This window comes from Pristiophorus japonicus, unplaced genomic scaffold, assembly GCF_044704955.1.
Source record: "Pristiophorus japonicus isolate sPriJap1 unplaced genomic scaffold, sPriJap1.hap1 HAP1_SCAFFOLD_42, whole genome shotgun sequence".
Classification (NCBI taxonomy): domain Eukaryota; kingdom Metazoa; phylum Chordata; class Chondrichthyes; family Pristiophoridae; genus Pristiophorus; species Pristiophorus japonicus.
Genome location: NW_027254090.1, coordinates 1,853,552 through 1,925,640, shown reverse-complemented (window position 1 = coordinate 1,925,640; position 72,089 = coordinate 1,853,552). Strand labels below are relative to the sequence as shown.

At 46.5% G+C, this 72,089-nt stretch overlaps 3 non-coding genes across 3 annotated transcripts; 2 read left to right on the top strand and 1 right to left on the bottom strand.

Annotated features, from left to right (window-relative positions):
- Positions 1-19,869: 19,869 nt before the first annotated feature.
- Positions 19,870-19,942, bottom strand: trnav-cac (transfer RNA valine (anticodon CAC)). Its single transcript has one exon. It is a non-coding gene; the product is annotated as a tRNA-Val (tRNA).
- Positions 19,943-35,687: 15,745 nt separating this feature from the next.
- trnav-uac (transfer RNA valine (anticodon UAC)) lies at positions 35,688-35,760 on the top strand. The gene has a single exon. It is a non-coding gene; the product is annotated as a tRNA-Val (tRNA).
- A 4,098-nt stretch (positions 35,761-39,858) lies between these two features.
- Positions 39,859-39,931, top strand: trnav-gac (transfer RNA valine (anticodon GAC)). Its single transcript has one exon. It is a non-coding gene; the product is annotated as a tRNA-Val (tRNA).
- Positions 39,932-72,089: the final 32,158 nt, after the last annotated feature.

Sequence of the window (72,089 nt, the reverse complement as noted above, 5' to 3'; positions counted from 1 at the left end):
GGGTATTAAAAGAGATGGCGGAAGTTTTTGCAGATGCATTCGTTATAATCTTCCAAACTTCTCTGGATTCTGGGGAGGTACCAGCGGATTGGAAAGCAGCTAATGTAACGCCTCTGTTTAAAAAAGGGGGCAGAAAAAAGGCAGGTAACGAGAGGACGGTTAGTTTAACATCTGTAGTGGGGAAAATGTTTGAAACTATCATTCAGGAAGAAATAGCGGGACAACCAAATAGGCTTAGTGCAATCAAGCAGACACAGCATGGATTCATGAAGGGGAAATCATGTTTAACTAATTTACTGGAATTCTTTGAGGATATAACGAGCATGGTGGATAGAGGTGTACCGATGGATGTGGTGTATTTAGATTTCCAAAAGGCATTCGTTAAGGTACCACACAAAAGGTTACTTCCGAAGATAGAGGTACGCGGAGTCAGAGGATATGTATTAGCATGAATCGAGATTTGGCTGGCGAACAGAAAGCAGAGAGTCGGGATAAATGGGTGCTTTTCAGGTTGGAAATCGGTTGCTAATGGTGTGCCACAGGGATTGGTGCTGGGACCACAACTGTTTGCAATATACATAGAGTGTAGTGTAAAAGAATTTGCAGATGACACAAAGATTGGTGGGAAAGCGGGTTGTGTAGAGGAAACAGAGAGGCTGCAAAGAGATTTGGATAGGTTAAGCGAATGGGCTAAGGTTTGGCAGATGAAATACAATGCCGGAAAGTGTGAGGTCATCCACCTTGGGAAAAAAATACTGTAAAAGTGAATATTATTTGAATAGGGAGAAATTACAACATGCTGCAGTGCAGAGGGACCTGGGGGTCCTTGTGCATGAATCCCCAAAGTTAGTTTGCAGGTGCAGCAGGTAATCAGGAAGGTGAATGGAATGTTCGCCTTCATTGCGAGAGGGATGGAGTACAAAAGCAGGGATCCCCTTTGCAACTGTATAGGGTATTGGTGAGGCCGCACCTGGAGTACTGCGTGCAGTTTTGGTCACCCTACTTAAGGAAGGATATACTGGCTTTGGAGGGGATACAGAGACGATTCACTCGGCTGATTCCGCAGATGAGGGGGTTATCTTATGATGATAGATTGAGGAGACTGGGTCTTTACTCTGTGGAGTTCAGAAGGATGAGGGGTAATCTCATAGAAACATTTAAAATAATGAAAGGGATAGACAAGATAGAGACAGAGATGTTGTTTCCACTGGTCGGGGAGACTTGAACTAGGGGGCACAGCCTCAAAATACGGGGGAGCCAATTTAGAACCGAGTTGAGAAGCAATTTCTTCTCCCAGAGATTTGTGAATCTGTGGAATTATCTGCCCAAGGAAGCAGTTGAGGCGAGATCATTGAATGTATTCAAGTCACAGATAGATAGATGTTAAACCACTAAGGGAATTAAGGGTTACGGGGAGCGGGTGGGGAAGTGGAGCTGAGTCCACGGCCAGATCAGCCATGATCTTGTTGAATGGCGGAGCAGGCTCGAGGGGGTAGATGGTCTACTACTGTTCCTAATTCTTAAGTTTCTTATGTTTCTTATGGAGTAGGCGTCTACTACAACGAAAAACATTTTTGAAAGGACCTGCGTAGTCCTCATGGATGCGTGCCCAATGCTTGGTGGGCCAGGACATGGGACTAAGGGGGGCTTCCCTGGGCGCATTACCCAGCTGGGCAAACGTGTTGCACCTGCAAACACAAAGTTCCAGATCTGCGTCTTTCCCTGGACACCAAATGTGTGACTTGGCAATTGCCTTCCTCATGACAATGCCCGGGTGCTCATTGTGGAGTTCTCTGATGAACACCTCTCTGCCCATCTGGTTTCTACGCGGTTTCCCCACAGTAGGCAATCGGCCTGAATCGAGAGTTCATCCCTGCGCCTGTGAAATAGTTTAACTTCCTCACGACATGCCCGCAACGTGGCTGCCCAGTCCCCATTCAGGACACATTTCTTGACTGGAGACAATAGCGGGTCTCTATTTCTCCAGACATTAATCTGACGGGCTGTCAAGGGTGAGCCTTCACTTCCGAATACTTCAACAGCCATGACCATCTTAGCACCATGCTCGGTAGCCCCCTCAGTGGTGGCTAGTGGGAGCCTGCTGAGTGCATCGGCGCAGTTTTCGGTGTCCGGTCTGTGCCGAATTGTGATGTCATAGGCGGCTAACGTGAGTGCCCACCTCTGTATGCGGGCCGATGCATTTGCATTTATGGCCTTGTTGTCGGCCAAAAGGGACGTTAGGGGTTTGTGATCTGGCTCCAGCTCAAATTTCCTGCCAAACAGGTATTGGTGCATTTTCTTTACTGCATATACATATGCGAGCACCTCCTGTTCTACCATCCCGTAACCCCTTTCTGCCTGGGACAGACATCTGGAGGCCAAAGCTCGAGGCTGTAAATGACATTTGGCATTGACATGGTGCAACACACACCCGACTCCATAGGACGATGCATCGTTATACAAGTTTCTTCCATCGGTCATATAGCGTTAACAGAGTGTTGGAACATAACAAATTGCGAGCTCTATTAAAAGTCCTTTCCTGGCTGTCCCCCCAGACACTTTCGCGACCTTTGCGTAGGAGCACGTGTAGCGGCTCTAGCAGCTTGCTCAATTTGGGAAGAAAGTTACCAAAATAGTTCAGGAGCCCCAGGAACGAATGCAGCTCCGTCGTGTTACGGGGTCTGGGTGGTCTCCGGTTCGCTTCAGTTTTGGAGGCAGTAGGGCTGATCCCGTCTGCTGCTACCCTCCTTCCCAGGAATTCTACCTCTGGAGCTATGAAGACTCACTTTGCCTTTTTCAGTCGCAGCCCGATCCGGTCCAGTCTGCGTAGCACCTCCTCCAGGTTGTGGAGTTGTTCTTCAGTATCGTAACCCGTAATGAGGATGTCGTCCTGAAAAACCACCGTCCCTGGAATCGACTTGAGGAGGCTTTTCATATTTCATTGGAAGATCGCGGCAACCGAGCGAATCCCGAACGGACATCTGTTGTACTCAAACAACCCCTTGTGTGTCGTGATGGTGGTCAGCTTCTTCGACTCACTCGCCAGCTCCTGGGTCATGTAAGCTGAGGTCAGGTCTAATTTTGAAAAAAGTTTGCCACCGGATAGCGTCGCAAAGAGATCCTCCGCTCTCAGTAGCGGGTACTGGTCTTGGAGTGACACCCGATTGATGGTTGCCTTGTAATCACCACATATCCTGACCGACCCATCCGCCTTGAGCAGCGGCACATTCGGGCTCGCTCAGTCACTGAATTCAACTGGCAAGATGATGCCTTCCCTTAGCAGGCGGTCCAATTCGCCTTCTATCTTTTCCCGCTTCACATACGGCTCCGCCCTGGCCTTGTGGTGTACTGGCCTGGCGTCCGGGTTTATGTGAATCACTACCTTGGCCCCCATGAAAGTGCCAATGCCGGGTTGAAATAATGAGTCAAATTTGTCGAGGATCTGTGAGCATGATACTTGCTCCACAGAGGAAATTGCATTGAGATCGCCCCATTTCCAGTACATGACAGCAAGCCAACTTTGTGGGTCACGTCTACCGTGGCGCTGCCTTGCACCTGAATGATCTCCTTTGTGTACGTTCGTAGCTGTGCGTCAATCGGCAATAATTTTGGCCTCCTGACCTTGGACGCCCACAACTTTTCGAACTATTTGATAACCATCAGGGACTGGCTGGCCCACGTGTCTAGCTCCACTGATACTGGGATGCCATTGAGGAGCACTTTCATCATTATCGGTGGCGTCCTGGTGTATGAACTGTATACGTGCTCCACATGAACTCATTGAACTTCACCTTCCAGCGATTTCCCCCAGTGTCCATTTCTGCAATTTCTGCAGGTATTTTGCTCATCTCTGCAAACTCCGGCTGAATGTGTGCCTCCACGCCTCCAACATGAGCTGCTGTTGGAAACAAAAGGTCTCTTGCCAGTCGATCGTCACTGACTGCCCCGTGATTGTCCTTGAGTGCACCATTAACAGGTGTTGATGGCCCCATTACTGGCCGCATTGTCCCTTGCAATGACGTGAATTGCCGTTCAGTTTGCCATTGTCACTGTCGAACTCCCCCTCTGGGTTCGGCTACATATTGGGGCATGCCTGACTGCCCTTGGCTGCCTGGAGAAATGTGTGATGCTTTAACAATGTTGAATCTCTGTCCCAACCATTGCTTAACACAGTACCTCTCGTCTGTTCTGCTAGTGGCCATGCTCGCGTGGTTTAAATCCCAGTTTCTCGTCGCCATTAATACGTCCTTACTATACAGTGTAAATGCACACGAGGCCCATGCTTCAGAGAAGGTCAGTCTATGACCTGTCCTTTATTCCTTAGCACTCAAGTGATGGAAGTGGGTGGAGCTTCCCCTTTTATACCTGAAGGTCCAGGTTAGGATTCTCTCCCACAAGTTCACCACCTAGTGGTCATTGTTCTCTCAGTGTACAACATCGGTCAGATTATACATGGGTTACAATGCTGGTTGAATACATGACAGTCCCGGCCTCACTCACTCTGGAGCAGGGGGCGAGCGATGAGTCGATGGGTTGTTTGCGGCTTCGATCTGCTGTTGTGAAGCGAGGCGGAGATGCAGGATCCTTTAATAATCTCTCCAAACTCAACTGAATGCAGCCGGAACGTGCAGCTTTGAGAGGGGCTTTCTACACCGTCAGGGCTGTAAACGGGAGGGAGTGAGAGACACTGTGTAGAGTTTGAGTGTGTACAGAACTGTACAGAGAAACCAGTCAAATTAACAGCGCTGTGAGACACTGCATTTTGTTAATAGTATAGTGTTAGGCAGTCCCTCGTATCGAGGATGACTTGTTTCCAGACTAAAAAGGGATAAGTTTACAGGTGTTTCGATGAGAGACCTGACAATCTAGGTCCAGAACTACATGCTGAAGGGTGGAAGATGCCTGTGGGTGGATTGTTTTAACGTGGGGTGACCGTTGCACACCAACCACCACACGAGCTTGACAGAGCTAGGTCTTGGTCCAGTGGCAAGGATTACACAAGACGACCATAGACCAAGCTCTGCTGCATGGACGTAGTGTGTACACATGCGCCGACTATCCATAGATCGCAGTGTGGGCTGGCCCGTGCTGTTCCTGGGCCCTCGCCTCTCCTGAGCCCCGATCACGACGATCCTGGGCCCCGATCTCTCACCGCTCCTCCGCCCCGATCAAAAATGGAGCAGTCAGAAACAGAAAATCAAACAGTCTCTCTTATCATGGAGACATTAAATATCAACACTGTTATTTGAAATATCAAAATATTAAACTCCAGCCTAGTTGAAGGGTTATTAACATCAGCAGAAACAAACACCAACTTTGTTAATATTGAACCATTAATGTCAATTATTCAATATTTTCTAATATTTAATTGAACAATGTTCAAAATGTTCCCACCCGGTTTCGAACGGGGAACCTTTCGCGTGTTAGGGGAACGTGATAACCACTATACTACAAAAACACTGCGATTGACAGAATGCTAGGAAGATAACCAGAGCTTTATCCTACACAGCTGGCCGATACTTCAGGAGCTGGTTTTAAGAGAATAGAATTAAGATGCGATATTTCGGAAGGCTGTGAGTGTGGCAGGAATTGATCTCGTGTTTCCCAGGTTTTACACATAGGAACAGGAGCTGGCCATTTAGCAGCGTGTGGTTAGGATCTGGAATGCACGGCTTGAAAGGGCGGTGGAGACAGACTCAATCTTATCTTTCAGATGGGAGTTGGATAAGTGTCTGAAGGAAAAACAATTGCAGGGCTATGGGGAAAGGGCGGGGGAGTGGGACTCGCTGAGAGTCGGTACGGACTCGACGGGCCGAATGGCCTTCCGTGCTGTAACCATTCCATGATTCGATAAGTTAGTGGCACATTTCATCGTGTGGGTGGAAGCAGAACATTGCAAATGGATATGGATTGAGTCGGCAAAACTAGAGGCATCTGATTCAGGAGATTCGCAGGGCACGGAAATTCGAGAGTTTAATGACTTTGAAAGGAACATTTTTGTTTTGTGCCTTTTCGGTCAGAGAAATGTTTGTGAAAGGATTTTTTTGCAGAAAGGGATGCAGCATTTAACCTTCTGCCTTAACACTTCTTTCTGGGTGTCAGGTCACATTTGGATTCAATGTTATTCTTCCAGAACTGCTATAAGAACATAAGAATATAAGAATTAGGAACAGGAATGGGTCATCTTTACCTCGAGCCTGCTAAAACTTCTCCAACATCGGGTACAATCTACCCACATCTACCCAGTCCTGTCCCATCAGAATCTTGTATGTTTCGATGAGATCCGCTCTCATCCTTCAAAACTCCAATGTATAAAGGCCCAATTGATCCAATCTCTCATCAGATGTCAGTCCAGCCATCCCGGGAATCAGCCTGCTGAACCTTCGCTGAACTCCCTCAATAGCAAGAACGTCCTTCCTCAGATTAGGAGACCAAAATTGAAAACAATATTCCAGGTGAGGCCTCACCAAGGCCCTGTACAACTGCAGTAAGACTTCCCTGCTCCTATACTCAAATCACCTAGCTATGAAGGCCACCACACCATTTACCTTTTTCCTGCCTGCTGTACCTGTATGCCAACTTTCAGTGACTGATGAACCATGACACACAGGTCTCATTGCACCTCCCCTTTTCCGAATCTGCCACCATTCAGATAATATTCTGTCTTCACGTTTTTGCCCCCAAAGTGGATAACCTCACATTTATCCACATTATACTGCATCTGCCATGAATTTTCCCACTCAGCTAACCTGTTCAAGTCACCCTGTAGTCTCTTAGCGTCCCCCTCACAGCTCACACCGACAACCCAGTTTAGTTTCATCTGCAAACATGGAGATATTACACTCAATTCATTCATCCAAATCATTGATGTACATTGTAAAGAGCTGGGGTCCCAGCACTGATCCCTGCGGCACTCCACTAGTCACTGCCTGCCATTTTGAAAAGGACTCTTTTATCCCGACTCTCTGCTTCCTGTCTGCCAACCAGTTCTCTATCCACGTCAGTATATTACCCCCAATACTATGTGCTTTGATTTTGCACAACAATCTCTTGTGTGGACCCTTGTCAAAAACCTTTTGAAAGTCCAAATACACCACATCCACTGGTTCTCCCTTATCCACTATCCTAGTTACATCCTCAACAATTCCAGAAGATTTGTCAAGCATAAATCCATCCCTTTCATAAATCCATGCTGACTTGGACCGATCCTGTCACTGCTTTCCAAATGCGCTGCTGTTTCATCCTTAATATTTGATTCCAACATTTTCCCCATGACTGATGTCAGGCTAACCGCTCTATAATTACTCGCGTTCTCTCTCCTCCCTTCTTAAAAAGTGGTTTTACATTAGCTAACCTCCAGTCCATAGGATCTGATCCCGAGTCAATAGACTGTTGGAAAATGAGCACCAATGCATCCACCATTTCTAGGGCGACTTCCTTAAGTACTCTTGGATGTGGACTATCAGGCCCCAGGGATTTATCATCCTTCAATCCCATCAATTTCCCACCTCATAAGGATATCCTTCAGTTTCTCATTCTCACTAGACCCTCGGTCCCCTAGAACTTTTGGAAGGTTATTCGCGTCTTCCTTCGTGAAGACAAAACTGAAGTATTTGTTCAATTGGTCTGCCATTTCTTTGTTCCCCATTATAAATTCACCTGAATCCGACTGCAAGGGACCTACAGTTGTCTTCACTAATCTTTTTCTCTTCACAGATCTACAGAAGCTTTTGCAGTCAGTTTTTATGTTCCAAGCAAGCTTCCTCTCACAATGCATTTTCACCCTCCTAATGAAACCCTTAGTCCTCCTCTGCTGAATTCTAAATTTCTTCCAGTCCTCAGGTTTGTTCCTTTTTCTGGGCAATTTATCTGCCTCTTCCTTGGTTTTAACACTATCCTTAATTCCCCTTGTTAGCCACGGTTGAGCAACGTTCTCCGTTCTATTTTTACTCCAGACAGGGATGTGCAATTGCTGAAGTCACACGTGTGATCTTTAAATGTTTGCAATTTCCTATCCACCTTCAACCCTTTAAGTATCCTTGGCCAGTCTATTCTAGCCAATTCACACCTCATACCGTCAAAGTTACCTTTCCTTAAGTTCAGGACCCAAGTTTCTGAATTAACTGTGACACTCTCCATCTTAATGAAGAATTTTACCATATTATGTTACTCTTCCCCAAGGGGCCTCGCACAAATCGATTGCTAATTAGTCCCTTCTCATTACACATCACCCAGTCAAGGATGGCCAGCTCTCTTCTTGGTTGAGAAAACCATCCATAATACACTCCGTGAAATCCTCCTCCACCAAATTACTACCATGTGGTTAGCCCAATCACTATGTCGATTAAAGTCACCCGTGATAACTGCTGTCCCACCACTGCACACATCCCTTCTTTCTTGTTTGATGCTGTCCCCAACCCGACCACTGCTCACCAGTGAGACAGATATTGCAGCAAGGGTCTGGTTATTGTGAAACAGCAATTGCTAAAAGAACAGTGATCCCGACATGATTTGAACAAGCAACCCTATGATCTAGAGTCAGACGCACTGCCATTGCACCACAATAGTTAAGAGATGTTCGTTTATATGAAGGTTCTGCAATACAAGGGGCTTTAAAATCCCGCCCATTCTCACCAGGTATCACAAGCAGCGCTCACCTGACAGTCACCGGATGGTTTGTTCGAAAACTTTTCTCTTGCTTTCACAGGAAAGCATCATTAATTAACCCCTCACCTTCTTTTGCACAATCAAACAAATGCTAACTCAGGGACACTCCATACTTCAATCATTTGTCCTGTACTTTGCATGTTAACTGTTAAACCATATCCCATTTTACTAACTGTATTTTAGCTTTCTGGTTCAAATTCTTCATTGCCGATGACACCACCGTCTGGGGCAACTTTTGTCAAATTTAAAAGCACCGGTTATTCCTACCGTGCACACAAAATACAATCAGTAGTGAAGATAAAATCCCACTGTGCGTATTTTCAGATTAAACGCAGTAGGATTTCAAATAAAGTGAAATAATTTTACACTGAAAAGATTTGCAAGTGTTACTTGTATTTGTGTCTTTAATTAAACTTTGTGACGTCTGACTCCCATTCATGCCACTGCTGAATAAGAAAGGAGGTTTTGACTATGACCAGACTGCACTGCCCCTGATATTTGTCAGCTCATCCTTTATATTCAGTGGTTTCTCGCCCTTTGATTGGCTGCAGTGTAGCGGATATCACGTTGGTCTCACACGCGAAAGGTCCTCGGTGGATCCGTTTTCTCTCACTCAAAGTTTTCTATTTATTGAAGTGAAATAAAAAGCAATTATGGAATAAGGGAGCCCTTTTTCCAGAAGAATAAATAACAAATAAAAACAGCAAACGCTGGAAATCTCAGCAGGTCAGTCAGCATTTGCAGCGAGACGAAACTCGCATCCGATTGTTCATCCACAGAAAGTTTAAACATAATGTTTCTACCCAGGATCTAACCATGGCCCTTTTACATATAAAGCAAACGTGATAACCACTACACTACAGAAACCTCTGGTACAACGCCCCCAACAGAGGGAAGCTGACCAGTGAGCTCCCTCTGTGCTGATCGGGAATGTGTTGTCTTACCTTAAACAACTTCTGTCCCACACTGAAAGTTCTCAATCCTTCTCCTCCGCTGCCCTTTACATAAATGTCAGGGATCATCCAGCCACCGTGTTCACTTCCACATCCTCACAGTGGGGCCACAGAGGCTCCTACCGTCTCCCCGCGATCAGCGAACTCACCCAGTTTACAAAATTAAACCCCGAACACGTGCCTGGCAAAGGGCAGGAGAAGCCAGATAGTCTGTAAGCTCGGTCTATCACAGAAAGTATTAGTATTCATGGTGATGACAGCAATTATTAATCGTCTCACAGACCTCAATTATTTTTATGCGATGCATTGATCGAGGATTGAAACCAGGTTAGTCCGCCAGATGTTAAACCCTTGACAAGCAGGGAACAGTTACTATACATGTCGATATATTTATATATATTTATATATGAATGTCAATGGCTAGCTAACTAGACCTCATGGTGCCCACGGTCGTGTGTCTAACATTGAGTGAGAGAAATTGTTCCACAGTGACACCTTTCATGTGTTCTACATGGTTACAAGGTGTGCACCAGAGGGCACTGCAGTGGGAGACTTGCAGCTTACCTGTACAGGTGTGCCTGGCCGAGTGTAAAAGGCAGGCCACCGGGTCTGATCCTCACTCTGTGGTTATCAATAAAGGACTTAGGTCACTACAGTTCAAGCATGACACATTGTCTCGTGGAGTCATCATCAGAGCATCTGAAGGTATAACAATTGGCGACGAGATTACGGACCTTCACACGAAAATGGCTAAGCTTGCTACGTTGCAGCAGTTCGCTGATGGTGATGATTGTGAAGCCTTTGTGGAGAGGCTCGACCATTTCTTCACAGCAAACGACCTGGCAGGTGACAACCCGGCCACACTGGCTGATAAGTGCAGAGATATCCTGCTAACCAGTTGTGGGCCCACCGTCTATGGACTCGTCAGGGACTTGCTGGCACCAGCGAAGACAACGACCAAGACATACGAGGAGCTTGTAACACTGATCCAAGAACAACACAAGCCCAAAGAGAGCATCCTCACAGCCAGACAGCGGTTTTATACACATCGACGGCCCGAAGGCCAGGAGATCACGAAATATGCTGCAGACCTCAGGAGGCTGGCGGCACCGTGGGATTTTGGTGATCACCTCACCGAAGCACTGCGGGATATCTTTGTCATCGGAATCGGCCAAGAGGGCCTTCTTCATAAGCTACAGTCAGCGGATACAACAGTCATACTGCAGACGGCCATCTCCGTGAGCCAAGCATTCATGACCTCGACCTGTGGCTCCAGGCAGATGACTCATCCTCAGGACTCAAACGCGGCAAGTAATATGCACAGAGTGGAGCCTTTTAGAGGCTGGACTTTAGAACGTGAATCTTCTCAGGGGAGAGAGAACAGGCCCCCGAGTCCCTTAACGCAAAGTCCATGGTCAGATCAGCCATGATTTTATTGAATGGCAGAGCAGGATCGAGGGGCCGAATGGCCGACCCCTGTTCCTATTTCTTATTTTCTTATGTTAATCATTTAAGGAGCTTGAATCATTGATGAAGTTTTCTCCCCTATCTGACTTTACACAGTCTGTATTTCGGAGAGTGGTTTAAAATGTTCACTGCTCATGCGACAAGGAACCTGGGGAGAATTTTGTTCAATTTATTTCACAGCAAAAGTAGTCTCCAAAATAATGTTTCCACACGTACAAACCGGGGACCTTTCACGTGTGGTTCTCCACAGTGGTGGAGGTTGTGCTCGAGTTTAAAATGGTGCATTGTTTCCACTTTGAAAATGCATCTACAACTACAAGGAACATTTTGCCCATGAATGGGCCCGCATAGTCTACGTGCACCCGCGACCACGGTTTGGTAGGCCAGGGCCAGGTGCTCAGTGGAGCCTCCCTGGGGGCATTGCTGTGTTGGGCACAAATAATGCACCTTCGGACGCAGAGCTCCAAGTCCGCGTCGATACCAGGCCACCAGACGTGGGATCTGGCTATGGCCTTCATGAGAACAATCCCCGAGTGCTCGCGGTGCAGCTCCCGGACAAATGCCTCTCTTCCTCGCAGAGGCATGACTACTCGGCTGCCCCACATCAGGCAGTCTGCTTGTAGTGATAGTTCAATCATGCTCCTGTGAAAGGGTTTTAATTCCTCGGGGTTGGCATCACGAGCCTCTGCCCAGTCACCGGTTAGGACACATCTTTTTTCTAAGGATAACGTGGGGTCGCTGGCCGTCCAGGCTCTGATTTGGTGAGCTGTTATGGGCGAACCTGTGGACTCAAAGGCTTTGATTGCCATGACTATCTCACAGTCCTGTTCGTCAGAGCCTTCCGTGGTCGCCAGGGGTAGCCTGCTGATCGCGTCGGCAAAGTTGTCTGTGCCTGGTCTGTGCCTTATGGTATAGTCGTAGGATGCCAGCATGAGTGCCCACCGTTGAATTCGCGCTGAGGCGTTGCCGTTTATTGCCTTACAGAAACATCTGGTACAACAGCACCAACAGAGCGGAGCTGACCATTGAGCTCCCTCTGTGCTGATCGGGAATGTGTTGGCTCACCTTAAACAACTTCTGTCCCACACTGAGGGCCAAAGTTTCGGGTGGAGTTGCTCCTAGTTTTTTGAAGCAACTAGTTTAGTTTGGAGAATGTTAGAAATTGCAATTCTCGGATATTAGTTTGCTTCAGTTCAACTGAGTTAGTTGAGGTTGGCTTCAGGTAAGGTATTTATTTTCGAAAGGGGGTGTGTCCAGCCACTCAGGCCTGTTTTGCAAGTTTCGGCAGTGAAAACTTACTACAATCTAACTTAGTCTGGAATAAGTGCCCACTTTTGTAAGTTCAGAACAACCTTACCTAGAGGTAAGCTCAGTGCAGGCACAGCCAGAGAGGAGGTGGGAATTAAACACAAAAAGGACTGAAGCATTAAACACATCACTTAAAATGTCCAAAAACCTCTTTTGATGATATCTTGCCTTATATCTGCTGAATGAGGATAGTTGCTTCTCTTTTTATAAATAAACAAGTGTAGCCACCCGGTTGAGGCAGGCACATTCCGGATGCTTTCAGATGAGCTGTGAGAGATTATTAAAGGGTCCGAGTGTCCTGTAGCCCCACACACCAGGATATACTCTCCCCCGGGGTTTTCCTCAGCTTGTGCTCGGTGTACGGGGAGCTTTGGCCCGGGTCCGAGGTAGCTTGCATCCCAGGGATGGACAACAACCCTCTGAGCTCTGGAACTGGGAAGAGCGAATAACTAATGAGTTGTTTGTGGTTTGAAATGCGGCATCGATCTGCTGGTATTAACCGAGACAGGGGCTGTGAGACATGGATGGGTGAAGATTATTTGTTTTATTCCCCATTCATTACCCGCCAGCGTTGTCTTGTAGAATTGTTACTGAGGGTCAGTGGAAACTTCAATAACTGAAATTTAATCATTCAAGGATTTTGAATCATTGATGAAGATTTCTCCCCTATCTGACTTTACACACTCTGCATTTAGGAGACTGGTTTATAATGTTCAGTTCTCATGCGACAAGGAACCTGGGGCGACATTTGTTCAATTTATTTCACAGCAAAAATAGTCTTCAAAATAATGTTTCTGCACGGGCTCGAACCGGGGACCTTTCGCGTGTGAGGCAAACCGAATATCCGCTACAATACACAAACGGTGTGGTTAAAGTAATCTTAGGTACATAACCAGAGCTTTAACCTGCACAGCTGGCCGATACTTTAGGAGCTGGTTTTACGAGAATAAAATGACGGTGCTATATTTCGGAAGGCTGTGAGTGTGGCAGGAATTGATCTAATGTTTCCCAGACTTTACACATAGGAACAGGAGCTGGCCATTTAGCAGCGAGTGGTTAGGATCTGGAATGCACGGCTTGAAAGAGCGGTGGAGGAAGACTCAATCTTATGTTTCAGACGGGAGTTGGACAAGTGTCTGAAGGAAAAACAATTGCAGGGCTATGGGGGAAGGGCGGGGGTTGTGGGACTCGCTGAGAGTCGGCACGGGCTCGATGGGCCGAATGGGCTTCCGTGCAGTAACCATTCCATGATTCGATAAGTTAGTGGCACATTTCATAGTGTGGGTGGGAGCATAACATTGCAAAGGGACAGGGATTGAATCGGCAAAACTAGAGGCATATGATTCAGGAGATTCGCGGGGCATGGAAATTCGGGAGTTTAATGACTTTGAAAGGAACATTTTTGTTTTGTGCCGTTTCGGTCATTGAAATGTTTCTGAAAGGAATGTTTTGCAGAAAGGGATGCAGCATTTAACCTTCTGCCTTAACACTTCTTTCTGGGTGTCAGCTCACATTTCGTTTCGATATTATTCTTCCAGAATTGCTATTTTCTTTGGTGTTTCACAATAACCAGACCCTTTCTCTAAAGTCAGTCTGAATGTTTCCACAGTCTCCGATTGTTGTTACCAGCAATGATCATTTTGACCCAGACCCCGAAAGCACAGTGTGTAAAATGGTTTATGGTTTCAGAGTTCAATTGCAGAGCACAGAAGAAATGATTCAATTATGGAGTTCCTTCAGTTAGCATTTCTTTAATTGTGCAAAAGAAGATTGCGGATTAATTAATGATGATTTTCCATGAAAGCAACATTAAATTAAAAGAAATGCAATCGCCCAACATGGGACTCAATCCCACGAACCTGTAATTAATAGTCTCATGTTCTACCGACTGAGCACGCCAGGCTTCTGGATAACGCTGGATTTTATCGCTCATTGCAGCCAGGCGCCTGTTGGCCACCCGCAGCCTGGATACACTAACGTCCCAACAGCTCATTGACTGTCGGAGTGGGACCGTGCAGTGCTTCAGAAGACAGGTCGAAAAAGTAAAGTCACTGATTCCGTCCCATGTGCTCCTCCGATCAAGAATAGCAACACACGAAAAATGCTTCAATAATATTTACACCTGAGCTCTACATTTGTCAAGTAGCTGGCTCGTTGGTCTAGGGGTATGATTTTCGCTTTCGGGTTGTTACTTGAAATTTGCGAGAGGTCCCGGGTTCAAATCCTGGACAAGCCCTCAGTTTACCCACGAATTTTGAAATTGCATCGAACTTTTGCAAAGAAGGACTTGCATTTCTTCAACATCTTTCAGGAACTCATGACGCCCCAAAGCGCTTTCCAGACGTTGAGTTATGTTTGAAGTGTTGTCGTGTGGGGAAATATGTGCACAGATCACCCCACACGAACCGCAGCACTTTGCGAAGGAGTTCGGTGCTAAGAATCAGATATCTCAGGGACTTGGACTTTCTATCAATGAGTTCTGCTTGTACCTGCGTTCAAGCTTGAAACAGTAACTGGGCTTCCATCTCACGGGAGCAGCGTGTAGCAGTTAGTTAGTAGGTGACCAGGTTGATGTGCGCCGCTTTCAATCTTTGAAATTTTACCAAACAAAGAAACGGTGAATCCAACTGTCCCTGTAAGCGACAGATTGAAGATTTCGGCGCTCCAAACAGAGCAGGAAAACGCGCAGTACAATAATAGGGTCCGCAACATTAAATGTCAGAGTTATTAAGCAGACAACAATTAAACATATACTTAACAACAGTACTTACACCCAAACCTTGCGAATGTTCGCCGAAGAACTCAAACACGTTCCAGTTCCCAGCTCAGTGCTCAAATTGATCAAACATTAATCTGATTCTAAAATATCTGTTCCAAATGCCACAATTTATATATTTTCCTTATCCCTGCTACGTGAGAATTGAAACTTTTAATAGTATGACCTAACACAAGTGCCCAACTTCTGATGGAAGGTCATTAACCTGAAATGTTAACTCTGTTTCTATCTCCACAGATGCTGCCTGACCTGCTCAGTGTTTCCAGCTTTAATCTTTTTATTCTCCAAACTTATAATCAGAAAACCTCTTCCCTTGTCATCTAACAACACTCCTTCCTGATATGTAGCCTTGTCCTAAAAACCAGGCTCCTTTCGGATAATTCAGGCATTCATTGGAATTATAATTTCTTAACGATAACAATTATGTGAAGTATGTAAATCTGTAATACTTGCCAGCAGAGGGCGCGACTTTTTGAGTCCTAATGGTTACCTGCCCACACGTGCAGGGCCAGTATGAAAGGTTGGCTACCATGTTGTTCAGGCACTCTGGAATTGTAATAAAGAAGACTAAGGTCACACTAAGTTTAGCTCACAGTACTCAGCCTCGGGGAGTTCTTCGATACATAACAATTGGCGACGAGTAACAGAATACCAACCTTCACACAACCATGGCTGCTGTTGGAATATTAGAGAGATCCATAGAGGGTGATGATTGGGAAGCCTTTGTAGAGCAGCTCAACCAGTACTTTGTGGCCAACGATCTGGAAGGAGACACTAACGTGGCCAAGCACAGGGCGGTTCTCCTCACTGTCTGTGGGCCTAAAATATACAGCCTCATCAAGATTCTGCTCACACCGACAAAACCAACGGAGAAGGAATATTCTGAGTTGTGCAGACTGGTTTGCGACTACCTCAAGCCGAAAGAGAGTATCCTCATGGCCAGATATCGTTTTTACATGCATCATCGCTCCGGGACCAGGACCAGGCGGATTATGTCACCGACCTGAGACACCTCGCAGGACCTTGCTATTTTGGAGCTGCGTTGGGGCAAATGCTGTGAGACTTTTACGTGCTGGGCATCAGCCACGAGATCATTCTTCGAAAGCTGCTGGCTGCTGAAACCCGAGACCTGAGCAGGGCCATCGCGATCGCCCAGGCATGCATGGTCACGGACGATAACACCAAACAGATATCTTCTCAACATCGAAGCTCACCGGCAAGTGCTGTGCATAAAATAATGTCGCTAGCAGGCCGAACTTCATATGGCAGGGTCTATACGTCTGTAGCTGCAAGACCTGTGATGACTCAGAGTGCGCCATCGGGGGTGAATGTGAATGTATTAGCACCGTGTTGGTGCTGCGGGGGTAATCCTCGGGCCCATCAATGTCGTTTCAAGCACTACGTGTGCAAAGGCTGCACAACGATGGGGTACCTCCAGTGAATGTGCAAACGTTCTGTGACATACCACGTGGTTGAGGATGATCGATTCGGCACGGATCATGCAGCACAGGCAACTCAACCCAGGGAACAAGGACTCCCAGGTGCAGGTGGGGCTGTTGCATTTTATCAGGGAGGCTTTGAGGGTGTGCCCGAAACGTTTCCTCTGCCCACCTGTGGCTCGCTTACCTGTCGGAGTTCTGAGTAGAGCGCTTGCTTAGGGAGTCTCATGTTGCGCATGTGGACAATGTGGCCCGCCCAGCGGAGCTTGACAAGTTTGATTAGTGCTTCAATGCTGGGGATGTTGGCCTGAGCGAGAACACTGATGTTGGTGCGTCTGTCCTCCCAGGGGATTTGCAGGATCTTGCGGTGACAGCCTGGTGGTATTTCTCCAGTGATTTGAGATGTCTGCTGTATATAGCCCATGTCTCGGAGCCATACCGCGGGGCAGGTATCACCACCGCCCTGAAGACCATAAGCATGGTGCCAGATTTGAGGTCCTGGTCTTCAAACACTCTCCTCCTCACGGGATCGAAGGCTGTGCTGGCACACTGGAGGCGGTGTTGGACCTCGTCATCGATGTCTGCCCTTGCTGATAGTAGGTTCGCGAGACGTGGAAAAGGTTCCCGATGCGTGGAAAAGGCACTTACAACCTTCCTAAATATAGCACCCTTATTCCATTCTCTTGAAACAAGTTCCTGAATTCTCGGCTAGCTGTGTACTTTCGAACTGTGGTTTTATCCTCAGATAGATTCGAACACAGTGTTTCCGTAGTGTAGTAGTTATCACATTCGCTTCACACACGAAAGGTCCCCGGTCCGAAACCGGGCGGAAAGATCTTGAAAACTTGAAAATGATCCGAATACCTGACTCTTGTTCCGAATTCTTACATTCTTATGATCTCTTGACCTTTCACAGAAGAACAAACTCTCCTCTGAACATGCATGAGAAAGCTCCAGAAAATATTTTCCCCCGAGGTGCATTCGCGTGTGAGGCGAACGTGTTAACCGTTACACTGCGGAAACATCTCCACTTTCAGCACCAGATTACCAAAGTTAAACCCAATGAGATCGGGATAAAAGTTCCTCACATGCTCAGAGCAAAATATATGATTGATGGTCTACAAAAGAATGAACAAACTTCAGCACCAGATCAGACGGAAATGTTCAGCGAGCAGGTGGACTGCTAAATCGCACTTTTAAGGAGTTGGTGATGACAAAACAAATGGGTTTCGCTTAATGATTAAATGTAAGAAATGGGACATAAACGCACATCTCCAGAGGAGACAGTGACTTGAACACAGCACTTTAGACCGCTCGGCCATCCTGACTATTCCGTGCTATGTGTGGCCACCTGCAGGTTGATTTTGAACTTTTGTGTCCTGTCACATGAAATAAATGAGGGCAGCAGGCGTATCTCTGCCTGACACCGGGAAACAGTGAGACAGGCCTTGGAGCAAGGGTTTGGTTATTTCGACACAGCAAAGGAAATATTAATTCTGGAAGAACATTTTCCAAAAGAACAATGACCAGTGAGCTCCGTCTGTGCTGATCGGGAATGTGTTGGCTCACCTTAAACAACTATTGTCCCACACTGAAAGCTCTCAATCCTTCTCCTCCGCTGCCCTTTACAGAAATGTCACCAATCACCCAGCCACCGTGTTCAATTCCTCACAGTGGGGCCACAGAGGCTCCGACCATCTCCCTGCGATCAGCGAACTCACACAGTTTACAAAATTAAACGCCGAACACGTGTCTGGCAAAGGGCAGGAAAAGCAAGATAGTCTGTAAACTCGGTCTATCATAGAAAGTATTGGTATTCATGATGATTACAGCAATTATTAATCGTCTCACAGACCTCAATTATTTTTATGCGATGAACTAATCGAGGATTGAAACCAGGTTAGTGCGCTGGATCTTAACTCCTTGACCACCAGGGAACAGTTACGATACATGTCGATATATTTATATATATTTATATATGAACCTGAATGTCAATGGCTACCTACCTAGACCTCGTGGTGCCCACGGTCGTGTGTCTAAATTTGAGTGAGAGAAACGGTTCCACAGTGACACCTGTCATGTGTCCTACATGGTTATTGCTTGTACTATTAGAAGTTGTGCACCAGAGGGCACTTCAGTGGGAGACTTGTAGCTTACCTGTCCAGGTGTGCCTGGCCTAGTACAAAAGGCAGACCACCAGGTGTGATCCTCACTCTGTGGTTATCAATAAAGTACTAAGGTCACTACAGTTCAAGCATGATACATTGTCTCGAGGAGTCATCATCAGAGCATCTGAAGGTATAACAATTGGCGATGAGATTACGGACCTTCACACGAAAATGGCTAACCTTGGTACGTTGCAGCAGTTCGCCGATGGTGATGATTGGGAAGCCTTTGTGGAGAGGCTCGACCATTAATTCACAGCAAACGATCTGGCAGGTGACAACCCGGCCACACTGTCTGATAATTGCAGAGCAATCCAGCTAACCAGTTGTGGGCCCACCGTCTATGGCCTCGTCAGGGACTTGCTGGCACCAGCGATGATAATGACCAAGACGGACGAGGAGCTTGTAACACTGATCCAAGAGCAACTCAAGCCCAAAGAGAGCATCCTCACAGACAGACACCGGTTTTATACACACCGACAGCCCGAAGGCCAGAAGATCACGAAATATGCTGCAGACCTCAGGAGGCTGGAAGCACCGTGGGATTTTGGTGACCACCTCACCGAATCACTGCGGGATATATTTGTCATCGGAATCGGCACGAGGGCCTCCTTCTTAAGCTACTGTCAGCGGATACCACAGACACAATGCAGAAGGCCATCTCCGTGAGACAAACATTCATGACCTCGACCTGTGGCTCTCGGCGGATGACTCCTCCTCAGGTCTCAAACCCGGCAAGTACTGTACATAGAGTGGTGCCTTTTGGAGGCTGGACTGTAGAACGTGAACCTTCTCAGGGGAGAGAGAACAGGCCCCCGAGTCCCTTAACTCAGAGTCCATGGTCAGATCAGCCATGATCTTATTGAATGGAAGAGCAAGATCGAGAGGGCGAATGGCCGACTACTGTCCCTATTTCGTGTGTTCTTATGTTAATCATTGAAGGAGCTTGAATCATTGATGAAGTTTCCTTCCCTATCTGACTTTATACACTCTGTGTTTAGGAGACTGGTTTAAAATATTCACTGCTCATGCGACAAGAAACCTTGGGCGACTTTTGTTCAATATATTTGCAGCAAAAATAGCCTCCAAAATAATGTTTCCACCTGGGCTTGAACCAGGAACTTTTCGCATGTGAGGTGAATGTGATAACCGCTACACTACAGAAACGTTGTGGTTAAAGTAATCTTAGTAATATATCTAGAGATTTAACCTACACAGCTGGCCGATACATAAGGAGCTGGTTTTACGAGAATAGAACAACGGTGTTGGAGTGGATTTTCAGACATAGCAAAGCATGATGGGGTAAGCCACGACGAAATGAACTTTGTACCAAGAAGCCTATCTGCTGTCCCTGATATGAACTCTGCAGAAACAAGTGACTCCTGGCCAGGTGCAGGCCACTGTTTCATCGAAAGCTTTGCAACAGAATAACGAAACACAAAATAAGATAAAGAGGAAGAGTTCGAAACTCGCACCATGCTATCAGGTTTCACTAACACTAAAAAGTTGAATGTAAATGAATTGCGTTGCCATATGGATCGATTGTTTGTATGTAAATGAATTTAAATGATTGTATTCCGCCCCCTTCTAAACTGCATATAACCCCGCGGCACAAGGCACTCGGGGAGATCGCTGGATCTCAACTCTTCTCCCAGAGCTCTGTTAGCAATAAAGTTGTCTCTCTTACCTTACCAGAGTCTATGTGAATTTATTTTCACTAACAGTGGATGCAGAGAGGATGTTTCCACCGATGGGGGAGACGAGAACTAGTGGCATGATCTTAGAATAAGGGGCCGCCCATTTAAAACTGAGATGAGGAGGCATTTCTTCTCTCAGAGGGTTGTAAATCTGTGGAATTCACTGTCCCAGAGAGCTGTGGAAGCTGGGAAATTGAATATATTTAGGACAGAAATAGACAGTTTCTTAAACAATAATGGGTTCAGGGGTTATGGGCAGCGGGCGGGGAAGTGGAGCTGAGTCCATGATCTTATTAAATTGTGGAGCAGGCTCGAGGGGCTGTATGGCCGACTCCTGCTCCAATTTCTTATATTCCTTTGACAAATACACATCAACATCCTGGGGGTTATCATTGATGAAGTCGATGTGGGCAAGTCTGGCTAGTTCAGTCTGTGGAGCATGAGATTTTTAATTTTAAGGTCATGCGTTCGAGCCCCACCTTGCATGAATTATTTTCCTTAAACTTTTATGTTACTTTCACGGGAATTAACCCACACTTTCAAAAAGGAGTTAGATATGTCCCTTATGGCTAAAAGGATCAAGGGGTATGGAGAGAAAGCAGGAAAGGGGTACTGAGGGAATGATCAGCTATGATCATAGTGAATGGCGGTGCAGGCTCGAAGGGCCGAAGGGCCTACTACTGCACCTATTTTCTATGTTTCTATGTTTCCCCTTGTGGGGGAATCTAGAACTTGGGGGCACAGTTTCAGAATAAGGGGTCATAAGAACATAAGAAGTCGGAGCAGGAGTAGGCCACATGGTCCCTCGAGCCTGCTCCACTAGTCAATACGATCATGGCTGATCCCCATAACCCCTTATTCCCTGACCGTTTAAGGGTCGCCCATTTAAAACGGAGATGAGGTGGAATTTCTTCTCTCAGAGGGTGGTGAATCTTTGGTGCTCTCTGCCCCAGGGAGCTGTGGAGGCTGGGTCATTGAATATATTTAAGGTGGAGATAGACAGATTTTTGAACGAGACCATATGGATTCATTTGGAGAAAAGAAAAGGGGCGATCACACGACTGGGAGTGTACGAGAGACCCCCGAACATCCAGAGGGAGATATTGGGTCTGGTTATTGTGATTCAGCAAGGAAACTATCGATCCTGGAGGACAAATACTCTGTTCCAAAGGAAACGGACCCAGCCTCTCCAATTTATCAGTTAATTAATGATGTTTTCCCGTGAAAGCAACATAAAAATTTAACAAAACTTATCCGCGCAACGTGGGGATGGAACCTTCGACTCTGAGATTAAGAGTCTCATGCTCTATCGACTGAGCTAGCCGGGTTTGGCAAATATGGAATCCTTGACGTATGTCAAATGTTGTGGGTGGATTAGTGATGATTGAAATCATGATTGAGTATCTCACAGACTTGAATTTTGGAGTTCCTTCAGTTAGCATTTCTTTAATTGTGCAAGAGAAGATTGTGGGTTAATTAATGATGTGTTTCCATGAAAGCTGCATTAAATTGAAAGAAATGTAATCACCCAAAGTGGGGCTCGGACCCACGAACCTGAGATTAAAAGTCTCATACTCTACCGACTGAGCTCGACGGGTTCTGCCCAACGCAGGTTTTTATCGCTCATTGCAGCCAGGCGCCTGTTGGCTCCGCCCCAGATGTTAAAACTTGCTGTTGAAACTTGTGCTGTGTTTATCACGTTTGCTTTGCACGCAAAATGTGCCTGTTTCAATCCCGGGCAGAAACATTATGCTTAACCTTTCTGTGAATGAACAATCGGAGGCGAGTTTAGTCTCCCGGCAAATGCTGCCTGACCTGCTGAGATTTCCAGCATTTGCTGTTTTTATTTGCTATTTATTCTCCTGGCAAAAGGGCTCCCTTATTTATTAATTGCTCTTTATTTCACTTCAATAAATGGATAACTTTGACTGAGAGAAAACGGATCCACCGGGGACCTTTTGCGTGTGAGGCCAACGTAATATCCGTTATACTGCAGCCCATCAAAGGACGAGAAACCACTGAAAACAAAGGATGAGTTGACAGATATCAGGGGCAGTGTAGTCTGGTCAACGTCAAACCCTCCTTTCTTATTCAGCAGTGGCATGAACGGCGGTCAGACGCCACAAATTTTAATTGAAGACTCAAATACAAGTAACACTTGCAAATCTTTTCAGTGTAAAATTCTTTCACTTTATTAGAAATCCTATTGGATTGAATCTGCAAATATGCACAGTGGGATTGTATCTTCACAAATGATTACATTTTGTGTGCACGATAGGAATAACCGGTGCTGTTAAATTTGATAAATGTTGCCCCAGATCCCTGAAGACTTTGAACCAGAAAGCTAAAATACAGTGTGTAAAATGGGATATGGTTTTCGAGGTAAGATGCAAAGCACAGGAAAAATGATTGAAGTATGGACTGTTCCTGAGTTAGCATTTGTTTGATTGTGCAACAGAAGGTGAGGGGTTAATTAATGATGGTTTCCCGTGAAAGTAAGAGAAAAGTTTAAGATGAAATCATACGGTGCCTGTCAGGTGAGCGCTGCTTGTGACACCTGGTGGGAGTGGGCGGGGATTTTAAAGACCCTTGTATTGCAGAATCTTCATATAGACGAACATCTCCAAGTCACTGTGTATGTCTTATGGTGCAACGGTAGCGTGTCTGACTCCAGTTCAAAGGGTTGTGTGCTCAAATCACTTCAGGGTCACTGTTCTCTTGGATATTTTTCTTCCAGAATTAATATTTCCTTTGCTGTTTGGCAATAACCAGGCCCTTGCTCCAAGCTCTGTCTCACTGTTTCCCCGGTGTCAGGCAGACATACTCATGCACCACTCATTTATTTCATGTGACAGGACACAAAAGTTCAAAATCAACCTGCTAGATGGTCACATGCAGCACTGAATCGTCAGGATGGCCGTGCGGTCTCAGGTGCTGTGTTCAGGTCACTGTCTCCTCTGGAAATGTCGGTTTAGATTCCACTTCTGACATTTCTTATGTTTAATCATTAAGCGGAACCCATTTGTTTTGTCACCACCAATTCCTTAAAAGACCGATTCAGCAGTCCACCTGCTCGCGTAACATTTCCGTCTGACATGGTGCTGAAGTTTGTTCATTCTTTTGCAGACCGGCAATCAGATATTTTGCCCTGAGCATGTGAGGAACTTTTATCCCGATTTCATTGGGTTTAATCTTGGTAATCTGGTGCTGAAAGTGGAGATGTTTCCGCAGTGTAACGGTGATCACGTTCGGCTCACACGCGAAAGCACCTCGGGGGGAAATATTTTCTGGAGCTTTCTCTTGCATGTTCAGAGAAGAGATTGTTCTCCTGTGAAAGGTCAAGAGATCAGAAGAACGTAAGAGTTAGGAACAGGAGTCAGCCATTCGTCCCATTTTCAAGTTTTCAAGATCTTTCCGCCCGATTTCAGACCGGGGACCTTTCGTGTGTGAGGTGAATGTGATAACGACTACACTCCGGAAACACTGTGATAGAATCTATCTTAGGATAAAACAACAGCTCTAAACCTACACAGATAGCCGAGAATTCAGGAACTTGTTTTCAGAGAATAGAATGAGGGTGCTACATTTATGAAGGCTGTAAGTGTGGCCTTCGACAGCATGGATCATTTTCCAGGGCTCGGGAACCTACTATCAGCAAAGGCAGACATCGATGACGAGGTCCAACACCGCCTCCAGTGTGCCAGCACATCATTCGACCACCTGAGGAGGAGAGTGTTTGAAGACCAGGGCCTCAAATCTGGCACCAGGCTTATGGTCTGCAGGGCGGTGGTGATACCTGCTCCGCAGTATGGCTCCGAGACATGGACTATATACTGCAGACATCTCAAATCACTGGAGAAATACCACCAGGGCTGTCTCCGCAAGATCCTGCAAATCCCCTGGGTGGACAGACGCGCCAACATCAGTGTTCTCGCTCAGGCCAACATCCCCAGCATTGAAACACTGACCACACTCGACCAGCTCCGCTGGGCGGGCCACATTGTCCACATGCCCGACACGAGACTCACTAAGCAAGCGCTCTACACAGAACTCCGACACGGTAAGCGAGCCTGAGGTGAGCAGTGTCATTTATTTCACACTACTGTATATAACTGTACCTTACCATGCGATACATGACTGTAAATAGATATGACCTGTAACCACAAGCATACTTTACCACGAGGGGTGCACTTGCAGGAGACACTGCATACCTGTTCCACACAGGTATATAAAGGCATATCTCAGGCAAGTGTGGCACTCAAGAGCTGTGAAATAAAGGTGCAGGTCCAGAGTGACCTTGACTTCAGCATGTGCCTCGTGTAAGTCTGTACTGCAGGGTGAGGACTTTACAGTGGCGACGAGTTACGGGATCACGGAATCCATAGAATAGCTACCAACGGCTCAGATGAGAAATATAATGCCGGAGACAATTGGGAGGACTTTATAGAAAGGCTCCAGCAAAGCTTTGTAACCAAAGACTGGTTGGGCGACAATAAGGCAGACAAGAGAAGAGCCCATTTCTTGACCAGCTGTGTCTCGAAAACATACGCCTTACGAATGACCTGCTGGCACCCGAGAAACCAGCAAGCAAGTCGTTTGAGGAGTTGAGCACACTGGTGAGAGACCACCTGAAGCCAGCGAGCAGCCGACACATGGCCAGACACAGGTTCTACAACTACAGACGCTGTGTGGGCCAGAGCATACCCGACTTCGTGGCGGAACTTCGGACGTTGGCGAGTTTATGTGAGTTCTCCAATGAACTAAGGAGAGAAGTACTGCGAGACTTTTTAATTGAAGGATTAGGCCACGCAGGCATATTCCGAAAGCTTATAGAGACCAAGAACTTGAACCGAAAGGCAGCAGCACTGATCGCACAGACATTCTTGGAAGGAGAAGAAGAAATAAGGTTGATCTACACTGCGGATACGACAACTAACGAAACATCGGAACAAGGGGTTCACAGCGTGAAACAAGCCGCTACCCCCACAGACAGACAAAGGCAGGAGAGCAGGCCTTCAACAGCAGGCAGTGGCGCCAGAAGCCATCAAGGGCCACATGGACGTCCTTTCACACCTCATCAACCCACAATGCGAGCAATCAACTACAGACTGAGAGAAGCTCAAGAGTGATCAGCCAGACGCAGCTCATCCTTCGGAAACAATGGAAGCGGTCTGTGTTAGAGATGTGGGGGAAGGCACTCAACAAGGGGGTGTCGATTTCAGCATGCTGTTTGCAGAAACTGCAACTATACAGGACATCTGGCTCACGTGCAAAAAAACAGCAGCTCGGCTGGTATACGAATCAGAAGGGTCGGAAAGCGGACCAGAAGAAGGTGGGGACAGTGCCCGGGACACCGAGGTACAGCGGGTCAACACGATCAATGTCCACTGTTCTTGCAACAAGACGTCTCCAATAATGATGAGGGTCCTAGTCAACGGGATACCCGTCAACATGGAACTGGACACGGGAGCAAGTCAATCCCTCATGAGCATCCAACAATTTGAACAGCTGTGGCCGCACAAAAGCGACAGACCAAAACTCACAAGGGTCGACACCAAACTAAGGACCTATACCAAAGAAATCGTCCCAGTCCTTGGCAGCGCCATGCACTGTACCACACACAAAGAGACAGTGAACCGATTTCCGTGTGGAATGTCCCCGTAGATCTCCCAGCATTGTTGGGAAGAAGCTGTCTGGCAAAACTAAAATGGAAATGGGATGATGTGCTCAGCATGCCGTCAGAGGAACGGACCTCCTGCTCAACAGTTCCAAATCGTTTTGAACATCTCTTTCAGCCTTCAAAGGGGCGAAAGTTAAAATCTGCGTCACACAGGATGCCAGACCGGTCCATCACAAGGCTAGAGCTGTGCCTTATGTGATAAGGGAAAAGATTGAACACGAACTGGACCGGCTTCTTCGGGAAGGCATTATTTCACCCGTGGAATTTAGCGACTGGGCAAGTCCCATCGTCCCCGTCATGAAGCCTGATGGATCCGTTCGCATCTGTGGGGATTATAAGTCTACCATAAACAGAGTCTCCCGACAGGACCAGTACCCGCTGCCCAGAGCGGAGGATCTATATGCCACATTGGCTGAGGATAACTTTTCTTGAAACTAGATCTCACATCTGACGCAAGAACTGACCAAAGAGACTAAGCTGCTCACCACCATCAACACACATCGAAGCCTTTTCACGTACAATCGATGCCCATTCGGCATCAGGTCCGCAGCTGCTATATTCCAGCGCAACATGGAGAGTCTGCTCAAGTCCATCCCGGGGACGGTTCTATTTCAAGACGACATACTTATCACCGGCAGGGACACCGACTCCCATCTCTGCAATTTGGAGGAAGTACTAAGTCGATTGGTTCGGATAGGCCTAAGAGTTAAGAAATCCAAGTGTCTGTTTCTCGCGCCCGAGGTTGAATTTTTGGGCCGAAGGATTGCCGCTGATGGAATCCGCCCAACAGAATCCAATACAGGAGCAATTCGCCTGGCACCTCGGCCCCGGAATTCTCAGAACTGTGCGCCTTTCTCGGGCTACTCAATTACTTTGGGAACTTTATGCAGAACTTAACCACGCTGCTGGAGCCTCACCATGTGCTACTCAGGAAGGGGTGCGATTGGTTTTGGGGGGACAACCAGTTACGCGCCTTCAATAAGGCATGCAACCTTCTATGTTCCAACAGTGTTTTGGTTTTCTTTGATCCAGGTAAAAAGCTAGTTCTCACATGTGATGCGTCAGTGTATGGGGTCGGGTGCGTTTTATAACATGTCAATGATGCGCGTAAATTACAAGCCATAGCTTATGCCTCCAGTTCACTTTCGCGGGCGGAGCGCGGGTTCTGTATGGTTGAGAAGGAGGCGCTCGTGTGCGTGTACGGTGTCAAAAAGATGCACCAATACCTTTTCGGGGCCAGTTTCGCGTGAAAAACTGACCACAAACCCCTCACATCCCTGCTATCCGAGTGCAAGGCAATAAACGCCAATGTCTCGGCGCGCATTCAGCGGTGGGCACTCATGCTAGCGTCTTACGACTATACAATAAGTCACAGGCCAGGCACAGACAACTGTGCCAACACGCTTAGCAGGCTATCCCTGGCGACCACGGAAGGGTCCGACGAACAGGACTGTGAGATGGCCATGGCAATCAATGCCTTTGAATCCACAGGTTCACCGATGACGGCTCACCAAATCAGAGCTTGGACGAGCAGCGACCCCACGTTATCCTTAGTCAAAAGATGTGTTTTAACTGGTGACTGGGCAGAGGCTCGTGATGCCTGCTCCGAGGAGATCAAACCTTTCCATAGGCGCATGCATGAACTATCTCTACAGGCAGACTGCCTGATGTGGGGCAGCCGAGTAGATATGCCCTTGCGAGGTAGAGAGGCGTTTGTCCGGCACCGTTCAAGCCGGCCTCCAATAGACAGGCGGAGCGAGCAGTGCAAATCGTGAAAAAAGGGATGCTAAAATTCCAAGGTCCCTTGCTGCAGAGCCGCCTGTCGCGACTGCTGCTGACATACAGACCTCGTCCGCATTCGTTGACTGGGGTTCCCCCGCGCAACTATTGATGAAACGAACCTTAAAGACGAGACTCCCTTTATTCCTCCCAGACATGCATGAAATTGTTGAGGCAAAGCGCCGGAAGCTAACTGAGCACCATGACCGAAATTCGAGGGGGAGGTGGAATGAGATAGGGGATAAAGTGTTTGTGCTAAACAATGGCCGGGTTACCAAATGGTTTGCAGGGACAGGAATAGATAAGGAAGGAACAGGCCACTGTGGTACAAATGGACAATGGCCAAGCCTGCCGGAAGCATGTAGACCAAGTAAAACGTAGATTCACTGATGACACTGCAGAACCAGAGGCAGACTACAATGTGGAACTCACACCACACCTGGTGGACAGACAGAGGGAACAACCTGAGAATAGGGCAGTCTCAACAGACAGCCCAGGCGAGATAGCAGCAATCACACCGAAAGAAAAACAGGCACCAAGGCAAACAACTGAACCACAAATAAGACGCTCCACGCGACAGCGTAGACCACCTGAGAGACTGAACCTATAAAGAAAATAAGACCTTGGTGGAGGGCTATGTCATGTATCTCACACTACTGTATATAACTGTACCTTACCATGCTATACATGACTGTAACTAGATATGACCTGTAACCACAGCGTACTTTACCACCAGGGGTGCACTTGCAGGAGACACTGCATATCTGTTCCACACAGGTATATAAAGGCATATCTCAGGCAAGTGTGGCACTTGAGAGCTGTGAAATAAAGGTGCAGATCCAGAGTGACCTTGACTTCAGCATGTGCCTCGTGTAAGTCTGTACTGCAAGGGTCAGGATTTTACATGCAGAGGAAACGTTTCGGGCACACCCTCAAAGCCTCCCTGATAAAATGCAACATCCCCACCGGCACCTGGGAGTCCTTGTTCCTCGGGTTGAGTTGCCTGTGCTGCATGATCCATGCCGGATCGATCATCCTCTGCCACGTGGTATGTCACAGCACGTTTGCACATTCACTGGAGGTACCTCATCGTTGTGCAGCCTTTGCACAAGTAGTGCTTGAATCGACATTGATGGGCACGATGATCAAACCCGCAGCACTAACACGGTGCTGATGGATTCACATTCATCCCCGATGGCGCAATCTGAGTCATCACAGGTATTGCAGCCACAGACGTATAGGCCCTGCCATAAGCAGTTCGGCCTGCTAGCGACATAATTTTATGCACAGTACTTGCCGGTGAGCTTCGATGTTGAGAAGGTATCTGTTTGGTGTTCTCGTCCGTGGCCATGCATGCATGGGCGATCGCGATGGCTCTGCTCAGGTCTAGCGTTTCAGCAGCCAGCAGCTTTCGAAGAATGACCTCGTGGCTGATGCCCAGCACGTAAAAGTCCCACAGCATTTGCCCCAACGCAGCTCCAAAATCGCAAGGTCCCGCGAGGTGTTTCAGGTCGGTGACCGAATCCGCCAGGTCCTGGTCCCCGGAGCGATGGTGCGTGTAAAAACGATATCTGGCCATGAGGATACTCTCCTTCGGCTTGAGGTAGTCTCAAACCATTGTGCACAACTCAAAATATTCCCTCTCCGTTGGTTTTGTCGGTGTGAGCAGATTCTTGATGAGGCTGTATATTTTAGGCCCACAGATGGTGATGAGAACCGCCCTGTGCTTGGCCACGTTAGTGTCTCCTTCCAGCTCGTTCGCCACAAAGTACTGATCGAGCTGCTGGACTCAGGCTTCCCAATCATTACCCTCTACGGATCTCTCTAATATTCGAACAGCAGCCATGGTTGTGTGAAGGTTCGTATTCTGTTACTCGTCGCCAATTGTTCTGCAAAGAAGAACTCCCTGAGGCTGAGTACTGTGAGCTAAACTTAGTGTGACCTTAGTCCTTTTTATTACAACTCCAGAGTGCCTGGCTAGCTCAGTCGGTAGAGTATAAGACTTTTAATCTCCGGGTCGTGGGTTCGATACCCATGTTGGATGAATTATTTTCCTGAAACTTTTATGGTGCTTTCACAGGAAAATATCATTAATGAACCCATAATCTTCTTTTGCACAATGAAAGAAATGCGAACTGAGGGAGAGTTGATCATTTAATCATTTATTCTGTGCTCTGTATAAGAACACAAGAACCAGGAGCAGGAGTCGGCCATTTGGCCCTTCGAGCCTGCCTTCTTTTGCACTGAAACAAATTATAACCGTGTTTTTAAATGAGCAGTGCAAGATATTTGGAGGGCACATTTCAATGCTTCACAAAACCATTCCATTCGCGACAGCCACCCAGGATCGATTCCCGGTTTGAGAAGTAACTTTGATATCATTGATTGTAATTGAATTGGGTTCATTTTATTCAGTTCGATGGATGTCCCAAAGCACTTGAGAGTGGTGTCCAAACAAATGAGTTTGTAATTAAAAACACTGAATGTCAGGATTGAGATTTGAACCCACGCCTCCAGAGGAGACAGTGACCTGGACGCAGCACCTTCGACCGCTCGTCCATTCTGACTGTTGGATATTCCAGTTGCAAGTTATTACACTGGAAAGTTTCAGAACGGGCACTTGTTCAGTGTTGCTGGAAGGCCCAGTGACCGGGATATCCTCTCCCCCGGGGTTTTCCTGAGCCTGTGCTCGGTGTACGGCGAGCTTTGACACGGGTCCAAAGTAGCTTACATGTGTAGGCTGCTTGCTGGATTCAGGTGGTCTCTTACCAGTGTGATCAATTCTTCAAACGACTTGCTTGCTGGTTTCTCGTGTGCCAGCAGCTCCTTCATTAAATCGTATGTTTTCGAGCCACAGCTGGTCAAGAGATGGGCTCTTCTCTTGTCTGCCTTATTGTCGCCTAACCAGTCTTTGGTTACAAAGCTTTGCTGGAGCCTTTCTATAAATTCCTCCCAATTATCTCCAGCATTGTATTTTTCGTCTGAGCCGTTGGTCACCATTCTTTCGATTCTGTAATCCCGTAACTCGTCGCCACTGTAAAGTCCTGACCCTGTAGTACAGACTCACACGAGGCACATACTGAAGTCAAGGTCACTCAGGACCTGCACCTTTATTACACAGCTCTCGAATGCCACACTTGCCTGAGACCTGTCCTCATGTACGTGTCTGGGAAAGGTATCCAGTGTCTCCTGCAAATGCACCCCTGGTGGTAAGGTAAGTTTGTGGTTACAATCTTCTCTGGTTACAGTCATATATTGCATGGTAAGGTACAGTTATGTACAGTAGTGTGAGATACATGACAGTATTGGTATTCATGGTGATTACAGCAATTATTAATCGTCTCACAAACCTCAATTATTTTTATGCGATGAATTGATCGAGGATTGAAACCAGGTTATTGCGCCAGATATTAACCCCTCGACCACCAGGGAACAGTTACGATACATGTCGATATATTTATATATATTTATATATGAACCTGAATATCAAAAGCTACCAACCTAGACCTCGTGCTGCCCACGGTAGTGCGTTTAACTTTGAGTGAGAGAAATTGTTCCACAGTGACACCCATTTCATCTTTTGTTCCCTTTTAAACACTAGAAACTGATTCATGGGAATAAATAGAGAAACCATAGCACAGGGTTATAGACAAGAGGAAAAGAGAAGGGGAATGATACTGTCCCCTCCCTGAACTAATGCAGAAACCCCTCTGCTGTGCTCGTGGTGACCACCCACAGCCTGCATACACTAACGTCCCAACAGCTCATTGACTGTCGGAGTTGGATCGTGCGGTGCTTCAGAAGACAGGTCGAAAAAGCAAAGTCACTGATTCCATCTCATGTGCTCCTCCGATCAAGAATAGCAACAAACTAAAAATGTTTCAATAATGGTTACACCTTATCTCCACATTTATCAAGCAGTTGGCTCGTTGGTCTAGGGGTATGATTCTTGCTGGGGGGTTGTTGCTTAAAATTTGCGAGAGGTCCCGGGTTCAAATTCTGGACGAGCCCTCAATTTACTCAAGAATTTTGAAATTGCATCATGCTTTTGCAAAGAATGACTTGCATTTCGACAACACCTTTCAGGAACTCATGACGCCCTAAAGCGCTTTACAGCCGTTGAGTTATGTTTGAAGTGTTGTAGTGTGGGGAAAGATGTGCCCAAATCACCCCACACGAAACGCAACTCTTTGCGAAGGAGTTTGGTGCAAAAAATCAGGTGCCTCAGGGACTTGGACTTTCTATGAATGAGTTTTGCTTGTACCTGCGTTCAAGCTTGTAACAGTAACTGGGCTTCCATCTCACGGGAGCAGCGTGTAGCGGTTAGTGAGTCGGTGACCAGGTTGATGTGATCCGCTTTCAATCTTTGAAATTTGATCAAACAAAGATCCGGTGAATCCAACTGTCCCTTTAAGCGACGGATTGAATGGATCGGTGCTCCAAACAGAGCTGGAACACACGCAGTGCAGGAATAGGGTCCGCAACATTAAATCTCAGAGTTATTAAGTAGACAATAATTAAACATACACTTAACAGTACTTACACCCAAACCTTGGAATGTTAGCCGAAGAACTCAACCACGTTACAGTTCCCAGCTCGGTGTACAAATTGATCAAACATTAATTGGATTCTAAACTATCTGTGCCAAATGCCACATTTTATATCTTTTCCTTACCACTGCTTCGTGACAATTGAAACTTTTAATAGTATTACCTAACACAACTGCCCAATTTCCGATGGAAGGTCATTAACCTGAAACGTTAACTCTGTTTCTTTCTCCACAGATACTGCCTGGCCTGCACAGTATTTCCAGCATTTACTATTTTTATTCTCCAAACTTATAATCAGAGTATCACTTCCCTTGTCATCTAACTACGCTCCTTCCTGATATGTAGCCGTGTCCTACAAACCAGGCTCCTTTCGGATGATTCAGGCATTCATTGGAATTATAACTTCTTAACGATAACAATTATGTGAAGTATGTAACTATGTAATACTTGCCATCAGAGGGCGTGACTGTTGGAGTCCTAATGGTCACCTGCCCACACGTGCAGGGCCAGTATAAAAGGTTGGCTGCCATGTTGTTCAGGCACTCTGGAGTTGGAATAAAGAAGACTAAGATCTCACTAAGTTTAGCTCACAGGACTCAGCTTCCTGGTGTTCTACTTTTCATAGCAATTGGCGACGATTAACCGAATACAAACCTTCACACAACCATGGCTGCTGTTGGAATATTAGAGAGATTCACAGAGAGTGAAATAAATGAGGGCAGCAGGCGGATCTCTGCCTGACACCGGGGAAACAGGGAGACAGACCTTGGAGCAAAGGGATATGGATGGAGTCGGCAAAACTAGAGGCATCTGATTCAGGAGAGTCGCGGGGCGTGGAAATTCGGGAGTTTAATGACTTTGAAAGGAACATTTTTTTTTGTGACTTTTTGTTCAGAGAAATGTTTGTGAAAGGAATTTTTTGCAGAAAGGGATGCAGCATTTAACCTTCTGCCTTAACACTTGTTTCTGGGTGTCAGGATTACATTTCGTTTCAATGTTATTCTTCCAGAATTAATATTTCATTTGCTGTTTGACAATAACCAGACCCTTGCTCCAAGGTGTGTCTCACTCTTTCCCCGGTATCAGGCAGAGAACTGCCTGCTGCCCTGATTTATTTCATGTGACAGGACACAAAAGATCAAAATCAACCTGCAGGTGGCCACACACAACACTGAATAGTAATGATGGCCACGTGGTCTAAGCTGAGGTGCGCTGGTCACTGTAGATAGTGTTCGAATCCTATTTCAGACATTTTTTTACATTGAATCATTAGGCAGAACCCATTTGATTTGTCACCACCAACACCTTCAAAGTGCGATTCAGCAGTCTACCTGCTCGCTTAACATTTCCGTCTGACCTGGTGCTGAAATTTGTTCATTCTTTTGTAGAACGACAATTATTTATTTTGCCCTGAGCATGTGAGGAACTTTTCTCCCAATCTCATTGGGTTGAATTTTGTTAATCTGGTGCTGAAAGTGGAGATGTTTCCGCAGTGTAACGGTTAACACCTTCTAGTTTTTTGAGTTCATGCTCAACTTTCTCCTTCAGTGTATATGGTACGGAACGGTGCTTGTAGTAAACCAATCTAGCGTCCTTCTGTACCCTGACACTCGCCTTGAAGCCTTGGATCGGACTGTCCGTTTCGCAGAACACCTTTGGATACTTCTTGATAACCTCATCCGTTGATGAAAATCTCGCTTCCACAAAGAAAATCTGAGTAAAATCCAGCTTCAGTGAGCTTAATGAATTTCATCCTTGTAAGGCAGACTTGTCTCTTTTCACTACTATTAGAGGCAAGTTCTGAAATTGATCTTTATATTTCACCGATCGGTCCAGTGATATGACCAACCACAGGAATTTACTCTCCCGAGTAGCCTCGCAGCTCTATCTTGGGTTTCTCCAGTTCGAAATCACGCAATTTGTCGCGGTACAGTGACTCCGGTATTACACTCACGGATGCACCCTTGTCAATTTCCATTGGTATCTTGAAACCAGCAACATCGATGTGGATTTTGATTCTTTACGAATCACTGTCCGTTAAAATCGTGCTCCTGATGATGTGTAACTCTAACATCTCATCGTCCTGTTGTTGGTCTTCCATACTATGTAGTCTCTTGGGATTTCTACTCATAGCTTTGAACGCTCGACTCATAGCTTTAACAACAGGTTTTTCCCTTCAGTCGGCATGCCTTCGCAAGATGCCCAGTCTTTCTGTCGAAGAAACACTCTGCCTTCACGTGTGGACAACTTTGAGCAATGTGTTGTCCCAGGCACCTACAGCATGACTTCGACGCTCTGGTAGAATTTCCAGTTTCTGAGGCTTTGGGCTCCCTTATTATACCTTCAAATGCTCTGATAATGACTCCACGAGACAATGTGTCGTTCTTTAACTGTCGTGACCTGAGTCCTTTAATGATAACCTTTATTGGTGGCATGACTTTTATACTAGGCCAGGCACACCTGTGCAGATAAGCTACAAGTCTCAACCCCCCGCAGTGCCCTCTGGTGGCACACCTTGTAATAGTACAAGCAGTCACCATGCAGAACACATGACAGGTGTCACTGTGGAACCATTTCTCTCACTGAAAGTTAGACGCACTACCATGGGCGCCACAAGGTCTCGGTAGGTAGCCATTGACATTCAGGTTCATATATAAATATATATAAATATATCGACATGCATCGTAACTGTTCCCTGGTGGTCGAGGGGTTAAGACCCGGTGCACTAACCTGGTTCGACATGCATCATAACTGTTCCCTGGTGGTCGAGGGGTTAAGACCCGGCGCACTAACCTGCTTTCAATCCTCGATCAATTCATCGCATAAAAATAATTGAGGTCTGTGAGACGATTAATAATTGCTGTAATCACCATGAATGCCAATACTTTCTGTGATAGACCGAGCTTGCAGACTATCTGGCTTCTCCTGCACTTTGCCGGGCACGTGTTTGGGGTTTAATTTTGTAAACTGGGTGAGTTCGCTGATCGCGGGGAGACGGTCGGAGCCTCTGTGGCCCCACTGTGAGGATGTGGAAGTGAACACGGTGGCTGGGTGATCTGTGACATTTCTGTAAAGGGCAGCGGAGGAGAAGGATTGAGAACTTTCAGTGTGGGACAGAAGTTGTTTCAGGTGAGCCAACACATTCCCGATCAGCACAGAGCGAACTCACTGGTCAGCTCCTCGCTGTGGGGGCTGTTGTACAAGAGGTTTCTGTAGTGTAGTGGTTATCACGTTTGCTTTACACGTGAAAGGTCCCTGGTTCAATCGCAGGCAGAAGCATGATGTTTGAAGTTGCTGCGAATGAACAATCGGAGGCGAGATCAGTCTTCCTGCAAATGCTGCCTGACCTGCTGAGATTTCCAGCATTTGCTGTTTTTATTTGCTATTTATTTTCCTGGCAAAAGGGCTCCCTTATTCATTAATTGCTCTTTATTTCATCAATAAATAGATAACTTTGAGTGAGAGAAAACGGATCCACCGGGGACCTTTTACGGGTGAGGCCAACGTGATATCCGCTACACTGCAGCCCATCAAAGGGCGAGAAACCAAGGATGAGCTCACAAATATCACGTGCAGTGCAGTCTGGTCAATGTCAAACCCTCCTTTCTTATTCAGCAGTGGCATGAACGGGAGTCAGACTCCACAAGGTTTAATTAAAGACACAAATACAAGTAACACTTGCAAATCTTTTCAGTGTAAAATTATTTCACTTTATTTGAAATGCTACTGCGTTGAATCTGAAAATACATACTGTGGGATTTTATCCTCACGACTGATTGTATTTTGTGTGCACGGTAGGAATAATCGGTGCTGATAAATTTGTTAAAAGTTGCCCCAGATTCCTGGTGTCATCGGCAATGAACACTTTGAATCATAAAGCTAAAATACAGTGAGTAAAATGGGTTGACATGCATACGAACATAAGAACATAAGAAATAGGAGCAGGAATGGACCATACGGCCTATCGATCCTGCTCCTCCATTTAATACGATCATTGCTGATCTGATCATGGACTCAGGTCCACTTCCCTGCTCGCTCCCCAACGCACAGGGCAAGTGATTGAAGTATGGAGTGTCCCTGAGTTAGCATTTGTTTGATTGTGCAAAAGAAGGTGAGGGGTTAATTAATGATGATTTCCTGTGAAAGCTGGAGAAAAGTTTTCGAACAAACCATCCGGTGACTGTCAGGTGAGCGCTGCTTGTGAAAACTGGTGGGAATGGGCGGGGATTTTAAAGCGCCTTGTATTGCAGAACCTTCATATAGACGAACATCCCTTAACTACTGTGTAGAGCTTGTGGTGCAACGGTAGTGCGTCTGACTCTAGATCAAAGGGTTGCGTATTCAAATCATGTCGGGCTCACTGTTCTTTTAGCAATTGCTGTTTCACAAAAACAGACCCTTGCTGCAATGTCTGTCTCACTGGTTAGTAGTGGTAAGGTTGGGAACAGCATCAAACAAGAAAGAAGCGATGTGTGCAGTGGTGGGACAGCAGTTATCATGGGTGACTTTAATCTACATCGTGATTGGGCTCACCACATGGTAGTAATGTGGTGGAGGAGGATTTGATGGAGTGTATTATGGATGGTTTTCTCAACCCAGAAGAGCGCTGGCCATCCTTGACTGGGTGATGTGTAATGAGAAGGGACAAATTAGCAATCTTGTTGTGCGAGGCCCCTTGGGGACGAGAAACATAATATGGTAGAATTCTTCATTAAGATGGAGAGTATCACAGTTAATTCAGAAACTTGGGTCCTGAACTTAAGGAAAGGTAACTTTGACGGTATGAGGTGTGAATTGGCTAGAATAGACTGGCCAAGGATACTTAAAGGCTTGACGGTGGATAGGCAATGGCAAACATTTAAAGATCACATGGGTGACTTCAGCAATTGCACTTCCCTGTCTGGAGTAAAAATAGAACGGAGAACGTTGCTCAATCGTGGCTAACAAGGGAAATTAAAGATAGTGCTAAAACCAAGGAAGAGGCAGATAAATTGGCCTGAAAAAGGAACAAAACTGAGGACTGGGAGAAATTTATAATTCAACAGAGGAGGACTAAGGGTTTCATTAGGAGGGGGAAAATGGATTATAAGAGGAAGCTTGCTTGGAACATAAAAACTGACTGCAAAAGCTTCTTTAAATATGTGAAGAGAAAAAGATTAGTGAAGACAACTGTAGGTCCCTTGCAGTCGGTTTGAGGTGAATTTATAATGGGGAACAAAGTAATGGCAGACCAATTGAACAAATACTTCAGTTCCGTCTTCACGAAGGAAGGTACGAATAACCTTCCAAAAGTACTAGGGGACCGAGGGTCGAGTGAGAAGGAGGAACTGAAGGATATCCTTATGAGGTGGGAAATTGATGGGATTGAAGGATGATAAATCCCCGGGGCCTGATAGTATGCATCTAAGAGTACTTAAGGAAGTAGCCCTAGAAATAGTGCATGCATTGGTGATCATTTTCCAACAGGCTATTGATTCGGGCTCAGTTCCTATCGACTAGAGGGTAGTTAATGTAAAACCACTTTTTAAGAAGGGAGGGATAGAGAAAGCGGGTAATTATACACTGGTTAGCCTGAATCAGTAGTGGGGAAATGTTGGAATCAATTATTAAGGATGAAATAGCAGCGCATTTGGAAAGCAGTGACAGGATCGGTCCAAGTCAGCATGGATTTATGAAAGGTAAATCATGCTTGACAATTCTTCTGGAATTTTTGAGGATGTAACTAGTAGAGTGGACAAGGGAGAACCAGTGGATGTGGTACACTTGGACTTTCAAAAGATTGTTGACAAGGGTCCACACAAGAGATTGCTGTGCAAAATCAAAGCACATGGTATTGGGGTAATATACTGACGTGGATAGAGAACTGGTTGGCAGACAGGAAGCAGAGAGTTGGGATAAAAGAGTCCTTTTCAGAATGGCAGGCAGTGACTAGTGGAGTGCCTCAGGGCTCAGTGCTGGGACCCCAGCTCTTTACAATATACATCAATGATTTGGATGAAGGAATTGAGTGCAATATCTCCATGTTTGCAGATGACACCAAACTGGGTGGCGGTGTGAGCTGTGAGGGGGACGCTAAGTGACTGCAGGGTGACTTAGACAGGTTAGGTGAGTGGACAAATTCATGGCAGATGCAGTAAAATGTGGATAAATGTGAGGTTATCCAGTTTGAGAGCAAAAACGTGAAGACAGAATATTATCTGAATGGTGGCAGATTAGGAAAAGGGGAGGTGCAATGAGACCTGGGTGTCATGGTTCATCAGTCACTGAAAGTTGGCATACAGTTACAGTAGGCAGGAAAAAGGTAAATCGTATGTTGGCCTTCATAGCTTGGTGATTTGAGTATAGGAGCAGGGAGTTCTTATTGCAGTTGTACAGGGCCTTGGTGAGGCCTCAACTGGAATATTGTTTTCAATTTTGGTCTCCTAATCTGAGGAAGGACGTTCTTGCTATTGAGGGAGTTATGCAAAGGTTCACCAGACTGATTCCCGGGATGGCTGGACTGACATATGAGGAGAGACTGGATCAACTGGTCCTTTATACATTGGAGTTTAGAAGGATGAGAGGGGATCTCATCGAAACATACAATATTCTGATGGGACTGGTCAGGTTAGATGCGGGGAGATTGTTCCCGATGTTGGGGAAGTTGGAGCAGGCTCGAGGGTCTAGATGGCCCACTACTGTTCCTAATTCTTATGTTCTTATGTTCTTACAGCAATTCTGGAAGAATAACATTGAAACGAAATGTGACCTGACACCCAGAAAGAAGTGTTAAGGTAGAAGGTTAAATGTTGCATCCCTTTCTGCAAAAAATTCCTTTCACAAACATTTCTCTGACCGAAACGGCACAAAGCAAAAATGTTCCTTTCAAAGTCATTAAACTCACGAATTTCCATGCCCCGCGAATCTCCTGAATCAGATGCCTCCAGTTTTGCCGACTCAATCCATGTACCTTTCCAATGTTCTGCTTCCACCCACACTATGAAATGTGCCACTAACTTATCGAATCATGGAATGGTTACAGCACGGAAGGCCATTCGGCCCATCGAGCCCGTACCTACTCTCAGCGAGTCCCACTCCGCCGCCCTTCCTCCATCGCACTGCAATTGTTTTTCCATCAGACACTTTTCCAACTCCCATCTGAAAGATAAGATTGAGTCTGTCTCCACCGCCCTTTCAAGCCGTGCATCCCAGATCCTAAGCACTCGCTCCTGTTCCTATGTGTAAAGTCTGGGAAACACGAGATCAATTCCTGCCACACTCACAGCCTTCCTAAAGATCGCACATTCATTCTATTCTCGTAAAACCAGCTCCTGAAGTATCGGCAAGCTGTGTAGGTTAAGGCTCTGGTTAGGTTCCTAGCAACATGTCAATCGCAGTGTTTCTGTAGTGTAGTGATTATCACGTTCGCCTGACACGCGAAAGGTCCCCGGTTCGAAACCGGGTGGAAACATTTTCGACATTGTTCAATTAAATATTAGAAAAAATGGAATAATTGACATTAATGGTTCAATATTAACAAAGTTGGTGTTTGTTTCTGCTGATGTTAATAACCCTTCAACTAGGCAGGCTGGAGTTTAATATTTTGATATTTCAAATAACAGTGTTGATATTTGATGTCTCCAAGATTAGAGGGACTAATTGATGTCCTGTTTCTGACTGCTCCATATTTGATCGGGGCGGAGGAGCAGTGTGAGATCGGGGCTCAGGAGAGGCGAGGGCCCAGGGACAGCACGGGCCAGCCCACACTGCGATCTATGGATAGTCGGCACATGTGTACACACTAGGTCCATGCAGCAGAGCTTGGTCTGTGGTCGCCTTGGGTAATCCTTGCCTCTGGACCAAGACCTAGCTCTGTCAAGCCCGTGTGGTGGCAGGTGTGCAACGGTCACCCCACGTTAACACAATCCACCCACAGGCATCTTCCACCTTTCAGGATGTAGTTCGGGACCTAGATTGTCAGGTCCCTCATCGAAACTCCTGTGAACTCATCCCTTTTTAGTGTGGAAACAAATCATCCTCGATCCGAGGGACTGCCTAATACTATACTATTAACAAAATGCAGTGTCTCACAGCCCTGTTACATTGGCTGGTTTCTCTGTGCAGTTCTGCACACACTCAAACTCTACACAGCGTCTCTCACTCCGTCCCGTTTCCAGCCCTGACGGTGCAGAAAGACCCTCTCAAAGCTGCACGTTCCGGCTGCTTTCAGTTGAGTTATTAAAGGATCCTGCATCTCCGCCGCGCTTCACAACAGCAGATCGAAGCCGCAAACAACCCATCGACTAATCGCTCGTCCACAGCTCCACAGTGAGTGAGGCCAGGACTGTCATGTATGCAACCAGCATTTTAACCCATGTAAAATCTGACCTAAGTTGTATACTGTGAGAACAATGACCATTTGGTGGTGAACTTGTTCGAGACATTCCTAACCTGGACCTTCAGGTATAAAAGGGGAAGCTCCAACCACTTCCATCACTTGAGTGCTAAGAAATAAAAGACAGGTCACAGACTGACCTTCCCTGAAGCATGGGCCTCGTGTGCCTTTACACTGTATAGTAAGGACGTATCAATGGCGACGAGAAACTGGGATTTAAACCACACGAGCATGGCCACGAGCAGAACCGACAAGAGGTTCTGTGTTAAGCAATGGTTGGGACAGAGATTCAACATTGTTAAAGCATCACACAGTTCTCCAGGCAGCCAAGGGCAGTCAGGCATGCCCCAATATGTAGCCAAACCCAGAGGGGGAGTTCGACAGAGACAATGGCAAGCTGAATAGCGATTCACGTCATTGCAAGGGACAATGCGGCCAGTAATGGGGCCATCAACACCTGTTAATGGTGCACTCAAGGACAATCACGGGGCAGTCAGTGACGATCGACTGGCAAGAGACTTTTGTTTCCAACAGCAGCTCATGTTGGAGGCATGGAGGCACACACTCAGCCAGAGTTTGCAGAGATGAGCAAAATACCTGCAGAAATTGCAGAAATGAACACTGGGGGAAATCGCTGGAAGCTGAAGTTCAGCGAGTTCATGTGGTGCACGTATAAAGTTCATACACCAGGACGCCACCGATAATGATGAACGTGCTCCTCAATGGCATCCCAGTATCAGTGGAGCTAGACACGTGGGCCAGCCAGTCCCTGATGGGTATCAAATAGTGCGAAATGTTGTGGGCGTCCAAGGCCAGGAGGCCAAAATTATTGCCGATTGACGCACAGCTACGAACGTACACAAAGGAGATCATTCTGGTGCTAGGCAGCGCCACAGTAGTCATGACCCACAAGTTCGCTTGCAGTCATGAACTGGAAATGGGGCGATGTCAATGAAATTTCCTCTGTGGAGCGAGTATCATGCTCACAGATCCTGAACAAATTTGACTCATTATTTCAACCCGGCATTGGTACTTTCATGGGGGCCAAGGTAGTGATTCACATGAACCCATACGCCATGCCAGTACACCACAAGGTCAGGGCAGAGCCGTGCGTGATGCGGGAAATGATAGAAGGCGAATTGGACCGCCTGCTAAGGGAAGGCATCATCTCGCCAGACGAATTCAGTGACTGGGCGAGCCCGATTGTGCCGTGCTCAAGGCGGATAGGTCGGTCAGGATATGTGGTGATTACAAGGCCACCATCAATCGGGTGTCTTTCCAAGACCAGTACCCGCTACTGAGAGCGGAGGAGCTCTTTGCGATGCTATCCGGTGGCAAACTTTTTTCAAAATTAGAACTGAACTCAGCTTACATGACACAGGTGCTGGCGAGTGAGTCGAAGAAGCTGACCACCATCACGACACACAAGGGGTTGTTTGAGTACAACAGATGTCCGCTCGGGATTCGTCGGTTGCCGCGATCTTACAATGAAATATGGAAAGCCTCCTCAAGTCGATTCGAGGGACGGTGGTTTTTCAAGACGACATCCTCATCACGGGTTACGATACTGAAGAACACCTCCACAACCTGGAGGAGGTGCTACGCAGACTGGACCGGATAGGGCTGCGACTGAAAAAGGCGAAGTGCGTCTTCATAGCTCCAGAGGTAGAATTCCTGGGGAGAAGGGTAGCAGCAGACGGGATCAGCTCTACTGCCTCCAAAACGGAAGCGATCCAGAGAGCACCCAGACCCCGTAACACGACGGAGCTGCATTCGATCCTGGGGCTCCTGAACTATTTTGGTAACTTTCTTCCCAAATTGAGCAAGCTGCTAGAGCCGCTACACCTGCTCCTACGCAACGGTCACGAATGTGTCTGGGGGGACAGCCAGAAAAGGACTTTTAATAGAGCTCGCAATTCGTTATGTTCCAACACTCTGTTAACGCTATATGACCCATGTAAGAAACTTGTGTTAACGTGCGATGCGTCGTCCGATTGTGTCGGGTGTGTGTTGCAGCATGTCAATGCCAAGTGTCAGTTACAGCCGGTAGCTTAGGCCTCCAGAAGTCTGTCCCAGGCAGAAAGGGGCTACGGGATGGTAGAAAAGGAGGCGCTTGCATGTGTATATGCAGTAAAGAAAATGCACCAATACCTGTTTGTCAGGAAATTTGAGCTGGAGACAGATCACAAACCCCTAACGTCCCTTTTGGCAGACAACAAGGCCATCAATGCAAATGCATCGGCCCGCATACAGAGCTGGGCACTCACTTTAGCCGCCTATGACTACACAATTCGGCACAGACCGGGCACCGAAAACTGCGCTGATGCACTCAGCAGGCTCCCACTCGCCACCACTGAGGACGCTACCGAGCATGGTGCTGAGATGGTCATGGCTGTTGAAGCTTTTTGAAAAAAAAGGCTCACCCGTGACAGCCCGTCAGATTAAAGTCTGGACAAATAGAGACCCGCTATTGTCTCCAGTCAAGAAATGTGTCCTGAATGGGGACTGGGCAGCCACGTACAGGGCATGTCGTGAGGAAGTTAAACTATTTCACAGGCGCAGGGATGAACTCTCGATTCAGGTCGATTGCCTACTGTGGGGAAACCGCGTAGAAACCAGATGGGCAGAGAGGTGTTCATCAATGCACCCGGGCATTGTCATGAGGAAGGCAATTGCCAAGTCACACATTTGATGTACAGGGAAAGACGCAGATCTGGAACTTTGCCTTCGCAGGTGTAACACGTTTGCCCAGCTGGGTAATGCGCCCAGGGAAGCCCCCACTAGCCCATGGTCCTGGCCCACCAAGCCTTGGGCACGCATCCATGAGGACTACGCAGGTCCTTTAAAAAATGTTTTTGGTTGTAGTAGACGCCTGCTCCATAAGAAACATAAGAAACATAAGAATTAGGAACAGGAGTAGACCATCTACCCCCTCGAGCCTGCTCCGCCATTCAACAAGATCATGGCTGATCTGGCCGTGGACTCAGCTCCACTTACCCACCCGCACCCCGTCACCCTTATTTCGCTTAGTGGTTTAACATCTATCTGTCTGTGACTTGAATACATTCAATGAGCTCGCCTCAACTGCTTCCTTGGGCAGATAATCCCACAGATTCACAAACCTCTGGGAGAAGAAATTGCTTCTCAACTCGGTTTTAAATTGGCTCCGCCGTATTTGAGGCTGTGCCCCCTAGTTCTAGTCTCCCCTACCAGTGCAAACAACATCCCTGCCTCTATCTTGTCTATCCCTTTCATTATTTTAAATGTTTCTATGAGATCACCCCTCATCCTTCTGAACTCCACCGAGTAAAGACACAGTCTCCTCAATCTATCATCATAAGGTAACCCCCTCATCTGCGGAATCAGCCGAGTGAATCGTCTCTGTATCCCCTCCAAAGCCAGTATATCCTTCCTTAAGTAATGTGACCAAAACTGCACGCAGTACTCCAGGTGCGACCTCACCAATACCCGATACAGTTGCAGCAGGACCTCCCTGCTTTTTACTCCATCCCTCTCGCAATGAAGGCGAACATTCCATTCACCTTCCTGATTACCTGCTGCACCTACAAACCAACTTTGGGGATTCATGCACAAGGACCCCCAGGTCCCTCTGCACGGCAGCATGTTGTAATTTCTCTCTATTCAATTAATATTCCCTTTTACTGTTTTTTTTCCCAAGGTGGATGACCTCACACTTTCCGACATTGTATTTCATCTGCTAAACCTTAGCCCATTCGCTTAACCTATACACATCTCTTTGCAGCCTCTCTGTGTCCTCTACACAACTCGCTTTCCCACTAATCTTTGTGTCATCTGCAAATTCTTTTACACTACACTCTGTCCCCTCTTCCAGGTCATCCATGTATATTGCAAACAGTTGTGGTCCCAGCACCGATCCCTGTGGCACACCACTAACCACGGATTTCCAAACTGAAAAGCACCCATTTATCCCGACTCTCTACTTTCTGTTCGCCAGCCAAATCTCGATCCATGCTAATACATATCCTCTGACTCCGCGCAGCTCTATCTTCGGAAGTAACCTTTTGTGTGGTACCTTATCGAATGCCTTTTGGAAATCTAAATACACCACATCCATCGGTACACCTCTATCCACCATGCTCGTTATATCTTCAAAGAATTCCAGTATATTAGTTAAACATGATTTCCCCTTCATGAATCCATGCTGTGTCTGCTTGATTGCACTAAGCCTATCTAGATGTCCCGCTATTTCTTCCTTAATGATAGTTTCAAACATTTTCCCACCAACAGATGTTAAACTAACCGGCCTATTGTTACCTGCATTTTGTCTGGCCGCTTTTGTAAACAGAGGCGTTACATTAGCTGCTTTCCAATCCGCTGGTACCTCCCCAGAGTCCAGAGAATTTTGGAAGATTATAACGAATGCATCAGCTATAACTTCCGCCACCTCTTTTAATACCGTGGGATGCATTTCCTCAGGACCAGGGAACTTGTCTACCTTGAGTCCCATTAGCCTGTCCAGCACTACCCTCCTAGTGATAGTGATTGTCTCAAGTTCCTCCCTTCCCACATTCCTGTGACCAGCAATTTCTGGCACAGTTTTTGTGTCTTCCACTGTGAAGACCGAAGCAAAATAATTGTTTAAGTTCTCAGCCATTTCCACATTTCCCATTATTAAATCCCCCTTCTCATCTTCTGAGGGACCAACATTTACTTTAGTCACTCTTTGCCGTTTTATATATCGGTAAAAGCTTTTACTATCTGTTTTTATGTTTTGCGCAATTTTAATTTCGTAATCTATCTTTCCTTTCCTTATTGCTTTCTTAGTCATTGTTTGCTGTCGTTTAAAATTTTCCCAATCTTCTAGTTTCCCACAAACCTTGACCACCTTATACGCATTGGTTTTTAATTTGATATTCTCCTTTATTTCCTTGGTTATCCACAGCAAGTTATCCCTTCTCTTACTGCCCTTCTTTTTCACTGGAATATATTTTTGTTGTGCACTATGAAAGAGCTCCTTAAAAGTCCTCTGCTGTACCTCAATTGTGCCACCGTTTATTCTGTGTTCCCAGTCTACTTTAACCAACTCTGCCCTCATCCCACTGTAGTCCCCTTTGTTTAAGCATTGTATGCTCGTTTGAGACACTACTTCCTCACCCTCAATCTATATTACAAATTCAACCATACTGTGATCACTCCTTCTGAGAGGATCTTTTACTAGGAGATCGTTCATTATTCCTGTCTCATTGCACAGGACCAGATCTAAGATAGCTTGCTCCCTTGTAGGTTCTGTAACATATTGTTCTCAGAAACAATCCTGCATGCATTTTATGAATTCCTCCTCCAGGCTACCCCGTGCGATTTGATTTGACCAATCAATATGTAGGTTAAAATCCACCATGATTACTGCCGTTCCTTTTTCACATGCCTCCATTATTCCCTTGATTATTGCCCACCCCACCGTCAAGTTATTATTTGGGCGTCTATAAACTACGCCCACCAGTGACTTTTTCCCCTTACTATATCTAATCTCCACCCACAATGATTCAACATTTTGTTCATTAGAGCCAATATCATCTCTCACAACTGCCCTGATGTCATCCTTTATTAACAGAGCAACGCCACCTCCTTTCCCTTCTTGTCTATCTTTCCGAATTGTCAGCTACCCCTGTATGTTTAATTCCCAGTCTTCGCCACCCTGCAACCACGTTTCTGTAATGGCCACCAAATCATACCCATTTGTCATGATTTGTGCCGTCAACTCATTTACTTTATTTTGAATGCTGCTTGCGTTTAGGTAAAGTATTTAATACTAGTTTTTAATCTATGAATTTTAGTTTTGACCCCTCCTGCAGCCCCTTTATATTCATACATATTGTCCCTTCCTATTACCTTGTGGTTCACACTTACCCCAGTGCTACTCTGCTCTGTTGCCTCCTGCCTTTTGCATTCTTTCTTGGGGTCCTTTTTATCTGCGCTCTCACCCACTCTAACTAGCTCAGAGCCCTCTCCGGCGTTCTGAATACTCCTCGTATTGAGGCACCGAGCTTTCAGGCTTGCCTTTTTATTCCACTTTGACCCTTTAGAATATTGATGTACAGTGGCCATTTTTGGTTTTTGCCTTGGGTTTCTCTGCCCTCCACTTTTACTCATCTCCTTTCTGTCTTTTGAATCTGTCTCCATTTTGTTTCCCTCTGTCTCCCTGCATTGGTTCCCATCCCCCTGCCATATTAGTTTAACTCCTCCCCAACATCACTAGCAAACACTCCCCCCTAAGGACTTTGGTTCAGGACCTGCCTCGGTACAGACCGTCTGGTTTGTACTGGTCCGACCTCCCCCAGAACCGGTTCCAATGCCCCAGGAATTTGAATCCCTCCCTGCTGCACCACTGCTCAAGCCACGGATTCATCTGAGCTATCCTGCGATTCAGACTCTGAATAGCACGTGGCATTGGAAGCAAACCCGAGATGGCTACTTTTGAGGTCCTACTTTTTAATTCAGCTTCTAGCTCCTTAAATTCATCTCGTAGGACCTCATCCATTTTTTTACCTAAATCTTTGGTACCAATGTGCACCACGACAACTGGCTGATCTCCCTCCCTTTTCAGAATGTCCTGCACCCGCTCCGAGACATCCTTGACCCTTGCACCAGGGAGGCAACATACCAACCTGGAGTCTCGGTTGCGGCCGAAGAAACGCCTATCTATTCCACTTTAAATCGAATCCCCTATCACTATCGCTGCCCCACTCGTTTTCCTGCCCTTCTGTGCAGCAGAGCCAGCCACGGTGCCATGAACTTGGCTGCTGCTGCACTCCCCTGTTGAGTCATCCCCCTCAACAGTACTCAATGTGAGGCCAGCGTGATATCTGCTACACTGCAGCCCATCAAAGGGCGAGAAACCACTGAATATAAAGGATGAGCTCACAAATATCAGGGGCAGTGCAGACTGGTCAATGTCAAACCCTCCTTTCTTATTCAGCAGTGGGATGAAAGGAAGTCAGACGCAACAAAATTTGATTAAAGACACAAATACAAGCAACACTTGCAAATCTTTTCAGTGTAAAATTCTTTCACTTTATTTGAAATGCTACAGCGTTGAATCTGAAAATACGCATGTTGGGATTTTATCTTTACTACTGATTGTATGTTGTGTGCACGGTAGGAATAACCGGTGCTGTTAAATTTGATAAAAGTTGCCCCAGATTCGTGGTGTCATCGGCAATGAGGATTTTGAACCAGAAAGCTATAACACAGTGAGTAAAATGGGATATGGTTTTCGAGTTAAGATGCAAAGCACAGGACAAATGATTGAAGTATGGACTGTCCCTGAGTTAGCATTTGTTTGATTGTGCAAAAGAAGGTGAGGGGTTAATTAATGATGGTTTCCCGTGAAAGCAAGAGAAAAGTTTAAGAAGAAACCATGCGGTGCCTGTCAGGTGAGCGCTGCTTGTGATTCCTGGTGGGAATGGGCCGAGATTTTAAAGCCCATTGTATTACAGAACCTTCATAGAGACGAACATCTCCAGCTCACTGTGTAGGTCTCATGGTGCAATGGTAGCGTGTCTGACTCCAAATCCGAAGGTTGCATGTTCAAATCACGTCGTGGTCACTGTTCTTTCGGATAATGTTCTTCCAGAATTAATATTTCCTTTGCTGTTTGGCAATAACCAGACCCTTGCTCCAAGGGCTGTCTCATTGATTCCAAGGTGTCAGGCAGAGAATTAATCATTATTTAAAAAAATACTTAATCCAAACCAGGTTCCCTTATGGTCTGGTGGTTAGGATTTAGTGCTTTCAACGCCACGGCACGGGTTCGATTCCCGGTCAGGGAAATTGTACTTTTAATTCAATACCTTATAAAAAAATAGTTAATCTATTTTACACATCTTTATGCATCTCCTGTGTAAAAAAAAATGAAGCATTGATTTAAACATCATTAATTAATACATAAAATTCTATTGTCATATGATATATTTTGCTCTGAGCATATGAGGAACTTTTCTCCCGATCCCATTGGGTTTAATTCTGGTAATCTGGTGCTGAAAGTGGAGATGTTTCCGCAGTGTACCGCAAATCATAGACCCCATCAGAGGCAGTCTCTCGGGATGGAGGAGGACTTGCTTCCATCCCAAAGTGAGTCCTTTGATGGCTGAACATTTCGATACGAGAGCCACAGACCCTGTTACAGGTGGGACAGACATACGTCGAGGGAAGGGGTCGGTGGGACTCGTTTGCCGTGTGCTCCTTCCGCTGCCTGCGCTTGGTCTCTTCATGCTCCTTGCGTCTAGAGTCAAAGAGCTCAACCAGAAGGACTTTCTCCACATCGGGCGGTCTGCGGCCAGGGCCTCCCAGGTGTCAGTGGTGATGTCGCACTTTACCAGGGAGGCTTTGAGGGTGTCCTTATAACGTTTCCCCTGTCCTCCTTTGGCTCGTTTACCCTGAAAGGAGCTCCGCATAAAGACGTAAACATAAACACGTAAGGATGAGGGGCCGGAGTTGGCCATTCGGCCTCTCCAACCTGGTCCACCATTCAAGAAGATCCTGGCAGTTCTTCAACAGCAAGTTTAAACATCTGGGGCGGAGCCAACAGGCGCCTGGCTGCAATGAGTGATAAAAACCTGCTTTGAATGGAAGCCTGGCTAGCTCAGTCGGTAGAGCATGCGACTCTATATCTCAGGGTCGTGGGTTCGAGACCAACGTTGGGAGATTTCTTTTCATTTAATGTTGCTTTAATGGAAAACCTCTGACCGAAACGGCACAAAACAAAAATGTTGCTTTTAAAGTCATTAAACTCCGAAATTTCCACGCCCCGCGAATCTCCTAAATCAGATGCCTCTAGTTTTGGCGACTCAATCCATGTCCCTTTGCAATGTTGTGCTCCCAGCCACACTATAAAATGTGCCACTAACTGATCGAATCATGGAATGGTTACAGCACGGAAGACCATTCGGCCCATCGAGCCCGTGCCGACCCTCAGCGAGTTCCAATCCCCGCCCTTTCCCCGTAGCCCTGCAATTGTTTTTCCTTCAGACACTTATCCAACTCCCGTCTGAAAGATAAGATTGAGTCTGCCTCCACCGCCCTTTCAAGCCGTGCATTCCAGATCCTAACGACTCGCTGCTAAATGGCCATCTCCTGTTCCTATGTATGAAGTCTGGGAAACACGAGATCAATTCCTGCCACGCTCACAGCCTTCCGAAATATAGCACCGTCATTCTCTTCTCGTAAAACCAGCTCCTGAAGTATCGGCCAGCTGTCTAGGTTAAAGCTCTGGTTATATTCCTAAGATTGCTTTAGACACAGTGTTTCTGTAGTGTAGTGGTTATCATATTCACCTCCCACGTGAAAGGTTCCCGGTTCGTGCCTCGGTGGAAATTGTATTTTGGAGAATAATTTTGCTGTGAAATAAATTGAACAAAAGTCGCCCCAGGTTCCTTGTCGCATTAGCACTGAACATTTTAAACCAGTCTCCAACATACAGAGTGAGTAAAGTCAGATAGGGGAGAAAACTTCATCAATGATTCAAAATCCTTAAATAATTAAAGATCAGTTATTGAAGTTTCCACTGTCCCTCAGTAATAATTCTACAAAACAACGCTGTCGGTTAATGCATGGGGCATAAAACAAATAATCTTCACCCATCCCCATCCCCCAGCACACAGTTTAATTAGTTGCATGTCATTATTTTAAAGATTTTGAATGGAAGAATTATTTTCTGAATTCGTACTCCCTCTGTGAGCGCCGCATCACGAAACGAGCAGGAAACACATTAAAGAGTTTACAACAATTGCTGACATTTCTTTGCTTTTTTCTTGTGTTTTTTCAGCTCTTCGTCCTTTTCAGCTCCTGACTGCGGATATTGCTGTGATTAAACCTGAACACAATGCAATGTCTGTCTCACTGTTTCCCCGGTGTCAGGCAGAGATACGCCTGCTGCCCTCATTTATTTCATGTGACAGGACACAAAAGTTCAAAATCAACCTGCAGGTGGCCACACACAGCACTGAATAGTCAGGATGGCCGAGCGGTATGCGGTGCTGTGTTTAGATCACTGTCTCCTCTGGAGATATTATTTTTGCACCAAAAACTAATGTGCGATAAAATGGAACAAGAGCAGTCCGGTGTGCATTGTCACATGATGTAAGCTACCTCGGACCTGGATCAAAGCTCCCCGGACACCGTGCAAAAGCTCAGGAAAACAACGGGGGAGAGGATATCCCGGCCACTGGGCCTTCCAGCAACACTAAACAAGTGCCCGGTCTGAAACTTTCCAGAGTAATAACTTGTAACTGGAGCTTCTAACAGTCCGGATGGCCAAGCGGTCTAAGTTGCTGTGTTCAGGTCACAGTCTCCTCTGGAGGTGTGGGCTCAAATCCCACTCCTGACATTCAGTGTTTTTAATTGCAAACTCATTTGTTTGGACACCACTCTCAAGTGCTTTGGGACATCCATCGAACTTCATAAAATGACCCCACTTCAATTGCAAACAATGATATCAAGGTTACTTCTCAAACCGGGAATCGATCCTGGGTGGCTGGAACGAAAGGAATGGTTTTGTGAAGCATTGAAATGTGCCATAACAATATCTCGCACTGCTCATTTAAAAACACGGTTATAATTTGTTTCATTGCAAAAGAAGGCAGGCTCGAAGGGCCAAATGGCCGACTCCTGCTCCTGGTTCTTGTGTTCTTATACAGAGCACAGAACATATGATCAAATGATCAACTCTCCCTCAGTTCGCATTTTGTTCATTGTGCAAAAGAAGATTATGGGTTCATTAATGATGTTTTCCAGTGAAAGCACCATAAAAGTTTAAGGACAATAATTCACCCAACATGGGGCTCAAACCCACGACCCGGAGATTAAAAGCCGAATATTCTACCGACTGAACTAGCCGGGCCTGCTGAAGGTGCATCTTCCTGTCGCTGATTGCTGCCAGGCGCCTGTTGATATCGCCCCGTGGCTTTATCTCGAGCTTTATCTCGAGCTTCAAACCACGATACCGGTTCTCCTGAATTTCAAGGCTTGTACGGAGATCAATCATCAATCATTAACCACAGCTGGGCCGTCAATTTTCTGATCGCAAAGTGCTTTCAGTCCTTGTCAATATCTCTTATCTATTTGCCGGTGTTACCCGATTCTGTCGGTCTCTCTGGCTCTTTAATCTGTGTGTGGTCACCTGCATGTTGATTCTCGATGAATGCCTGTGTTTGTGTCTTCTACAACAATAGAAAATGTTTCTTATATATTTCTTACGTTCTCTCCAATGCCTTGATATCCTTCCTAAATTGTGGTGCTCAGAACTGTAAACAGTTCTCCAACTGAGGCCTAAACCGGGATTGAAAAGGTATGGTACAACTTCTTCGCTGGTGTCCTCTATTTCACTTCATATAAAGCCAAGGGCCCTGTATTCTTTTTAAACAACTTAGTAACTTATCTACCCAGCATCAAAGATTTCTGTGTGTAAATCACTCAATCCTTCTGCTTCTCTTTTAACACAATACCATTTAGTTTATGTTTTCTCATATCACCTCCCTTTGTTTCAGAGACTTTACACACAGGTACAGGAGGAGGCCTATTCAGCCCCTCGAGCCTGTTGCACAGGATCAGGAGGAGGCCCATTCAGCCCCTCGAGCCTGATACACAGGAACAGGAGGAGGCCCATTTAGCCCCTCGAGCCTGTAACACAGGAACAGGAGGAGGCTATTCAGCCGCTCGTGCCTGTTACACAGGAACAGGAGGAGGCCCATACAGCCTCTCGAGCCTGTTACACAGGAACAGGAGGAGGTCCATTCAGGCCCTCGAGCCTTTTACACAGGAACAGGAGGAGGCCATTCAGCCGCTCAAGCCTGTTACACAGGAACAGGAGGAGGCCATTCAGCCCCTCGAGCCGGTTCCGCCATTCAATGAGATCATGCTGATCTGTGAGCAAACTCCATATACCCGCCTTTGGAAAATCTTCCTTAATACCTTTGATCAAAATGCGATGTAAAATGAACAACTGACCTAGCACGAACTGCCCTTTGCAGAAGGGAGTTCCAAACCTCTCCCACCATGTGTGTGTTGGAATGTTTCCGAATTTCACTCCTGAAACGTCTGTCTCTAATGTTTAGACTATGGCCCCTAGTCTGGGACTCCCCAACCAGCGGGAATCATTTCTCTCTATCTACTATATCTCTTCCCTTATTATCTTTGAAAATTTTGATCAAATCAATGCTCGACCCTCTAATTTCCAGTGGGTGTAATCTCATATCTTAATTTAAACCTTGGAATCCAGATATCATTCTGGGAAACCGAAACAATGCTCCCTCCAACGCCAATATATCCTTCCTAAGGCAAGGCCAGTGAAAACTGAATCAAGGGATGGGTCTTACTAGATTTAATCTGATGGTTTCCAGCAGGCATTTGGTAAGGTCCCACACATCATCATCATCATCATCATAGGCGGGTCCTCGAACGAGGAAGGCTTACTTCCACATGGGTTCACAGGTGTTTCAATGAAGGACCCGATGTTCCAGTTCTGAACTCTAATCAAAGGGTGGAAGATGCCTGTGGGTGGATTGTTTTAACGTGGTGTGACCGTTGGACACCAGCCACCACACGGGCTTGACAGAGCGAGGTCTTGGTCCAGTGGCAAGGGTTAACCAGGACAGCTGGAGTCCTGCTCTGCTGCACGTCATCAAAACATAGGTCACTGTTTTGTGCGTGGGCAGGCAGGAACATCGGCGGGACCCAGGTACAGCGGAGGAGCGGGAAGGTCAGTGTGGAGGAACGGTGAGAGGTCGTGGTGGAGGAGCGGTGAGAGATCGTGGTGGAGGAACGGTGAGAGGTCGTGGTGGAGGAACGGCGAGAGATCGTGGTGGAGGAACGGTGAGAGATCGTGGCGGAGGAGTGACGAGAGATCGTGGTGGACGAACTGTGAGAGATCGTGGTGGAGGAGCGGTGAGAGATTGTGGCGGAGGTGCGGCGAAGGTTAAATACAAGGGATGTTGGCAGAAAGCAAAGTTGAGGCAACGAATGTGTTGTGTATCTGTAAAGCATGCACTCCCATGTTCCACCATCAGGGAGCTCATCCCCTGAAGTCCCAAAGGATCCCAACACCCCTTGGGAGCACTGTATTTAAGCCGGCCCCTAAGGCCAGTTTCTCACTCTAGAGTGTCTTATTAAAGACTGAGGTCACTGTTACTTTAACGTCCCTGTGTGCAGCCTCATCTGTGTTAGGAACACAATAACTGGCGTCGAGAATACGAATCCAACACAAAGATGCAGCAAACTGTGGGCATCCTGGAGAAGTTCTCGGACGGTGAGGACTGGGAAGTCTATGTCGAACGAGCTGGACGGAGAAGGAAGTGCTGCAAAAAAGGAGAGTGGTCCTCCTCACAGTCTTTGGTGCTCAGACCTACAGCCTCATGAAGAATGTTCTGGCTCTGGTGAAACCCACAGGTAAGTCGTATGAGGAGGTGAGTAGACTGGTTCGGGACCATCTTTACCCGAGAGAGAGCGTGCTATGGCGAGGTATCGGTTATATACGTGCCAGCGAACTGAAGATCTGGAAGTGGCGAGCTACCTCGCCGAGCTAAGGCGACTTGCAGGATAATGTGAGTTTGATGGCTACCTGGAGCAAATGCTCAGAGAATTTTTTGTACTGGGCATTGGCCACGAGACCATCCTACGAAAACCTTTGGCTGTAGAGACACCGATCGTCAGTAAGGCCATTGCGATAACAAAGGTATTTATGTCCACAAGTGAAAACACCAAACAAATCTCTCAGCACACAAGTGCTAGCAATGTTCATAAATTAACTGGAACTGTGTTTGTGAGAAGAAATGTACAGGGCAGAACCCACGAATCTGCAACTGCGAGCAGGCCTCAGGTGACCCAGATGACTCAGAGTCTCCAACAAAGGATGATTGCAAGGCAAATCACACCTTGTTGGTGTTGTGCAGACTTCCATTCAGCCTATTCATGCCGCTTCAAAGGGTATGTTTGCAAGAGCTGTGGAACAATGGGGCATCTCCAACGAGCTTGCGAATGAGCTGAAAGCTCTGCAAAACCTGCTAACCACCATGTGGCAGAGGAAGATCGGTCCATGGTGGATCAAAGCAATTTCGAGCCTCAGAGAGAGGAGGCAGATGCTGAAATACACGGGGTGCACACATTTTCGACGAAATGTCCACCTATAACGCTAACTGTAAAATTGAATGGCTTACCCGTAACCATGGAACTGGACACTGGCGCTAGCCAGTCCATCTTGAGTAAAAAGATGTTTGAGAGACTGTGGTGCAACAACGCATTCAGACCAGCCCGAAGCCCCATCCACACGAAACTGAGAGTGTACACCAAAGAACTTATCACTGTCCTGGGCAGCGCCATGGTCAAGGTCACCTACGAGGGCACGGTGCACGAACTGCCACTCTGGATTGTCCCGGGAGATGGCCCAACACTGCTTGGAAGGAGCTGGCAGGGCAAAATCCGCTGGAACTGGGATACCATCCGAACGCTATCACATGTCGATGAGGCATTATGTACCCAGGTTCTGAACAAATTTCCTTCCCTTTCTGAGCCAGGCATTGGAAACCTTTCCGGTGCGAAGGTGCGGATCCACTTGGTCCCAGAGGCACGACCCTTTCACCACAAGGCGCGAGCGGTACCTCATATGATGAGGAGAGAGTGGAAATCGAGCTGGACAGGCTGAAACGCGAGGACATCATCTCCGCAGTGGAATTCAGCGAGTGGGCCAGCCCGAATGTTCCAGTACTCAAAAGTGATGGCACGGTCAGGGTTTGCGGCGATTATAAAGTAACTATTAATCGTTTCTCGCTACAGGACCAATACCCGCTACCTAAGACAGACGACCTATTTAGCGCGCTGGCAGGAGGCAAGGCGTTCACCAAGCTTGAGCTGACTTCGGCCTACATGACGCGGGAGCTGGAGGAGTCTTTGAAGGGCCTCACCTGCATCAACGTGCAAAAGTGACTGTTCAGCGACAACAGATGCCCGTTTGGAATTCGGTCGTCTGCAGCGATCTTCCAGAGAAACATGGAGAGCCTACTCAAGTCGATACCACACACGATGGTCTTTCAGGATGACATATTGGTTATGGGTCTGGACACCGTCGAACACATACAAAACCTGGAGGAGGTCCTCCAGCGACTGGATCGCGTAGGGCTGCGGCTGAAGAGGTCGAAATGCATCTTCATGGCAACAGAAGTGGAGATTTTCGGGAGAAAGATCACGCCGGACGGCATTCGGCCACAGACGCCAAGACAGAGGCTATCATGTACGCGCCCAGACCACAGAACGTCACGGAGCTGCGGTCATTCCTGGGACTCCTCAACTATTTTGGTAACTTCCTACCGGAGTTAAGCACCTTTTAGAGCCCCTACATGTGTTATTGCACAAAGGTGAGAACTGGGTATGGGGAAAAAAAACAAGTAATTGCTTTTGACAAAGCCAGCAACCTTTTGTGCTCCAACAAGCTGCTTGTATTGTATATCCCGTGTAAAAGACTTGTGCTAGCATGTGACGCGTCGTCGTACGGAGTCGGGTGTGTATTACAACAAGCTAACATTGTAGGGAAGTTGCAACCTGTAGCCTATGCTTCCAGGAGCTTGTCTAAGGCCGAGAGGGCCTACAGCATGATTGAGAAAGAGGCATTAGCGTGTGTGTTCGGGGTAAAGAAAATGCATCAGTTCCTGTTTGGCCTCAAATTTGAGCTGGAAACCGATCACATGCCCCTCACATGCTTGTTCGCTGAAAACAAGGGGATAAATACTAATGCCTCAGTCCGCATACAAAGGTGGGCACTCACGTTCTCAGCGTATAACTAGACCATCCGCCACAGGCCAGGCACTGAGAACTGTGCGGATGCTCTGTCGGCTACCATTGCCCACCACGGGGGTGGAAATGGCGCAACCTGCAAACTTGTTGATGGTGGCGCAGCCCTCTGACTTGTTGATGTTCATGGAAGCATTTGAAAATGATAAATCACCTGTCACGGCCCGCCAGAGTAGGACATGGACCAGCCATGATCCTCTGCTGTCCCTAATAACATACTGTGTATTGCATGGAAGCTGGGCCAGCATCCTCGTTGAAATACAAGAGCCAATCAAGCCGTTCCAGCGGCGAAAGGAGGAGCTGTCCAGTCAGGCAGACTGCCTGTTGTGGGGTAACCGCGTAGTTCTACGAAAAAAGGGCAGGGAGACGTTCATCTCGGATCTCCACAGCACACACCCGGGTATAGCAATGATGAAAGCGTTAGCGAGATACCACATGTGCTGGCCCAGTATCGACTCTGACTTAGAGTCCTGTGTACGGCAATGCAGTGTATGTGCTCAGTTGAGCAACGCGTCCAGAGAGGCACCACTAAGTTTGTGGTCCTGGCCTTCCAGACCAGGGTCGAGGATCCATGTCAACTATGCAGGCCCATTTCTTGGTAAAATGTTCCTGGTGGTGGTGGATGCTTTTTCAAAATTGTTTGAATGAGAAATAATGTCGGGAAGCACCGCCACCGCCACCATTGAAAGCCTGAGGGCCATGTTTGCCACCCACGGCCTGCCTGACATACTGGTCAGTGACAACGGGCCTTGTTTCACCAGTGCCAAATTTAAAGAATTCATGACCCGCAATGGGATCAAACATATCACCTCGACCCCGTTTAAACCAGCCTCCAATGGGCAGGCAGAGCGGGCAGTACAAACAATCAAACAGAGCCTCAAACGAGTCACAGAAGGCTCACTCCTAACCCGCCTGTCCCGAGTACTGCTCAGCTATAGCACGAGACCCCACTCTCTCACATGGGTGCCCCCGGCTGAGCTACTCATGAAAAGGACACTTAAAAGCAGACTCTCGCTGGTCCACCCCAACCTGCATGATCAGGTAGAGAGAAGGCGTCAGCAACAAAATGTAAATGATGGTTGCGCCACTGCGTCACGGGAAATTGAACTGAATAACCCTGTGTATGTGCTAAACTATGGAAATAGTCCCAAGTCGATCGCGGGCATGGTGATAGCTAAAGAAGGGAGTCGGGTGTTTGTCGTCAAACTAGACAATGGACAAATTTGCAGAAAGCACGTGGACCAAACGAGGCTGCGGTTCAGAGACTGCCCTGAACAACCTACAGCAGACACCACCTTTTTCGAACCCGCAACACACACCCAAAGTATCAACGACACCACCACGGATCGGAAATCGAACCCATCACACCCAACAGACCAGCAAGGCCAGACTCACCCAGCAGCCCTGTCGGGCCAACAACACGCCAGCTCAGCGAGGGCACAGCCAACACACCAGAACAGACATTTGTACCGAGGCGGTCCACCAGGGAAAGAAAGGCTCCCGACCGCCTCACCTTGTAAATAGTTTTCACTTTGACTTTGGCGGGGGAGTGATGTTGTGTCTCTGTAAAGCATGCACTCCCATGTTTCACCACCAGGGAGCGCATCACCTGAAGTTCCAAGGGATCCCAAGAGACTGTTGGATGCTCTCGTTACAAGTTATTACTCTGGATAGTTTCAGACCGGGCACTTGATCAGTGTTGCTGGAAGGCCCAGTGACCGGGATATCCTCTACCCGGGGTTTTCCTGAGCCTGTTCTCGGTGTACGGGGAGCTTTGGTCCGGGTCCGAGATAGCTTGTACCATGTGACAATGTACCCCGGACTGCTCTTGTTCCATTTTATCGTCCACAAGTTTTCATTTCAAAAATGTTTCCGCCAACAGGCGCTCAATCCCTTCTCTGCAAAACGTTCCTTTCACAAACATTTCTCTGACTGGAACTGCACCAAACAACAATGTTCCTTTCAAAGTCATTAAACTCCCCAATTTACACGTCCGCAATTTTAAGGACAAGGACTGAAAGCGCATTGCGATCAGAAAATTGCCGGACCCCCTGTGGTTAATAACAGAGCTTTTGATGGTTGATCTCCGTACACAGCTTGGAATTCAGGAGAACCTGTTTCATGGTTTGAAGTTCGAGATAAAACCACGGGGCGTAGCCATCAGGCGCCTGGCAGCAATCAGCGACAGGAAGATGCAACTGAAGCAGGCCCGGCTATCACCGGCATTACCATCGCCGAATCCCCCCCCATCAACAGCCTGGGATCACCATTGACCACTAACTGAAGGGGATTGACAGGCGTAATGTTGAGAAACCCGGCTAGCTCAGTCCGTAGAACATGAGGCTCTTAATCTCAGGGTCCTGGGTTCGAGCCCCACATTGGGTGAATTATTTTCCTTAAACTTTTATGTTGCTTTCACGGGAATTAATCTTCTTTTGCACAATGAACGAAATGCTAACTGTTTTGGTCTCCTTATTTAAGGAGCGATATACTTACATTGTAGTCAGTTCAGACAAGGTTCACGAGGATGCAGGAGAATGTTCCCGATGACAAGTTGGCAAAAATAATTAAAGCCTGTGAGATACTCAATCATTATTTCAATAATTAATCTACCCACAAGATTTGAGATACAACAAGGATCCAAACCTTTGCCAAGACCAGCCAGCTCACTTGGTCAAACATAAAACTCTGAATCTCAGGGTTGGGAGTTTGAGCCCCACGTTGGGTAAATAGCTTTTGTTGCAAGCCAGTAATGACATGGACTCTTTCACTAATCCACCCCAACTTACAGTAACACAGTCCCGCCTAAAGAATGAGGAATTGTGGGTGACTGCATGTTGATCAGCATAGAACTTCCTCCTCTCCAATTCCACTAAGGCTCACCCTCCCACGATCACCTCTCGACAGGACAGGCTGCTGTCCAGATCGATTATACAGAGGCTTGGAATACAAGAGCAGGGAGGTTATTCTTGAACTGTTAGGCCACAGCTAGAGTACTGCATGCAGTTCTGGTCACCACATTACAGCAAGGACGTGATTGCACTGGAGAGGGTACAGAGTAGGTTTATGAGGATGTTGCCGGGACTGGAGAATTTTAGCTCTGAGCAGAGATTGGATAGTCTGGGTTTGTTTTCCTTGGAACAGGAGATGCTGAGGGGAGAGGATTGAGGTGTATAAAATTATGAAGGGCCTGGATAGAGTGGACAGGAAGGACCTGTTTCCCTTAGAAGAGGGGTCAACAACCAGGGGGCACAGATTTAAAGTAATTGGTCGAAGGTTTAGAGGGAATTTGAGGGGAAATCACTGGAACTCACTGCCTGAAAGGGTGATCGAGTCAGAAACACTCAGCACATTTAAAAAGTACTTGGATGTGCACCTGAAGTGCCGTAACCTGCAGGGCTACGGACCGCGAGCTGGAAAGTGGGACTGGGCTGGGGAGCTGTTTGTCGGCTGGCACGGACACGATGGACCGAATGGCCTCCTTCCGTGCTGTGAATTTCTCTGATTCCATGACGAGCAATTAACATTTTAAACCAGTCCCCTAAAACACAGAGTGAGTAAAGTCAGATAGGGGATAAAAATCCCTCAAGGGACACACAGAGTAAGATAAAGCAAAAAGGGAAGCTGAGGACAGATAGCGAGAACTCGACACTGCAGAAACTCGAGAGGAGTATAAAAAGAGCAGGGGTGCAGGATCAGAACAGCCACGATATTATTGGATGGTGGAGCAGGCTCGAGGGGCCGAATGGCCGACTCCTGCTCCTTACGTACTTATGTTAATTGTTGAATCATTGCCCATTGCACGCACTTTACTTGAGGTGTCTGATTCAGAATGTTCATTGTAACATGTAATGAACATGTAACAGTGTAATATCTCCAAGTTGGCAGATGTCACTAAACTGGGTGGCGGTGTGAGCTGTGAGGGGGACGCTAAGAGGCTGCAGGGGGACTTGGACAGGTTAGGCGAGTGGGCAAATGCATGGCAGATGCAGTATAATGTGGATAAATGTGAGGTTATCCAGTTTGGGGGCAAAAACACTAGGGCAGAATATTATCTGAATGGCGGCAGATTAGGAAAAGGGGCAGTGCAACGAGACCTGCTTGTCATGGTTCATCAGTCATTGAAAGTTGGCATGCAGGTACAGCAGGCGATGAAGAAGGCAAATGGTAAGTTGGCATTCATCGCGAGCGGATTTGAGTATAGGAGCAGGGAGGTCTGACTGCAGTTGTGCAGGGCCTTGGTGAGGCACCACCTGGAATATTGTGTTCAGTTTTGGTCTCCTAATCTGAGGAAGGACGTTCTTGCTATTGAGGGAGTGCAACAAAGGTTCACCAGACTGATTCCCGGGATGGCAGGACTGACATATGAGGAGAGACTGGATCAACTAGGCTTGTATTCACTGGAGTTTAGAAGGATGAAAGGGGAACTCATCGAAACATTTAAAATTTGGATGAGACGGGACAGGTTCGATGCAGGAAGAATGTTCCCGATGTTGGGGATGTCCAGAACCTGGGGACACAGTCTAAGGATAAGGGGCAAGCCGGATGAAAATATGAGGAGAGACTGGATCAACTGGGTCTTTATACATTGAAATTTAGAAGGATGAGCGGCGATCTCATAGAAACATTTAAAATTCTGATGAACTGGTTAGTGCCAACATTAGCTCAGCCGTTACTTCGGAAAACCAACTTTGTGAAAGGTTTGAATTTGTCTTAATGTAGTCGCTGCCTGGTGTTTTTGTTGTCATTTTCAATCTCCTTCTTTCACACTGAAACAAATGGTAACCCTATTTGTAAATTAGGAATGCGAGATTTTTAGAGAGCATATTTAAATGCTTCACAAAAACATTCTGATCACGACAGCTGCCGGGGTTCGATTCCCAGTTAGAGAAGTAATTTTGCTACCACCGTTTTTAATTAAAGTGAAGTAATTTAATTAAATTACACAGATGACCCAAAGCACTTCAGAGTGGTGTCAAAACAAATGAGTTGGTAATTAGAAATAAGGAATGTCAGAAGTTGGATTTGAGTTTCTGGGATGGAGGATGAATAACCCTCTGTGCACTGGAACTGGGAAGGGTGAATAATGAATGAGTTATTTCCGGGTTTGAAATCCGGCTTTTATCTGCTGGTATGAACCGATAGCATTGTTTAGCAGAATGAAAGAAATGCTAACATGATCACTGAGGGACAGTCGAAACTTCAACAACTCAATTTTAATAATTTGTGAACCTTGAATCATTGAGGAAGTTTTATTCCTTTTCTGATTTTACACACTCTGTATTTTAGGAGACTGGTTTTAAATGTTCAATGCTCATCATGGAATCAGAGAAGTTTACAGCACGTAAGGAAGCCATTGTCACATGAACAATGAACATTGAAAACCAGTTTTTGTTTCAGAAATAATGTTTCCACTCGGGCTTGAACCGGGAACCTTTCGTGTGTGAGGCGAATGTGACAACCGCCACACTACAGAAACTGGTGCCTAATTCTTTGCCCAGAGAGAAATGTTCAGCAACAAGCTGAAATACTCAATCCCTCTCTGCAAAAAGTTCCTTTCACAACATCTCTCTGACCGGAACTGCACCAAACAAAAATATTCCTTTCAAGTGTGCAAATTATTTTAGTTTAACTTTTATTTTGCTTTCATGGTATAACATCGTTAAGGAATCAATAATCTTTTTTGCACAATGAAAGAAATGCTAACTGACGGAAAGTCAATCGGTCAATAATTGGTTCTGTGCTCTGCATGCTGGTAATTTAGCCAAGATGAAACCAAGATCTGTGGGAAAGCAAGTTATGATGAAGACACAAACAATCTGCAAAGCGATATCGATAGGCTCAGTGGCTGGGCAGTAATTTGTCAGAGTGAGTATCATGTGGGAAATATGAGGTTATACACTGTGGTAGGGATAATAGACAGGTCATCCTGACGATTGAGTGCTGTGTGTGGCCACCTGCAGGTTGATTTTGAACTTTTGTGTCCTGTTATGTGAAATAAATTAGGGCAGCAGGCGTATCTCTGCCTGACAGCGGGAAAATAGTGAGACAGACCTTGGAACAAGCGTCTGGTTATTGCCAAAAAGCAATGGAAATATTAATTCTGGAAAACAAATGTCTGAAAGAACAGCGACTCCGACCTGATTGGAACACAAAACCTTCGGATCTACGTTCAGACACACTACCGTTGCGCCACGAGGCCTACACAGTGCGGTGGAGATGTTCGTCGAAATGAAGGTTCTGCAATACAAGGGGCTTGGAAATCAGGAGAACCAGTTTCGAGGTTTGAATTTCGAGATAAACCCATGGTGCAGAGCCAATAGATCCCTGGCAGCGATCAATGACAGGAAGATGCAACTTAAGCAATCTTGACTAGCTCAGTCGGTAGAATATGAGACTATTAATCTCAGGGTTGTGAGTTCAAACCCCACGTTGGACGAATTATTTTCCTTACACTTTTTTGGTGCTTTCACAGGAAAACATCATTAATGAACCCATAATCTTCTTTTGCACAATGAAAGAAATGCGAACTGAGGGAGAGTTGATCATTTAATCATTTATTCTGTGCTCCGTATAAGAACACAAAAACCAGGAGCAGGAGTCGGCCATTTGACCCTTCGAGCCTGCCTTCTTATGCACTGAAACAAATTTTAACCGTGTTTTTAAATGAGCAGTGCGAGATATTGAGAGGGCACATTTCAATGCTTCACAAAACCATTCCTTTCGCTACAGCCACCCAGGATCGATTCCCGGTTTGAGAAGTAACTTTGATATCACTGTTTTTAATTGAAATGCGTCATTTTATTAAGTTCGATGGATGTCCCAAAGCACTTCAGAGTGGTGTCCAAACAAATGAGTTTGTAATTAAAAACACTGAATGTCAGGATTGGGATTTGAACCCACGGCTCCAGAGGAGACAGTGACCTGATCAACGCCTTTGACCGCTCGGCCATCCTGACTGCTGGATGCGCCAGTTGCAAGTTATTACACTGGAAAGTTTCAAAACGGGCACTTGTTCAGTGTAGCTGGAAGGCCCAGTTACCGGGATATCCTCTCCCCCGGGGTTTTCCTGAGCCTGTGCTCGATGTACGGGGAGCTTTGGCACGGGTCCGAGGTAGCTTGCATGTGTAGGCTGCTTGCTGGCTTCAGGTGGTCTCTTACCAGTGTGATCAATTCTTAAAACGGCTTGCTTGCTGGTCTCTCGTGTGCCAGCAGGTCCTTCATTGAAGCGTATGTTTTCGCGCCGCAGCTGGTCAAGAGATGGGCTCTTCTCTTGTCTGCCTTATTGTCGCCTAACCAGTCTTTGGTTACAAAGCTTTGCTGGAGCCTTTCTATAAAGTCCTCCCAATTATCTCCAGCATTGTATTTTTCATCTGAGCCGTTGGTCGCCATTCTGTGGATTCTGTAATCCCGTAACTCGTCGCCACTGAAAAGTCCTGACCCTGTAATACAGACTCACACGAGGAACATACTGAAGTCAAATTCACTCTGGACCTGCACCTTTATTACACAGCTCTTGAATGCCACACTTGCCTGAGACCTATCCTTATATACCTGTCTGGGAAAGATATCCAGTGTCTCCTGCAAATGCACCCCTGGTGGTAAGGTAAGTTTGTGGTTACAGGTCATCTCTGGTTACAGTCATGTATGGCATGGTAAGGTACAGTTATGTACAGTAGTGTGAGATACATGACAGTATTGGTATTTATGGTGATTACAGCAATTATTAATCGTCTCACAGACCTCAATTATTTTTATGCGATGAATTGATCGAGGATTGAAACCAGGTTAGTGCGCCAGATCTTAACCCGTCGACCACCAGGGAACAGTTACGATACATGTCGATATACTTACATATATTTATATATGAACCAGAATATCAACGGCTACCTACCTAGACCTCGTGTTGCAACGGTAGTGTGTCTAACTTTGAGTGAGATAAATTGTTCCACAGTGGCAGCCATCTCATCTTTTGTTCACTTTTAAACACTAGAAACTGAGACAGGGTAATAAATAGAGAAACCAAAGCACAGGGTTATAGACAAGAGGAAGAGAGAAGGGGAAAAATACTGTCCCCACCCAGAACGAATGCAGAAACCCTCTGCTGCGCTCGGGGTGACCGCACAGCCTGGATACACTAACGTCCCAACAGCTCATTGACTGTCGGAGTGGGACTGTGCGGTGCTTCAGAGGACAGTTCGAAAAAGCAAAGTCACTGATTCCGTCTCATGTGCTCCTCCAATCAACAAGAGCAACACACTAAAAATGCTCCAATAATGGTTACACCTTATCTTCCGATTTGCTGAACAGTTGGCTCGTTGGTCTAGGGGTATGATTCTTCTTTCGGGTTGATACTTGAAATTTGCGAGACGTCCCGGGTTCAAATCCTGGACGAGCCCTCAATTTACCCAAGAATTTTGAAATTGCATCGAAATTTTGCAAAGAAGGTCTTGCATTTCTTCAACACTTTTCAGGAACTCATGACGCCCCAAAGCGCTTTATAGCCATTGAGTTATGTTTGAAGTGTTGAAGTGTTGTATTGTGGGGAAAGATGTGCCCAATTCACCCCACGCATACCGCAACTCTTTGCGAAGGAGTTCGGTGAAAATAATCAGGTGCCTCAGGGACTTGGATTTTCTGTGAATGAGTTTTGCTTGTACCTGCGTTCAAGCTTGAAACAGTAACTGGGCTTCCATCTCACGGGAGCAGTGTGTAGCGGTTAGTGAGTAGGTGACCAGGTTGATGTGCGCCGCTTTCAATCTTTGAAATTTCACCAAACAAAGAAACGGTGAATCCAACTGTCCCTCTAAGCGTCGGATTGAAGGGATCGCTGCTCCAAACAGAGCTGGAACACGCACAGTGCAGGAATAGGGTCCGCAATATTAAATGTCAAAGTTATTAAGCAGACAATAATTAAACATACACTTAACAGTACTTACAGCCAAACCATGCGAATGTTAGCCGAAGAACTCAAACACGTTACAGTTCCCAGCTCGGTGTACAAATTGATCAAACATTAATCGGATTCTAAACTATCTGTTCCAAATGGCACATTTTATATCTTTTCCTTAGCCCTGCTACGTGACAATTTAAACTTTTAATAGTATTACTGAACACAAATGCCCAACTTCTGATGGAAGGTCATTAACCTGAAACGTTAACACTGTTTCTCTCTCCACAGATGTTGCCTGACCTGCTCAGTGTTTCCAGCATTTACTCTTTTTATTCTCCAAACTTATAAACAGAATATCACTTCCCTTGTCATCTAACTACACTCCTTCCTGATATGTAGCCTTGTCCTACAAACCAGGCTCCTTTCGGATGATTCAGGCATTCATTGGAATTATAACTTCTTAATGATAACAATTATGTGAAGTATGTAACGATGTAATACTTGCCACAAGAGCGCGCGACTGTTGGAGTCCTAATGGTCATCTGCCCACACGAACAGGGCCAGTATAAAAGGTTGGCTGCCATGTAGTTCAGGCACACTGCAGTTGCAATAAAGAAGACTAAGATCACACTAAATTTAGCTCACAGAACTCAGCCTCGGGGAGTCCTTCTATGCACAACAATTGGCGACGAGTAACAGAATTCGAATTTTCACGCAACCATGGCTGCTGTTGGAATATTAGAGAGATCCAAAGAGGATGATGATTGGGAAGCCTTCGTCGAGCAGCTCGACCTGTACTTTGTGGCCAACGAGCTGGAAGGAGACACTAACGTGGCCGAGCACAGGGCGGTTCTCCTCACCATCTGTGGGCCTAAAATATACAGCCTCATCAAGAATCTGCTCACACCGACAAAACCAAAGGAGAAGGAATATTGAGCGTTGTGCACACTGGTTTGGGACTACCTAAAGCCGAAGGAGAGTATCCTCATGGCCAGATATCGTTTTAACACGCACCATCGCTCCGTGGACCACGACCTGGCGGATTATGTCACCGACCTGAGACACCTCGCGGGACTTTGCTATTTTGGAGCTGCGTCGGGGCAAATGCTGCGGGACTTTTACGTGCTGGGCATCAGCCACGAGGTCATTCTTCGAAAGCTGCTGCCTGCTGAAACCCGAGACCAGTGCAGGGCCATCGCGATCGCCCAGGCATGCATGGCCACGGACGATAACACCAAACAGATATCTTCTCAACATCAAAGCTCATCGGCAAGTACTGTGCATAAAATGATGTCGCTAGCAGGCCGAACTGCATATGGCAGGGTCTACACGTCTGTGGCTGCAAGACCTGTGATGACTCAGAGTCCGCCATCGGGGATCGATGAGAATCTATTAGCACCGTGTTGGTGCTGCGGGGATAATCCTCGGGCCCATCAATATCGATTCAAGCACTACGTGTGTAAAGGCTGCACAACGATGGGGTACCTCCAGTGAATGTGCAAACGTGCTGTGACATACCACGTGGCAGAGGATGATCGATCCGGCACGGATTATGCAGCACAGGCAACTCAACCCGAGGAACAAGGACTCCCAGGTGCCGGTGGGGATGTTGCATTTTATCATGGAGGCTTTGAGGGTGTGGCCGTAACGTTTCCTCTGCCGACCTGGGGCTCGCTTACCGTGTCGGAGTTCTGAGTCGAGCGTTTGCTTAGAGAGTCTCGTGTTGGGCATATGGACAATGTGGCAAGCCCAACGGAGCTGGCCTAGTGTGGTCAGTGCTTCAATGCTGGGGATGTTGGCCTGATCGAGAACACTGATGTTGGTGCGTCTGTCCTCCCAGGGGATTTGCAGGATCTTGCGGAGACAGCCCTGGACGTATTTCTCCAGTGATTTGAGATGTCTGCTGTATATAGTCCATGTCTCGGATCCATACCGCGGGGCAGTTATCACCACCGCCCTGCACACCATAAGCTTGGTGCCAGATTTGAGGTCCTGGTCTTCAAACACTCTCCTCCTCAGGTGATCGAAGGCTGTGCTGGCACACTGGAGGCGGTGTTGGACCTCGTCTTCGATGTCTGCCCTTGCTGATAATAGGTTCCCGAGGCGTGGAAAATGGTCCATTCTGTCGAAGGCCACACTTACAGCCTTCTTAAATATAGCACCCTCATTCTATTCTCTTGAAACAAGTTCCTAAATTCTCGGCTAGCTGTGTAGGTTAGAGCTGTGGTTTTATCTTGTGATAGATTCTATCATAGTGTTTCCGAAGTGTAGTAGTTATCACATTCGCCTCACACACGAAAGGTCCCCGGTCCGAAACCAGGCGGAAAGATCTTGAAAACTTGAAAATGGGCCGAATGGCTGACTCCTGTTCCGAACTCTTACGTTCTTTTGATCTCTTGACCTTTCACAGGAGAACAAACTCTTCTCTGAACATGCATGAGAAAGCTCCAGAAAATATTACCGTCCGAGGTGCTTTCGCGTGTGAGGCGAACGTGTTAACCGTTACACTGCGGAAACATCTCCACTTTCAGCACCAGATTACCAAAATTAAAGCCAACGAGATCGGGATAAAAGTTCCTCACATGCTCAGGGCAAAATATCTGATTGATGGTCCACAAAAGAATGAACAAAATTTAGCACGAGGTCAGACGGAAATGTTGAGCGAGCACGTGGACTGCTGAATTGCACTTTTAAGGAGTTGGTGATGACAAAACAAATGGGTTCCGCTGAAAGATCAGAAAAGTCACAAGTGGGATTCGAACCCTCACCTTCAGAGAAAACTGCAATTTGAACACAGCACCTTAGACCGCTCGGCCATCCTGACTATGCAGTGCTTTATGTGGCAACCTGCAGGTTGATTTTGAACTTTTGTGTCCTGTCACATGAAATAAATAAGGGCAGCAGGCGTATCTCTGCCTGACACCGGGGAAACAGTGAGACAGACAGTGCAGCAAGGGTCTGGTTATTGTCAAACAGCAAATGAAATATTAATTCTGGAAGAAAAATATCCAAAAAAACACTGACCCTAACGTGATTTGAACACGCAACCTTCTAATTTTGAATCAAACACACTACCGTTGCACCATGAGACCTACACAGTGATCTGGAGATGTTTGTCTATATGAAGGTTCTGCAATACAAGGGGCTTTAAAATCCCCGCCCATTCCCACCAGGTATCACAAACAGCGCTCACCGGACAGTCACCGAATGATTTGCTCGAAAACTTTTCTCTTGCTTTCACGGGAAACCATCATTAATTAACCCCTCACCTTCTTTTGCACAATCAAATAAATGCTAACTCAGGGACATTCCATACTTCAATCATTTGGCCTGTGCTTTACATCTTAACTCGAAAGCCATATCCCATTTTACTCACTGTATTTTAGCTTTCTGGTTCAAAGTCTTCAGGGATCTGGGGCAACTTTTATCAAATTTAGCAGCACCGGTTTTTCCTATCGTGCACACAAAATAAAATCACTCGTGAAGATAAAATCCCACCGTGCGTATTTTCAGATTCAATGCTGTCGGATTTCAAATAAAGTGAAAGAATTTTACAGTGAAAAGATTTGCAAGTGTTACTTGTATTTGTGTCTTTAATTAAACTTTGTGGCGTCTGACTCCCGTTCATGCCACTGCTGAATAAGAAAGGAGGGTTTGACGTTGATCAGCTCATCCTTTCTATTCAGTGGTTTCTCACTCTTTGATGGGCTGTAGTGCAGCGGATATCACGTTGGCCTCACACGTAAAAGGTCCCCGCTGGATCCGTTTTCTCTCAGTCAAATTTATCTATTTATTGAAGTGAAATAAAGAGCAATTAAGGAATAAGGGAGCCCTTTTACCAGGAGAAAAAAATTGCAAATGCTGGAAATCTCAGCAGGTCAGGCAGCATTTGCCAGGAGACTAAACTCGGGATTGAACCAGGGACCTTCCCCGTGTAAAGCAAACGTGATAACCACTACACTACAGAAACCTCTGGTACAATAACCCCAACAGAGGGGAGGTGACCAGTGAGCTCCGTCTGTGCTGATCGGCATTGTGTGTTGGCTCACCTAAAACAACTTCTGTTCTGCACTGAATGTTCTCAATCCTTCTCCTCCGCTGCCCTTTACAGAAATGTCAGGGATCACCCAGCCACCGTGTTCACTTCCACATCCTCACAGTGGGGCCACAGAGGCTCCTACCTTTCTCTCCACGATCAGCGAACTCACCCAGTTTACAAAATTAAACCCGGAATACATGCCCGGAAAAGTCAGATAGTCTGTAAGCTCGGTCTATCATAGAAAGTATTGGTATTCATGGTGGTTACAGCAAATATTAATCGTCTCACAGACCTCAATTATTTTTATGCGATGAATTGATCGAGGATTGAAACCAGGTTAGTCCGCCGGGTCTTAATCGCTCGACCACCAGGGAACTGCTACGATACATGTCGATATATTTATATATATTTATATATGACCCTGAATATCAACAACTACCTACCTAGACATCGTGCTGCCCACGGTAGTGTGTATAACTTTGAGTGAGAGAAATTGTTCCACAGTGAGACCCATTTCATCTTTTGTTCCCTTTTAAACACTAGAAACTGAGACAGAGGAATAAATAGAGAAACCAAAGCACAGGGCTAAAGACAAGAGGAAGAGAGAAGGGGAAAGATACTGTCCCCACCCAGAACTAATGCAGAAACCCCTCTGCTGTGCTCGGGGTGACCACACACAGCCTGGATACACTAACGTCCCAACAGCTCATTGACTGTCGGAGTTGGACCGTGCGGTGTTTCAGAAGACAGGTCGAAAAAGCAAAGTCACTGATTCCATCTCATGTGCTCCTCCGATCAAGAATAGCAACACACTAAAAATGTTTCAATAATGGTTACACCTTATCTCCACGTTTATCGAGCAGTTGGCTCGTTGGTCTATGGGTATGATTCTCGTTTCGGGGTTATTGCTTGAAATTTGCGAGAGGTCCCGGGTTCAAATCCCGGACGAGCCCTCAGTTTACCCAAAAATTTTGAAATTGCATCAAACTTTTGCAAAGAAGGACTTGCATTTCTACAACACCTTTCAGGAACTCATGACGCACCAAAGCGCTTTGCATCCGTTGAGTTGTGTTTGAAGTGTTGTCGTGTGGGGAAAGATGTGCCCAAATCACCCCACACGAACCGCAACTCGTTGCGAAGGAGTTTGGTGCAAAAAATCAGGGGTCTCAGGGACTTGGACTTTCTATGAATGAGTTCTGCTTGTACCTGCGTTCAAGCTTGTAACAGTAACTGTGCATCCATCTCACGGGAGCAGCGTGTAGCGGTTAGTGAGTAGGTGACCAGGTAGATGTGCGCCGCATTCAATCTTTTAAATTTCACCAGCAAAGAAACGGTGAATCCAACTGTCCCTGTAAGCGACGGATTGAAGGGATCGGTGCTCCAAACAGAGCTGGAACACACGCAGTGCAGGAATAGGGTCCGCAATATTAAATGTCAGAGTTATTAAGCAGCCAATAATGAAACATACACTTAATAGTACTTACACCCAAACCTTGCGAATGTTAGCCGAAGAACTCAAACACGTTGCAGTTTTCAGCTCGGTGTACAAATTGATCAAACATTAATCGGATTCAAACTATCTGTTCCAAATGCCACATTTTATATATTTTCCTTACCCCTGCTTCGTGACAATTGAAACTTTTAATAGTGTTACCTAACACAACTGCCCAACTTCTGATGGAAGGTCATTAACCTGAAACGTTAACTCTGTTTCTCTCTCCACAGATGCTGCCTGGCCTGCTCAGTGTTTCCAGTATTTACTCTTTTTATTCTCCAAACTTATCATCAGAGTATCACTTCCCTTGTCATCTAACTACGCTCCTTCCTGATATGTAGCCTTGTCCTACAAACCAGGCTCCTTTCTGATGACTCAGGCATTCATTGGAATTATAACTTCTTAACGATAACAATTATGTGAACTTTGTAACTATGTCATACTTGCCACCAGAGGGCGTGACTTTTGGAGTCCTAATGGTCACCTGCCCACACCTGCAGGGCCAGTATAAAAGGTTGGCTGCCATGTTGTTCAGGCACTCTGGAGTTGTAATAAAGAAGACTAAGATTACACTAAGTTTAGCTCACAGTGCTCAGCCTCCTGGTGTTCTACTTTTCACAACAATTGGCGACGATTAACAGAATACAAACCTTCACACAACCATGGCTGTTGTTGGAATATTAGAGAGATTCATAGAGAGTGAAATATATGAGGGCCGCAGGCGGATCTCTGCCTGACACCGGAGAAACAGGGAGACAGACCTTGGAGCAAAGGGATATGGATGGAGTCGGCAAAACTTGAGGCATCTGATTCAGGAGAGTCGCGGGGCGTGGAAATTCGGGAGTTTAATGACTTTGAAAGGAACGTTTTTGTTTTGTGATGTTTTGTTCAGAGAAATGTTTGTGAAAGGAATTTTTTGCAGGAAGGGATGCAGCATTTATCCTTTTGCCTTAGCACTTGTTTCTGGGTGTCAGGATCATATTTCGTTTCA